At 46.0% G+C, this 70860-nt stretch overlaps 3 protein-coding genes across 3 annotated transcripts; 2 read left to right on the top strand and 1 right to left on the bottom strand.

Moving 5' to 3' along the window:
- Positions 1-38073: 38073 nt before the first annotated feature.
- Positions 38074-40735, top strand: OTOS (otospiralin). Its single transcript, XM_058031520.1, has 3 exons — positions 38074-38125; positions 38466-38492; positions 40551-40735. Exons 1-3 carry the CDS (start codon positions 38074-38076, stop codon positions 40733-40735), a joined length of 264 nt encoding a protein of 87 aa, XP_057887503.1.
- Positions 40736-42049: 1314 nt separating this feature from the next.
- COPS9 (COP9 signalosome subunit 9) lies at positions 42050-43902 on the top strand. The gene is made up of 3 exons (XM_058031303.1): positions 42050-42149; positions 42220-42292; positions 43603-43902. Exons 1-3 carry the CDS (start codon positions 42087-42089, stop codon positions 43638-43640), a joined length of 174 nt encoding a protein of 57 aa, XP_057887286.1. The 5' UTR covers positions 42050-42086; the 3' UTR covers positions 43641-43902.
- A 10249-nt stretch (positions 43903-54151) lies between these two features.
- Positions 54152-58919, bottom strand: ADIPOQ (adiponectin, C1Q and collagen domain containing). The gene is made up of 3 exons (XM_058031318.1): positions 58847-58919; positions 55076-55298; positions 54152-54678 (listed from the first exon to the last, which is right to left on the bottom strand). Exons 2-3 carry the CDS (start codon positions 55287-55289, stop codon positions 54152-54154), a joined length of 741 nt encoding a protein of 246 aa, XP_057887301.1. The 5' UTR covers positions 55290-55298; positions 58847-58919.
- Between the last annotated feature and the right edge of the window lie 11941 nt (positions 58920-70860).

Here is a 70860-nt window from a genome sequence, read left to right as displayed (position 1 = left end):
ACAGACATCTTTTATGAAAAATCCTTTCCTTAGGATTTTTCCTCCTGAGAGGCTGGAAGCCCTCAGGAACAAAATGTAAACAATGGTTATCTGCTGCTGTGGAATGCAACAGGTGCATCTGGGATTGGTCTCATGTGCTTGTTTCTAATTAATGGCCAGTCACAGTCAGCTGGCTCAGGCTCTCTGTCCAAGCCACAAAACCTTTGTTATCATTCCTTCTTTTTCTATTCTTAGCTAGCCTTCTGATGAAATCCTTTTCTTCTATTCTTTTAGTATAGTTTTAATGTAATCTATATCATAAAATAATAAATCAAGCCTTCAGAAACATGGAGTCAGATCCTCGTCTCTTCCCTCATCCTCAGACCCCTGTGAACACCATCACAGTTAATGGAGCATTTCACATGAAAAAAAAAGTGAGAATAGGGAACAGTGACACTTGCAGAGGAAAAAAAAAGATTAATATGGGCATTAAAGTGGCATTATTAGCCCAGCAGAAGGAAGAGCAATAAGCAACCAGGCTGGAAGAAAACACGTGGGAGTTCCATAGGTAGTCTGGATAATCAGACAGCATATGGCCATTTTACAGGGAGGCTTCTGTGGAGTCAGTGAGGAATGAATGCTGCCACAGAGCCTGAAAGCACAGAAAGTTTATTGGAAAGGACAGACGCCAGTGAGTTACACATATTCCTCAAAAGCCAACATGCAGAAGGCACAGTGTGACTGGGACTGGAGCAGGAGCCCCTGCAGCTCAGGTCACTGCTATTCTGATTTGCTGCCTATGTGCTCTGCTGTTCACCTGCCAAGCTCTCCCCTCACCACACCAGGCTCTGCTGGTGCACGAAGGTTGAGGGATAGGTAATGAACTCCTCCTAAACCTGTGCCCTCTGAAGCAGCACCAGAACTGAGCACGTGAGTGATCCTGGATAATCTGGAACCACCAACAGGGAAGACACTCCTGCCGATTGACCTTCCTCCCAACTGCTCAGCATAATCCCATCCTCACCCTGAGGTGGCATAAGGCAATCACTTGGAGTGCTCCAGGTTAAAACCTGCCCAAAAATCAAGACAGTAAGACTCAGTAAGCTTTACTGAGTGTGACGGTGTTCACAGGGGTTTTGGGGTTTTTGGATGAGGGAAGAGATGGAGATCTGACTCCATGTTTCAGAAGGCTTGATTTATTATTTTATTATATGTATTACATTAAAACTATACTAAAAGAACAGAAGAAAGGATTTCATCAGAAGGCTGGCTAAGAATAGAAAAAGAAGGAATGATAACAAAGGTTTGTGGCTCGGATTCTCTGTCCAAGCCAGCTGACTTTGATTGGCCATTAATTAGAAACAACCACATGAGACCAATCCCAGATGCACCTGTTGCATTCCACAGCAGCAGATAACCATTGTTTACATTTTGTTCCTGAGGCCTCCCAGCTTCTCAGGAGGAAGAATCCTAAGGAAAGGATTTTTCATAAAAGCTGTCTGCGACAACTGAGCAGAGCAGAGCCAGCTACAGCTGTGCCCCAGCCCTTCAGCAGCTCAGGGGCTGGGCAGCAAAATCCAGGAGAGCCCTCACAGTTCTGAGAGAGGCTGCATCATCCTCCAGGACAGCCCAGGGTGCCACCAGGGCTGACTGTCCCCTTGCAGCAGCAGGAGCATTGTCACCCCTACCCTTAGTGGATAGAAAGGGCTCTTGCCTGATATCTGCAGTAAGAACAGCCAGGTTAATTAATGAGTGTTAATTCGTCACTCTGAGCAGGGAGTGCAGAGCCTTTGCTGAACACAGACATCTTTTCCAGTGTTGGATCTATCAAGACTAAATGCCACAGCTCTTCCCTCACACTCAGAGACCCCCAGAGCCTGCAGCCCCCCACATCTGCACCTCCTGCACTGCTTCAGCCCTGCAGATGAGAACTGGGACCAGAGGCAGGATTAGCATCTGGTGCCTTGAGGACCCTGTGGCCAATAAAAGTCAGGAAAATATTATGAAAGAAACCAGGAGCTGTTTCAGAAAATTGAGACAGGTGACAGGGAACAAAAATCCTTCTCAGAGTCTTTGGCAAAAGCTGAGCTTTGGGTTTGACAGGACCATCTCAGCTCTCATGGAGACTTTCAGAACTTGGGCCAAGGTCAGGCACAATACAAAAGAAAACAAGTAAATATTCATGCCTGCCTTTATGCCTCCTTATAAAAATTCAGTCCAGCCTCAGTCCTAATTTTCTTATCATTTCTTAGCATTGTTGTCACCCTGTATGAACTGTGTGCTATTGATGTATGTGCCCAGTGTAAAGATTAATTGAAGAACCACAATTCAGGAGGGGTAACTTAATTCCCTCCTGCAGGTGCTCTGCAGTATTTCACACAACTTGTGGCCAGGAATACTTTATCAGCTCCATGCAAGAAAAATCAAGGCAAGGGCTGCTCTCAGCCTTTGCTGGCTGAAGCTGCTGCACAAAATCCAGGAGGGACAGGACAGGGAAGCTGTGGGTGAACACCTGTTAGTTTAAGGACAGAAAACAGAGACCCTTCCATCCTGATATATTAAAGCTGTGACTGCACAACCCTGTTTTAGACTGAAAAGGATGCCCACAGCAAAGGCTGGGCAATGGTACCATTGCTTTTGGCTGGCAAAAATAGAGTTTGTGGGCTGAAGTTTTCCTTTCAGCTGCTTGGTGCTTTCAAGAATAACAATTAAGCCTGATACACATTCTTAATTTTGGGAATAATTATCCAACAGCTTGAAACTTCTTCACCTATTTTGGATAAAAGCAAAGCAAAGACCATCAAAATAATCCTGCTGGTACAAAAATCTTTACAGAAACATGTTAATAAATGTTGTGCCACTACTTGAAGCAGCAAAAACACCCAACAAAAGACTCTGAGGACAGGAGAGTGGAGTTCTGCAGGCACAGAAAACTCCAGCTCAGCCAAGGGTTTCTGCCAGCTCCCATTTCCAGACCTGCTCCAGAACAGAGAGAGCAAGAGAATGCCACCCAAGGCAGCTGTGACCGTGTTCACAGGGGTTTTTGTTTGAGGGAAGAGATGAGGATCTGACTCCACGTTTCAGAAGGCTTGATTTATTATTTTGTGATATATATTACTAAAACTATACTAAAAGAATAGAAGAAAGGATCTCATCAGAAGGCTAGCTAAGAATAGAATAGGAGAGAATGATAACAAAAGTTTGTGGCTTGGGCTCTCTGTCCAAACCATCTGGGCCTTGATTGGCCATTAATTAGAAACATCCAACATGGGCCAATCCCAGATGCACCTGTTGCATTCCACAGCAGCAGATAACCATTGTTTACATTTTGTTCCTGAGGCCTCCCAGCTTCTCAGGAGGAAGAATCCTAAGGAAAGGATTTTTCATAAAAGATGTCTACAACAGCCAGCCTTCACCAGCCTCCACTGGGCTGCTCCCCAGACTTGGTTTAACAGGGTGGGAGTTTGATTCAGGCAGTGATGACCTTGTCCATCCCCAAGTGAATGAGTAACCCGTTTCTGGAAGCTTCTGGAATACTCAGACCCCTCAGTGACACCTGAAAGGGGCCTATTCCAGGAAGCAAAGCAGGCAGCTTAGACACAGGTCCCACCCAAAGTCATGAGGAAGGTAATATATTGGATAAAAGAGAATTTTGAACTAAGTATTTAGAAAAAGAAAACCATGTCCAATAGGAAATTTTGGTAGCTGGCAATCAGTGTCAGAATTTGAAAGCTCTGAGTAAGAGTGTCTATAGAAGTGTCTTTGTATCAGGTCCTGAAGTCAGATCTCAGCCCTGCAGCAGAATCAGAGCTCTGCTCAGGGTGCAGGAACTTTTACAGGTCTCACCAAGACAGCCTTTTTTTGTAATTTAATAGAAATACCAATTTCAGGATGCAAATTAGCTGTGAGGCCAACTCTTTGAAGAGCTGGCTCTCCTCAATTCCCAGTGAAGTCAAGAGAGTCAAAGAATCCATGAAGGCACAGGATCAGAGTAAATTAAGAAAGGGATGATAACCATGTTATGAAATCCTGATACATTCAGTTAGTTAAAGCTTCTGAAGAGTGAAAGTGTAGCCAATAATAGAAGCTAATAGTTCATTCTAAAGAATTAGAGGAAACTAGGGGCAGTCAAATTCTGTATTTCAGCCTAAATATTATTAATGTGTTTCTATGTAGGTGTGGAAAAAAGTCAGCTGTAAGTATTCTCTAGGTACAATAATTAAGGTTCCACTGTGACATGTCTCTGTAGACATTTATTTTCCATTAACAGAGGATCAGAATTACAGTTTAATTATTCATAGGGTTCTAAAGAGATACTCTATTTTATTCAAAAAGCCATTGACTGGATTACAGGAAAAGTCCACCAAGCTCCCATCCACTTAATTAAGGCAAAGCAGCAAAGAGCAGCCTCAGGAGAGAGCAGGTAGGGGAAGATGGGAGAGCACAGGCAGGGATGGCACCTAGGCCAGGCCCTGGGGGCACATCCTGGGTCACCCTTCCCTGGTTCTGGGCACTCCTGCACTCCCTGGGCAGGAGATTTCACCTGCCAGCATCTCCCGTGCTCAGCTGTGCCCCAGCCTGGCACTGAGTGGGGCTGAACAGGACACAGGGACGCAGGGCCCATGGCTGCAAGAGCTCAGCTCCAGATTGCCTCAGCTTCTTGTGAAAGCTCAGACTTGGATCATTCCTTCATGGACAAACCCCCATGCCCCAAATCCTTCCTCACTAACAAACCCCATTCCCAAAACCCCCACATGAACAAACCCCGTTCCCAAAACCCCATACAGAGCAACCCCCATGCCCAAAACCCCATTCCCAAAAGTTCCCCACATAAATCCCCATTCCCAAAACCCCACACAAAGAAACCCCATGCCCAAAACCCCATACAGAGCTACCCCCATGCCCAAAACCCCACACAAACCCCCATTCCCAAAATCCCACACAAAACCTCCACAGACAAACTCCATGCCCAAAAGCCCACACATAAACAAACCCCCATGTCCAAAACTCCATTTCCAAAAGTTCCCCACATAAACTCCCCATGCCCAAAACCCCACAAACCCCACACAGACAACCCCACATGCCCCAAAACCCACACAGACAAAACCCCATGCCCAAAACTCCATTTCAAACAGTTCCCCACATAAACCCTCATGTCCAAAACCCCACAAAGACAAACCCTCGCACCCCAAACCCCACACAAACAAATCCCCACACAAACCCCCAGGCCCAAAATCCCACACACAAACCCCCATTCCCAAACCCCCACACCCAAAAGCTCCACACAAAAAAAACCCCATTCCCAAAAGCCCCCACAAACAAACCCCATGCCCAAAAGTCCCCACAAACAAACCCCATGACCAAATCCCCACACAGACAAATCCCCACACAGACAAATCCCCACACCCAAATCCCCACAGAAACAAACCCCACACAAACGAACCCCATTCTCAAAAGCCCTCACAGACAAACCCCACACAGACAAACCCCTATGCCCAAAATCCCACATTAACAAACCCCCGTGCCCAAAAGCCCACACAGACAAACACCTGTGACCAAAAGCCCACACAGACAAACACCCGTGACCAAAAGCCACACACACAAACCCCGTGCCCAAAACTCCATTTCCAAAAGTTCCCCACATAAACCCCTATGCCCTAAACCCTACAAAGACAAACCCCACACAGACAAATCCCATGCCCAAAATCCCACACTAACAAAATCCCATGCCCAAAACCCCACACACAGAAACAAATCCCAAACCGCCATGCCCAAAACCCATATAAACAAATCCCATTCCCAAAAGCCCACACAGACATACCCCATTCCCAAAAGCCCACACAGATGAACCCCCATGCCCAAACCCCCCCACACAAACAAACCCCCATGCCCAAAATCCATATAAACAATCCCCATTCCCAAAACCCCCACAGACAAACCCCCATTCCCAAAAGTTCCCCACATAAACTCCCATGCCCAAAATCCCACATAAAGAAACCCCATTCCCAAAACCCCACACAAACGAACCTCCATGCCCAAAGGCCCAGGTGTGGCAGCTCTAACAGAACGCACAAGCACTGGGCACAGGCAGGGTCACCCTGCACCAAGAGCTGCCACCCCAGGAGGGTCAGCCCTGCCCGCCCTGTCATCCTGGGGAAGGGGCATTGTTGAGGAAGAGGAAACAGGACAGCCTTATATATATGATTGCCTGGCAAAAGATTTTGAGAATATGGAAACTATAAGCAAGACTGAAATGAAAGCAAGCTTTGAGATCCCTTAGTTACTGAACAACGGGAAAACAATGGTGTGGCTGGCTGAAGGTAATCCCCTCTTGATGGAACAACACCCTCTGCTTGCAGACAGCTCCAAGGGTCAGAGCAGACCCTACAGCTTGGCAGAAGGGGCCCAAAGAGGAGTTTTTAGGGTTTAAAATGTAACACAGTATGGTAATGTGGTAATTCTTATAGTTTGTATGGAAATGGTATAGGATTTGTATATTGTACTTAGTGAGAATCAGAATATTCAACACAGAAGATGATTTATGGTATTGTAACGGGAACTTCGCTGTCTTAGCTCTTACCTCTTGCCTTTTACACTCTTCCCCTCTTATCCTCTCTACCCCTCTCTGGGGTCTACTCTGAGCTGTGGCTGCAGCTCCCAGCAGGGCCCTGCACCCAGGCCCTGTGCAATAAACCCCAAATCCCAGCAGGGCCCTGCACCCAGGCCCTCTGCAATGAACCCCAAATCCCAGCAGGGCCCTGCACCCAGGCCCTTTGCAATAAACCCCAAATCCCAGCAGGGCCCTGCACCCAGGCCCTTTGCAATAAACCCCAAATCCCAGCAGGGCCCTGCACCCAGGCCCTTTGCAATAAACCCCAAGTTCCCTGTCGGTTTCTCGGCTGTTTAGGTGGCCTGGAAAGGCCCGGGGTGGCCTTGGACAGTCTGGCGCTTCAAAGGACGAGAAGAGACTTCTGATCTTTTCTCGGTCTCGGTGTTTATTAATTGTTTATCTAAAAGATTTTCTCTCGGCCCAACAGAGGTCTGCACAGCATGTCAGCCATGGGCACACTGAGAGCCCCCGGGGCGGTCACCTATCTTTATACTCGAAGTTACGTATACAATATTTATAATTTTTCCCCAATACCTTCTACCCTTATTAACCGGTGCATTCTAGTAATAACCAATCCCAAAGTGCCAACATCACCACAGAAGATGGAGGCCAAGAAGAAGAAGAAGAAGAAGAAGAAGAAGAAGAAGAAGAAGAGGACACGCCCCAGTTCCTCCATCTTACTTCTTTAGACCCCCCTGTACAGAAATCCTAAACCCTGTGTTTCACACTATAATTAACTTATCCCTTCACCATTCACCCAGTGAAATCCTCCCAGTCCTCATACAGGTGTCGTCTCCCGTGCAGGATCAAAGTCCAGCCACCAGACACTTCTGGCAACATTCCAGGACCTCCGAGCCCCCCAAGGGTGGTCTCGGTCACTCTGCACATCAGTCCTGAGGTGCTGAGATCCCACAGTTCCCAGCCCTGGCTCCAGAGATCTCTCGTCTCCGTCCGTCCCGACCGTGCAACCCCCGTCACCCCTACAGGGCACCCCTGCCCTGCCACCCGGGGAAGGGGCACCCCGGCCCCGCCATGCCCTGCCGCGGTGCCCAGCAGGGGTGGCGGCACACGGCGGGACACGGGCGCTGTCACCGCTGTCTGGTGCCCTCTCCTGGCCCCTGGTAAATCCTGCCCACATCCCGACAGTGGGGATAGCTCAGGGCACTGTCAGCGCTGTGTGGAAATGAGGTAAATAAATGGTACACGTGAATGTGGAATTTTGTAGCAGATGAGCACCAGGTACTGACAGAGTAACTATGGATTTCCTTAGATAAACACGCTTGGGGAAACAAGCTTCCTGCTTCCCACAGGAACAGACAGTTTCATTTGGATTACAAATTTCCTAACCCTATAAAAAGGAAATTGAAACACTTTTGTGAAGCACTTCTGATTAGTAAAAAGCCCTTCAATTATTTTAGAATTTCTCCTCAACAAATACCACAAATATCTATATTTTTTTTCCTCTGAATTTATCTTAAAGAGACCCGGGTAATTTTTCCTGGAATTGGGAGTTAACTCCCTGAACTAGCTAACCATTTCTAGGACATGTAGGTGCAAGTGATAGATTTAAAACCAGAGATGATGTACATGTTCCCCCAGACAGAATCATTCTCTGGTGGAAAAAAAAATAACCTCTGTAACCATGGGAAATTGTGGACCAAAACGCTGCTTTGATTTAAATAGTAATAAGTGTAATATTAAAATATAGAATACATTTTAATATATAATATTAATATATTAATAATATTTTATATATAATATCTTTAGTAATCTCCCTGGATCTAGGACAGGGCTTATTCCTGTCCATGTATTTATGCAGAACTTACACTTATTTCTCTGGTTTAATAACAATTTACTGGTTACAGTGAAGAGCATTGCAGTGTCACTGAATATTTGTGCAGGATTGGTAAAATCCTGGTCAAGACAGCCCAGGAGCAGCTCACAGACACAGAAATTTGGTATTTAAACCAAAAGTGCATTGCCTCCTGTCTATAAATACAAATCAATTTAACACACAAACATTGCATCTCCACACAAACGTGTATCTCCAACTCTTTTAAACTAGCAGAATTTTAGAACTGGCCTACTTACTAGTCCCTTCAGTATTAATTATATGAACATTAATTACACATTAGCTCCCAAACTGCATATTTTTTGTCTTACATTCACAACTAACACAAGCAATCACAAACAAAACTTCAAGTGAGAATTTTCAAGAGAGCTCTCATGTAGTAGTTGAAGAAAAGGACTCTTATTCCAGATCACTAGCACAAAATAGTCTTCAAATGTGCTCATGAATAAAAAGTCATGAGGACACATACAGAATTCAAGGTTATCAGGAACCCATAATTAAATAATTGAGCTTGCTGTCACAATCAAAGGTACTCACAATAATAGGATAATAATGATAATAATTATTGGTGACAATAATGGTCACAGAAAGCCACTGCAGCCCCAGGTTACACAGAGCTATTTTGAAGCTGCAAAGCAAGTTTTGAAAGAGAAATTCTTGTTCCATAACTTAATCAGCTTCCAGTGCAGCTTAGGGAAAAACACTCCAACACGTGTTTATGGCCAGGGTTCATCTGTAGCTCCTCCAAAGCCTGAGTGAGCACACAGGACCCTCTGTGCTCAAGGCTGCTGTCCTGCTTTCCCTGCTGGACTGGTGTTGCTGTCATATTTCTGGAAAAATCCCTTTGCCAGGATTTCTTCTCCTGGGAAGCTGAGAAGCTTCAGAGAAAAACGGAAACAGTGTTATCTCATTTGCTTCTCCTGTGTTTTGCTGCTTTGGAATGTGGTTTGGAGATTGTTTGTCCAACAGGTGAATGCTTGATTAGCTTCATGTGAATTGCTTTTACTTAATGAACAATCACAGCCAGGCTGTGTTGGGACTCTGGAAGGAGACACAGGTTGTCATTATAATTCTTTGTAGCCTTCTGTCTGTATCCTTTCTATATTCTTTAGTATAGTTTAGTATAGCATTCTTTACTATAACATAGTAATATCATAAAATAATAAATTAGCCTTCTAAGAACATGGAGTCAGATTCATCAATTCCTCCTTCATCCTGGGCACCCAGCAAATACCCCAGACTGGGGTTCCAGGCATCACCACCACCTCCAGGGCTCAGCCTGGAGCATTCCCTTCCCCAGGGAAGTGCTGTGCAAACAGGAGGTGGCAGGCAGTAAACCCAGGAGCTTAAAACATTCCAGCCACCTCCTCATGAGCTCACTCAACAGCTTTAGCAGCATTTCTCTTCCCAAACCCACCTCACTGTCAGGCCCGGCCATGGCAGCCCTGGCCTCCAGGAGCACCTTGCCCTGCCAGTGTGCTCCAGGGAGAGCAGCCCCGCTCCCCAAGAGCCAGAGACAAGAGAGGGAATGATGCACTGGAGAGCTGTACACAGGACAAGCTTGGGGGAGTTTTCCATTTCTAACTTGTGTTTTATATTCCAGGCTCAGTCCTTGGTGCTTTTTGCATTAACTAGCCCCTTGCCAGATCCTTTTTTTCTGTGACCGTGTTCACAGGGGTCTGAGGATGAGGGAAGAGATGAGGATCTGACTCCATGTTTCAGAAGGCTGATTTATTATTTTATGATATATATTACATTAAAGCTATACTAAAAGAATAGAAGAAAGGATTTCATCAGAAGGCTGGCTAAGAATAGAAAAAGAAGGAATGATAATAAAGGTTTGTGTCTCTGACAGAGAGTCTGAGCCAGCTGACTGTGATTGGCCATTAATTAGAAACAACCACATGAGACCAATCACAGATGCACCTGTTGCATTTCACAGCAGCAGATAACCATTGTTTACATTTTGTTCCTGAGGCCTGTCAGCTTCTCAAGAGGAAAAATCCTAAGGAAAGGATTTTTCCTAAAAGATGTCTGTGACATTTTTCTTTCCTGAGGCCAATGTGCTTTATCAGCTCTCCAGCTGAACAGGCTTGAATGGAACAATGCAAACACAGTCAGTCCTCAGCCCTTGGTGCCCCAGTCATGCTCATCACTCCTGCACTTTCCTCATATCCCAGTTTCCCTGGGAAATGCCAGTTTGGGAACACCATGAGCTACAGAGCAGCAGCAAAGGGCTCTGTGGGAGCAGGAGCCTCACTCCCCTTGTGAAAGCTTGGTTTGCACACACTTGGAATACAGAGTCCGAAAAAGCATCCTCAAAGTCCACCCCTCTGGATCAGAATATAGGTAACAACACCAAAAAATCAACAAGGGCCCAGTACTGGGCTCATACATATTGAAAATGTATTCAATACATATTAGGAAGAAGTTCTTTACTGCGAGGGTGGTGAGGATCTGGCACAGGTTTCCTGAAGGTGTGGCTGCCCCTGGATCCCTGGAAGTGTGCAAGACCAGGCTGGATGTGGCTCTGATCAACCTGGTCTAGAGGAAGGTGTCCCTGCCCATAATGGGGAGTTGGAACATGATGGTCATGAAGATCCCTTCCAACCCAAACCATTCCATGATTCACCAGGCTCCCTGCCCTGAGATGGGCATTTCTAGGGCTGCCTGTACCTCTCTCCCACCCCGGGGAGTTCTCTCCAGACCTGAGGTCTGGGAAGGTCCAAGGGACTGAGGGGAACGTGGCAGCCCTCATGTTCCTGCCAGCACAGCCTGGTGCTCCTCAAGGAGGAGTTATTGTCAAGGGAGAACGAGAAATCTTCAACATTTGAACTGTCTTCAGGTGACATCCAGCTGAATTCAGCTGGCCTTCCCTCCCCTCAGCACACCATGCCACTCTGGAAGAGAAATCAAAGGAAAATTTAAAAAATAGGAAATCCACACCTTGTGATGAAAGGGGAAATGGACCCCTTTGCTGAGGGGTGGGAGCAGGGCAGGGGCTGACATCTCAGAGACCCAGCAGAGGAGATTTGCTCCTTCTGAGACCCTCACTGTGCACTTCAGGAGCACCCACCTGGGTCAGCACAGCCAGAGGTATTTATTAGAAAATATCCATTAACCAGGGCAAAGCTGCGGGGGCCACACCTCAGTGAAGGGTTAAAATATTGCAAGGAGAGTGCCTGCCAAATTCTAGGAACACAGAATGCCAGACCTCCCATATTTTTATTGCAGGCTTCTGCAATAGGAGCCACTCCATTAGTCCCCACCAAAAAAATGTTTGTTTCCATAGTTATGACCCTGAGCTTAACAACTTCTAAGGGAGCCCTTTCACACCCTGGAAACCAAGCCAGGCTGGAATGCAGGTAGGTGGTACATGAGGTTTGCATTAACTCTCATATGTCCAAACAAAAAGGTGTCAAGCGTTGGAAGTCATCAACTGCACAAAGTCTCACAATTTAATGGCAAACATACCCCTTGTGTTTCATTACAGATTATTAAATCAATAGTGCCTTTGCCCAGACCCAGATGGGTCCTTTAGAGAGTTGCTGATCCTCCCAAAAGCAGCTCTGAGTGCTCTCATGGTGTAGCTCTTGGGTGGTTTCACACCCAATGTCTCCCTTTGTATTCCAGTGTCCACTGGGCCTGCAGGGCTGAGCTCTGCAAGGAGCAGAAACATGCACTACAGAGACCTACAAAATACACTGAAATTCCTTTAGGACACAGTTCCCAGTGAACACAACTTCTCCACAGAAGTGTTTTTTCTCCAGAAATGTCCAGTGCCCAGTTAAAGTCTCTGCATTCTCATCTTCCCTTCTCCAGCTGAAAATTTTCCTTTGTATTTTTATTTTGCCTCTAATTGAAGGCAAATAACCTTAAAATGACTAGAGTGCCCATCTCGTAGAAGAAATAAATCTCCACAATCAAAAGCTTAACTTCATTAATTTAACCACAGAATTTTAAATTGAAAATGTCAGTCAGTTCACTCTGGGGAACAGCCTGCCATGACCACCTGGGTAAAACCAACCCCCTGCTTCCCCAGGAGTGCAGGCTCACATCTTCACCTGTGCTCAGTGCCCACTGCAGCCTCTCCTTTTAACCCCCCTGCCTCCAGCTCCTCTCAGGCAGCTTTTTCCAGCAAGAACTGAAGCCAGCTGCCCTGGAAGTATTGAAAGAACCACCTCTTTAGATTAATCATACAGTGATTAATTGTCCCACTAGTTTCTCAGTATATCCCTCCTGCAAAGTGGAGGCTGAAGTTACCACAAATAGCAGTGATATTCATTTATCTTCCCTTTTTTTGTTTGTTAGGTTTTTAAAACAAAAGAGTCAACAGAAAATTTTGAAACACCCAGAAACATTCCTTCCTTAAAGCACTCCCACATAACAAATGGATTCCTCCTTTCATTCTGCTCTTTCCACTAAAATCAGCATGTGGAAAATACCTGTTTGTATCCCAGATAGACACAGATCAAAGCCCCAGGACAGGAGTTGAAGCTTCTGGCCCTGGAGGGATCAAGGGCTTTCCCTTTGAGGGAACCCCTCCTCAGCAGAACCCAGCACAGTGAAAGCTCCTCACAGGAGCAGAGAGCAGCAGCAGAGAGGATCCTTGTGCTCCTGCCCCTGGTCTGAGGGCTTGGGGAGGCATCAGTGGCGATAGAGACACCTGAGCAGCTGCACCTGCAGCCACACTGCTCCTAGTCAGTGTCTTGATGAGGATTGAACTGGAAAAAACAAAGTTATAACAGCCCCAAAGCAAGGATTAGAGAGGTGGGGTCTATAATTTGAGCAGCCTCGTGGCTCAGCCTAATTCAGGGGTGCCAGCCTCAGTCTCAGCCTGCTCTGGGGGAAGCAGGCAAGGCAGGATCACCAAAATAAACACAATTGTCACTTGCACGGCGCTGTGGAGGGGCAGGGGGTGTCAGTGGCACCCTGTGCAGTGGGGCTGGACAGATCTCACAGCTCTGTGCTCCCAGCCCTGTGTGCTCCAGGACCCCTCCAGGGACACAGGCACACTGCAGGGATGGGCAGGGGTGTTTGCTCAGGGCACCAAAGAGCTGATAAAGTTCTGGAATGTTCTACCCAGGGAGGTGGTGGAGTCCCCATCCCTGGGTGTGTTTAACACAGCTTGGATGTGGCACTGGGTGCCAGGGGTGAGTTGAGATGTTGGGGCTGCACTCAATGATCTTGAAGGTCTCTCCCAACCCGGTCATTCTGTGATTCTGTGAATATTCTGAGCTGCCCTTGGGGCTTCTCCAGCCCCAGCTGGGGGAGGCTGGGGGCCAGGGAGCAGGAGGCTTCCCAGAGAGCAGCTCTGTGGTCATGAGGAGAACTGGTACACAACCAGGCTGATTTCCTCCTCCTGTTCAAAATCAGCATCCCTCAGTGGGGCTGTTCTGGTGACAGAGGGATCTTTATTTTCATCCTCACCATCTCATGGGTGCTTGTCCTCCTTGCCCTTTGGTCTGAGGCACAATTATCCCTGCCCTGTTCTGACAATGCAGCTTGTGAAATCCATGACTGAGATATTTCCAGGTCAGCCAAATCCAAATTCTCATACATCAGCTTTATCCTGTGGGGGATTTGCTTTATTATTCAGATACCAGTAGGATGTGATTAACATAGCAGGGAACAGAAATGCTGAGCCACATTCTTGCAAAAACATGTATTCCTGAGATACTTGTACAGAAAAATGTGCCACTTTGAGATTATGCAAAATTAACAGCTTTCAAACAAACTGTTGGGCATTTCAATTTTCTTGCTGTGTCAGAGGAGCCAAAATCACAGCTTAATTATTTAATTGCATTTATCCTGCCTCTGAATTTGATTGGGGAGAAATATTACAAGCAAGGCCTGGACTCTGTTGTGTCAATTAGAGCCAGAAAGACTTTCAGACACAGCTCCTGCTTCAAAGGCAGTTTTCTCTCCATCCCAGAAACAGAGTGCTTGCTACTTCCCATTTCCCAGGTGGTGAACTGGGTCTCAGCAGCCTTTTGCCTGAAAGTAGAAGGGGAAAATATTTCACGAGCACCTTGAGTTCAGCAGGAGCAAATGCTGGGCATGGTGAGGATGTTGTGGTATGTTCCAGAACATCCAGTGAGGATGCTCTGGACACCCACCCCATTCTGGAAAGGCAGGTGAAGAGAAGGTTCTGGCAGTGATCTTTCCAAAGTGCCCTCAGAGCAGGGGGTACCTGGCAGCCACAGGGTGAGATCTTGCAGAGGGTAAAAATGCAGAATTTTCCTGGGGCTGATGGTCACAGACAGCAGCTCACAAGGGGCTTTGTTGTGCAGGACTCCTTCTGTACCATCATGGAGCAGCAAGTTTAATCCCATTTGTGTGACAGTGTTCACAGGGGTCTGAGGATGAGGGAAGAGATGAGGATCTGACTCCATGTTTCAGAAGGCTTGGTTTATTATTTTATTATATATATTACATTAAAACTATACTAAAAGAATAGAAGAAAGGATTTCATCAGAAGGCTAGCTAAGAATAGAAAAAGAAAGAATGATAACAAAGGTTTGTGACTGAACAGAGAGTCTGAGCCAGCTGACTGTGATTGGCCATTAATTAGAAACAACCACATGAGACCAATCCCAGATGCACCTGTTGCATTCCACAGCAGCAGATAACCATTGTTTGCATTTTGTTCCTGAGCGCTCCCAGCTTCTCAGGAGGAAAAATCCTAAGGAAAGGATTTTTCATAAAATGTCATGGCTACAGATTTGTCCCATGTCTGCCTCCCTGAATGGAATGGACCCCTCCAAGTGTCTGGTTTGGTTCTCTGCTCTGCACCTGCCTTGCCCACCATGTTCCACCTTGGGAAACAGCAATTTTCAGAGGCTGCCTGACATCCACCCAGGAGAAAGGGGACTGTGTGCATCTGGTGAACGTAATTGTTCTTTGATCTCATTACTGCTGCTCTAAACCAGTGTGAATTTGCACTGAAAATGATGATCAATGCTAGCATGGAGCCCATGTAGGTGAGAGGAACCTCAAACTTTGTGCCTCCAGCTTGTATTCAAACCATGCTGCCTTCCTGGACTGCTGTGTATGACACACATAACTCATTGCACAGTGATGGAGCCAGAGGAAACAGCATCTGCCCTGCCTGCCCTCCTCTGTGCTGTTGGACACTCCTTTGTTCCCACTGGTACAGACTGAAACCAGATAGACTGAAAAACAAAAGCCTGTGCATGGCTGTGTGTAGCCATGATATTTTCTGAAAAATCCTTTCCTTAGGATTTTTCCTCCTGAGAAGCTGGGAGGCCTCAGGAACAAAATGTAAACAAGGATTATCTGCTGCTGTGGAATGCAACAGGTGCATCTGGGATTGGTCTCATGTGGTTGTTTCTAATTAATGGCCAATCACAGTCTGCTGGCTTGGACTCTCTGTACCAGACAAAAGCCTTTATTATCATTCTTTCTTTTTCTATTCTTAGCCAGCTTTCTGATGAAATCCTTTCTTCTATTCTTTTAGCATAGTTTCAATATAATATATATCATAAAATAATAAATCAGCCTTCTGAAACATGGAGTCAGATCCTCGTCTCTTCCCTCATCCTCAGACCCCTGTGAACACGGTCACAGCTGTGCTCCTCTATGGCTCAGTTTACTCCTGAATATTGTCGTCTACAAAACATTCCTGTGCAGGGAACAGGAGACAGGTGACATTTTCTCAGTGTGGTCTGGTCCCAGCTGTTCAGCATTTTGCTCCTTTTCTCCCCAGCCCATCCCATACAAGCACAGTAGATCCAGACGCTGGAGAGGAAAATAGCTAAAATTACACAGTAGCTGGCATCCCCCAGTACTCCCAATTCTGCAAAGACTTAATAATCATGAATGGTTCTGTGCATCAGTTTTTGATGTAATTTCTCTTTTTTTTGTCCTTCCTTCCTTCCTTCCTTCCTTCCTTCCTTCCTTCCTTCCTTCCTTCCTTCCTTCCTTCCTTCCTTCCTTCCTTCCTTCCTTCCTTCCTTCCTTCCTTCCTTCCTTCCTTCCTTCCTTCCTTCCTTCCTTCCTTCCTTCCTTCCTTCCTTCCTTCCTTCCTTCCTTCCTTCCTTCCTTCCTTCCTTCCTTCCTTCCTTCCTTCCTTCCTTCCTTCCTTCCTTCCTTCCTTCCTTCCTTCCTTCCTTCCTTCCTTCCGAAATTCTTTCCCCCAGGCAGGACCATCAGTGAAAGCACACAAAGTTTGGCAGCTTTCAAAATGTCCTTCAGTGCTGGATCAGTGGCTGTGGCACGTGTTACCTGCTCTGGTGACAGACCAGGATAACAAAGTGCCTTTCCCAAGAAGGTGACACGCAGAGGGTGTCACTGCTCCTCTCCAGAAGGGCCTCACCACAGAGACCTGTGCTCCAGATTGGTGAGGTCTGGAGCAGATTGCCAGGTGCTGATGAAATGTAGAACTCTCTGTTGTTCTCAATTTTTTTTTAAGCAGAACCAAAGCTATAAAATATTTTATTTTTATTCAGCTATATACACGTTTTACACCCCAAAGCAGCTCAATAATGAAGTGAAGCATAAAGTTTTAAAAAAAGAGGAGCAGAACACAGCAATTTAGGTGAAACCAGAGAAATAAGTGTAAGTTCTGCATAAACACATGGACAGGAATGAGTCGTACCCTAGATCCAGGGAGATGTCTAAAGATAGAAATGCCTATTCTATATTTTAATATTACACTTACTACTATTTAAATCAAAGCAGCATTTTGGTCCACAATTCCCCATGGTTGCAGAGGTTCTTTTTTGTCCTGAACTGTGCTTTGAGAAGAGGCTTCTCTCTCTCCTAATCAGTGACAGGACAATGATGTATATTAAAAAATATACTTCTGAAGCCAAGTTGTCAAGGTTTCAAATTTCTCTCTATGTAATCAATTCTCACAAGATGCCAGATCTTGGAAATGGGGGTCAGAGACTTTGAGCTTTTCCCACCCTTGATATTTACATTCACAAATGGTTTGCAGCAGAAGATTCTGAGAAGTGGTCAGAGTGATTTCATGTTTGTTTATCCACAGTGACACTGTGGCCAGCTAGCTCATGAAATAATAATGAGTGTAATACACAAAGAACTGCACTTTCCATGGACTTCCAAGTCAGATGGGGCTATCTGTCATTTTTGGAGCTGAACTGAAACAAGTTGCTGCAACCTTCAACCTGTATTATCTTTCTCTCCCTGAACTGCATTATGGAGTAAATTTAAATTACTCCAGCAAACAAGTGTGGCACTGGTGGTGCTCCTGTTGGTAAAAGTGTGCCTTGGGGCACTGGCCAGGTCACACACACATGGAATTAAGCACTGGAGCCATACAGTGGGCAAAATCCTGGCCTTGGCAAAGTGAATGGTAAATATTTTGGCTACAGAATAAACAGGCTTCTGTCTGTCCTTCCTTGCAGGGAATGAGAGAGGAGGGAGTAGCAAAAATAAGAAGGCGATAAATCCTCAGTGCACATCCCCAAATGTAACTGGTTACACAGCGGCAGCAAACTAGAGACCTCTCTCTACACAGCCACTGGTTTGGCATTAGAGATTGCCCTTTTTCTGCAGGTCTGAAAAGGAGTTTGGCATTGGATATTACCCTTTTTCTGCAGGTCTGAAAAGGAGTTTGGCATTAGTGATTACCCTTTTTCTGCAGGTCTGAAAAGGATTTCTAAGAGAATATCAGAGCAATGTGTTGAATCTTGAGAATCAATCATATAAATTATTTCTGATAGTACCCTGCCCTTTACCAATTTCACTCACCCATGTGATGATTTCTCTTTTGCTCTATAGCTTTCACCCATAAGTCACAGATTTCAGAAAAAGCCCTGAGGTTCACCTCACTAACACAGTGAGCTGTGGGTGCTCTGTGCTCCACAGATGTGGCACAGCAAACCAGCTGCACCATTCCTCAAGGGGATGAAGATTGAAGGGATGGCAGCACAGACTCTGCCCTGCACCCTTCCCTGCCTTGAATTCCTGCTTGTGCTTTGAATTTTCAGTGTGCACCTTTCCAGGATGAAAAGCTACAGCTCCCAAGCCTGCCCAGAAGCTGTGACTGTTCTCTCTGCGTTTGGCATGGACACAGTTCAGACTGGGTTTGCACATTTCCCCAATTTGGTCACATCACCATCGGGAGGACACCAGCAGTCACTGGGCTGTTCAGCCTTCCTCAATGGCTGAGCCAGACAATGAAAGACATCTGTGTTCCTGTTGGGAAGGGTTTCCCAGCCTTCCCTAAGTAATTGATGTCAGCAGCAATACAGCCCTTTTTGCTGCTATGGCTCAGTAGCATTTATGGTAGGTTTCTTTTTTAACTATGCTTTCATTTTTTCCCTATTTCCTGCTCTTAGAATCTTGTCCAGTAAACTCCTTGTTTGGGTTTTATGGACTTTTTGATCATATTTCTTAGAAGATAATTCTTTTGGGATGTCACAAGCAAAGAGGAGCTTGAAAGAATTACCATTGTTGACAAGATGTTTGGTCATGGACAAGTGTTCCTCATTAAGAACAGGTTCTGTTTTCTACTTATAAAAACAAACTTCCTGCACGCTCCAGTTACAAGGAAATGGCCTTATTTTTATAAGGATGTGTTTATGTTTGAAGCCAGCAAGGGGCTTAGTCCTTGTCTGGCCTTTTATCACGTTCATGGTTGCTTTCCCTTGCCCTTGCAGAACTTGAGAGAAACTCCTCTCAGTACACCATCAACCCTTGACCCAAAGCAAAACAAAAGTACCTTAAAAATAATCTTGTGTGCTTGCTGCAGGCTAGCACAGAGCTCCATCCACATCAGAATGAGGTCTAGAGTAATCCCACACATTCTGAGTTCCTGCTGGCTCTGTATTTGCAGGGACCCCCATGACAGGAATGATGAATCTGACTCCATGTTCTCAGAAGGCTAATTTATTATTTTATTATACTATATGATATTGAAGAATGCTATACTAAACTATACTAAAGAATACAGAAAGGATACTTACAGAATGCTAAAAAGATAATAATGAAAACTCCTGACTCTTTCCAGAGCCCTGACACAGCCTGGCCCTGATTGGCCAAAGAGTGAAAACAACTCCCAGCAGAATCCAATGGAACAATCACCTGTGGGTGAACAATCTCCAAACACATTCCACATGAGCACAACACAGGAGAAGCAAATGAGATCAAAATTGTTTTCCTTTTCTCTGAGGCTTCTCAGCTTCCCAGGAGAAAATCCTGGGCAAAGGGATTTTTCAGAGAATGTGAATGCCACAGCTCTGCCCTTGCCTTGCGTTATTAATAACAATTTATGACTCTTCGGCCATATTCCTCATCTTGCAGCACATACACTGATGCAAATTGAGTGCTAGGAGCAATAGCATGAACTGCCTGTGGTTACCCAGGAAAGCTGGGATAGAACTCAAAAGAGAGCCTGGCTCTCTTGGGTCTCATTTGCATTTTGTTTTTTTTCCTTCCTAGTGCCATCTTTACCAGCCTCCCTAGCACCTTGGCACAGCTGCCTGCAAGGGGTTGGCGGGCAGGAGCAACCCAGCTGAAAGGAATGGAGTTGTTGCAAGGCTTAAAACCAATCATCTGGATAAGTTACCTGATGTCACACAGGGTGAAGACATTGGAGATCTGAATTTTTGGCTTAAATCCTGGCAGACGCCATGATTCAGTAGACATTACAGCATGTACTTAATTAAAACCTCCCAGTGCCCAATCCCTGGGCAATCAGGCATGTGAATGTGTTTAGGGCTTGCCAGGATTAGCTGTTACCTGCCTTGCTACCCAGAGCTTAGTACTCCACACCTTTTTTGCCTGGCTTTTCACCACTGTGGGGCTGTTTGCAGAAATAATGGTGATTTATGGCCACACTGCAATGGGGAGACCCCTGGGTCCCCCCTGTGCTGGTTCTGGCAGCTGTGCCGTCCTCACTGCTGTGTCTGTGAGGGCATTTCCCCCTTGCTGTCATCACACACTCCTGTACCCTCAGAAATGTCTCCCCTGTGTCACCATGATATTTTATGAAAAATCCCTCCACCAGGATTTATCTCCTGAGAAGCTGAGAAGTCTCAGAAAAGAAATGCAAACAATATTATCTGATTGCTTGGGATGTGGTCTGGAGATTGTTTACCAACAGGTGCATCTTTGATTGGTTCTATGTGAATTGTTTCTAATTAATGACCAATCCCAGTCCAGCTGTGTCAGGACTCTGGTCAGTCACAGGTTTTTATTATTCATTCTTGTCCAGCCTTCTGATGTCTCCTTTCTCTTTCACTCGTAATATAATATAATATAATATAATATAATATAATATAATATAATATAATATAATATAATATAATATAATATAATATAATATAATATAATATAATATAATATAATATAATATAATATAATATAATATAATATAATATAATATAATATAATATAATATAATATAATATAATATAATCCTTCTGAGAATTTGGAGTTGAATTCTCATCTCTCACCTCATCCTGGGGACCCATCAACACCACACCCCTGCTCTCAGCAAGGCTGCCTTTTAGTCCTCTTTATCCTCCATAAATCATCTTCTGAGTTCCTTGTGATGTAAACACAGGGCCTGAAAGGGATGATATGTTGACAAAATCTTGGCTTACTTTTACAGCTTCAGAACAGATAAGGATAGTCAAGGGTTTTACATTAAACCTGTTATTTCCATTGTAACAGCTCCTGTTATTTCTTTTTAATCTTTTGTTAAGGATGACAAGAAGGCTGCAGGTAATGGGAAGGAGGGAGAGCACATTTAAATAATTTCTATTTTAAAGCTTTTAAAAGGCTGTTATCTTATTTAAAAACCACACTCACGTATTAGCATTACCCTTTGCCAAAAAAATTTCAAACAACAGAATCTCCCAGAGAAGGGAATTTCCCTGTTTCAGGCAGCTCTCAGAGCAATGAGCCTGAGTTAATTCTGGCTCCATGCTCACACACTCTGGGCTCTGGCCCCAGTCCAGCAGAGCACTCTGAGCTGTGTTCTTGCCCACCAGTCTCAGCCAGTCCCCCTGCCTTTGTTCAGAGATAAGCACGTGCTGAGGGCTGTGCTGGAGCACAGTCAGAGGCAGCCCAGGGACACTGAGTCCCCTGTATCTCTACAACATCTCTGGGGCTTCAGAGGAAAGGCACTGCTGTGTCAATGAAACCAAAGTTTATACATGGAGCTGTTGTATTTGTGTGGTGCCCCATGGCAGAGAGGATTGACTCCATGCTCTCAGAAGGCTCATTTATTGCTTTATTATACTATATTATAATTAAGAATACTAAACTAAACTATACTAAAGAATACAGGAAGGATACTTACAGAATGCTAAAAAGATAATAATGAAAACTCCTGACTGTCTCCAGAGCCCTGACACAGCTTGGCCCTGATTGGCCAACGAGTCAAAACAACTCACAGAAAAATCCAATGGAACAATCACCTGTGGGTAAATGTCAGGACATTCCTCTGACTGCCCTGGATGGCTTGAGACCCTGGCAGGGGCTCAGAGACCTTGGCACTAGAGGCACAAACACCTGTGCCTTCTATCTTAGCCCATGGAAACAATTACCAAGCTCGTGTGAAGGTTTACAAGCCACAAGGCTTTGAGTAGAATTATAGTGAATTTGTCACAGGGTGAAAAAGTAGAAATTTGGGGTTTTTAGAATGGGGGTTCAAGAGGCAAGATGGAGGAATCTGGGCATGTCCTGTCCTTCTTCTCCTTCTTCTTGTCCTCCATCTTCTGCTGTGATGGTGGATTGGTTTAGGATAGAGACAGACTGTCTAACATAGGTTATAGGTATTGGAAAATTACTGTCAATAAAGTACATGTAGTTTTTAGTATAAAAAGCCAACACCACCCCAAGGGCAGTGGTTGTGCCTCAACCCGACCTGCTGGACAGATCTCAGCAGGTCAGAGAAGGAATGGAACAGATAAGAGAGAACAAACAACCTTGAAAGCCAGAGCTGAAAAATCTCGACTTCTTCTTTGGTCACAGGGCTGGGAAAAATACCTTGGGAGCCATTTCAGCAACAACAAACTCAAGAGGCAAACAATCCCCAAACACATTCCACATGAGGAAAACACAGGAGAAGCAAATGAGATAATTATTGTTTTCCTTTTTTTCCTCTGAGGTTTCTCAGCTTCCCAGGAGAGAAATCCTGGGTGAAGGAATTTTTCCAGAAAATATGAATGTGACATGGAGCTGTGTGTAAACTTTAACATGTAACCCTCCAGAATGTGATGTACTCACATTTGCCTTTTTTTCTTTTTTAAGAAGCAATATGTAAAATATTATCTGCCTCAGAGTTGATGCAAAAATAACAGCTGTGCCTCTTCCAGATGAGAAAAAAAAAAACCCCATGCAAACAAGTTCACACACAGAGTGAAAAATATTTAATGCTGAAGGATTTATAGCCTGTATTGCTGGTCCTCCTGTGTCATGAGGATGAAAATGGGCACCTAATCATCAGCATGATGCTAAAAGCATTAAAAAGCATGTGAGAACAAGAAAAAGGAGGGGAGGTGAGCCTGACTCAAAGCAAAAGCCCCGATGTGAGAGTGGGCTGACATTTCTGAGCTGCTGGCAAAGGGACAGGGGTGGGAGCAGCCTGTGGAGCAGTTTTGGCTGTGTGACTGAGGGAGGGGTATGTGGTGGGGATAGTTAATCGTGGTTAATCATATCTGCAGGGTTTGGGCAAGGTCAGCAGTGGATTGTGTATGTCAGGGTCTGGCTTCCCTTGCAGTTTGAGAGGGATTAGGAATTGTGCTGGCTCAGGCAGGGAGAAGGTGATGAGGCTTTGCTATCTCCCATACAGGAATTTTTGATAATGAGGGGAGGAAGGGCACTGGGGACTGCAGAAGAAAATGAAAAGTCTCTGCCCTTAGGCTAAGCAAAAGGAAAGCTGCATAATGAGCAGGGACATTTTTTACAAAGGGTGAGGGGTATTCTGGCACCTTGTTCAGCAGGAGTCAGAAAGTGACATAGCAGGCTGGTTATGCTAAAATAGAGAAGTTTGTGGTGTAAGGTAATTGTTTCCTCACCTAATAGACAGCATGGAAGTGGTGAAAGGAGCAGGGATACCAGCAGGGATGTACAAACACTGGGAAGCACAGAGTTTACAGAGAAGCCCAGGCGCTGGACTAGCAATCAGGAAACAAACCTAACCCATGCATATGTGACAGATGTCTCCATTTATTAAGTATAGTTGGAAATGGGTTCCCAATATCCCTTTTTTGTTTTCCCTAAAGACCCTCATTCTGCTTGAACTTGAGCATGGACAGTCTCCAAAAGCAGTAATCACCACTTGTTAGCAGTCCCTGTTTTGGGGTGCTGCTGAGTGTGGCAGTATCAGCTGTGGGTTTCTCTGGGTCTGCATTGCAGGCACTCCAGACAGCAGTTTCATGTTGGGACTCAGGTGTTTATTATCTCTTATCAGTAAAACAGTCTCACTGCTGTGAGTTCAGCAGCTTTGCATTAGAAGGCACAAAATGCCCAACAATCTCTTGGTACAAGGTCTCCTAAGACTAAACTATCCAGTTAAGAACTGACACCTGGATTATTTTCCCTTTTAACCCAATAACTGCTCCCACAGAGCCCACAGTGCAGACTGTTCTGCCCAATTACAAAATGCCACCCAAACCCATGGAGAAGGAGGAAGAAGAAGCTGAAGAAGAAACCCGGGACAGCACCCTGTGCCCTCCATCTTGCTGCCATCCACAACACACTAAAAACCCCAAACCCTCAATTTCTCACCCAGTGATGCACCTGCACTGCTCTCTGTAATCTATTGCACACTTTTGTGGGTTCCAGTCTATCTTGAAGTGTGGGAAACTTTCTCCATGGAGGAGGGTCACAGTCAGTGCTGCCCTGGGGGTCTCTGGCTTTGCACACACTCCTGCCCTAAGCTGTGAAATGTCCCAGCTGTCAGAGTAGTGGAGTGCTGCAGCATCCCACCCCTGTCACTGTCATATTTTCTGGAAAAATCCCTTTGCCAGGATTTCGTCTCCCGGGAAGCTGAGAAGCCTCAGAGAAAAATGAAAACAATAATTATCTGATTGCTTCTCCTGTGTTTTGCTGCTTTGGAATGTGTTTGGAAATTGTTTATCCAATAGGTGGTTGTTTGGTTTGTTTCATGTTAATTGTTTTTAGTTAATGACCAATCATGGTCAGGCTGTGTCAGGACTCTGGAACGGGTCACAAGTTTTCATTAGTATCTTGTTAAGTCTTCTGTAGGTATCTTTTCTCTATTCTTTAGTATAGTTTCACAATTGCATAATATGATATGATATGATATGATATGATATGATATAATATAATATAATATAATATAATATAATATAATATAATATAATATAATATAATATAATATAATATAATATAATATAATATAATATAATATAATATAATATAATATAATATAATATAATATAATATAATATAATATAATATAATATAAATTAGCCTTCTGAGAACCTGGAGACAGATTCATTATTTCCTTCCTGCCATCGGGGACCCCAGAAAATACCACATCCCCCCTCCCTGGGCTGCACAGCCATCTCAGAAATGCTTGTTAGGCCTTGGCCCTGACAAAGAACTTTTGGGCTCAGCTCTTCCTGAGCCTGTCTGAAACACTGTCCACTCCCAGAGACTTGTGCTGTCTAATGAGCTTCTGGCTCCTGGAACAGCCTTGAAAACTTTACTTTTCTTGCTGAATAGCACCCCCAGTGGAATAATATTTTTGTTATCAAGCTCTCAGAGAAACATGCTGGCCTAAATAGCAGCCAGGATGGAAAACTGCTGTGGCTAAAGCCCAGTGTCTGGTGGCCATGTAAACAGAGGTACACAGTGAGAATTTGGGCTCTCCTGGACTGCAGCAAGCTGATCTGGGGATCTTTAGCTTGTCAGAGGGACACCCAAGAAAAGTTCCAAAGTCTCTTTTCCCAGCCTGGCACTTCAAGAAGGAGTCAGAGCTCTTTATTTTTCAGTCTCAAGGTTGTTTATTGCTCCTTATCTATAAAATTCTTTCTCCTGCCCAGCTGAGGTCCATCCAGCAGGACAATTCCAGGCACTCTGCCTGCTCCCAGGGCAGTGTTATCTCTTTATACTAAAAACTACCTGTACAATGTTTACAATTACTTTCCAATACCTATTACCTATGTTAGACAGTGAGCTTCTACTCTAAACCAATCTGTGACTGCCAACATCACAGCAGAAGATGGAGGCCAAGAAGAAGAAGAAGGACTGGACACACCCAGATCCCTCCATTTTGCCCCCTGAACCCCCATACCAAAAACCCCAAAATCTACTTTTCCACCCCGTGATAACTTCACTATTATTCTGCCTAAACTTTTGTGGCTTGCTGATCTTCATATGAGGTTGGTAATTTGCTCCACGGGCCATAATCAAACCCACAGATGTTTTGGGCTCTGTGCCAGGGTCTCTGAGCCCCCTGGCAGGGTCCTGGCCACCCTGGACAGCCACAGGGATGCTCTGGGTTCCCACAGCTGAGTCCAGCACCTCTCTGAGTGAGGCCTCTCAGGGCAAAAGAGCTCTCAACAGTGCTGTTCCTGGAGCACCATCACCAAACCACAGCAACAGAGCCTGGGCTGACAGCCCCACTCCAGTTCAGGCAGCCCCTGCCATACTCAAACCCCACCTGGCTTCAAAATGAGATGAAATTAAAAGAGACACGGCCTTTAATGCAGAATTGGCTGGGCGTGTTGCTGCAAGTTTAGAACACAGAGAAATCCCCACCCGGGCAACACTAATGAGTGACATCATAAATTACAGTCAAGAGAGAGGATGGAGTGATTTATCCAGTAAAACTAAAAATAAAAGTAATCATTTCAGACAAATTGGCTATTCCCAGTAACCAGGACCTGCAGAAAACAGAGGTGCAGGAAAGAACTCTATCATCACACATTATCTTCATTAGACATTCCAAAGGTGCAATTCAGAGCCAGCCTGTTGGTGTTACCCAAGTCAAACCAACATTCCTGAGATGAGATGGATGTATATTGTATGGGAGGCCATATGGGGGCTCTGCCCTGAGGAGGTGCAAAGACATCCCATGTGAGTCCCTGCTGAACTCCAGGTATTTATTTACCTTTATTTATTTAAATAAAGGTTATAAAGGTTGCCTTTATTTCACAGTTATTTATTTACCATGCTTCTGTAGGTGTGTGTGAGGGCCAGTGTGCCAGAGCCAGTGCACAATGGAAGTTGCTTTGCTGGATTCCTGAGTGCTTCAGAGTCATAAATAAGTTAGGCCTCTAAGTGGGTTATTGTTCTGCTATTGTAAATTCTTTAAGACTATTTTGTTAAATTGTTTAAATTAAAATCTCAATTAAGTGCTGCTAAGTCTAAGTGCTTTTAAAACCTTTAGGCCTCAATGGTTGGTGAAGTCCAGGGCTGAGTTTGGCAAGGGGGATCACTCTGAACATTGTGACTCAACAAGAAGAATCTCCCTTATTCTCTCTCATCCTCACCCATTTTCCATCCTTACCCTTTCCCCATTCCCCAGATAGATAATTTTTTTTGTTGATTTTAACTTCAGATTGATTGATTTTAGGTTTTAGTCCAGTTTTTCTCTGTGTGCTTTAACCATCTCATAAGCAGTAGAGTGAATCTTGCCAACAAGTTTGTCACATTTTCACCTTAACATTAAACCTGCTTTTGCTGGTACCTTTGCCAGCAATTCTTTGAGCAACCTAAAACACTCATTTGTGACAAATTGTTGCAGTCAGCAGGATGGGAAGTGAAATCACTGACTACTTAGGAAAGCATGGAAGAAGTCCAAGTCCTGAGTTCTCAGATGAATGGGCTCAGAATAATTGGCATGATTGGGAAGTTGTGGAGGAATGTCTAGAAGCAGCTAGGGGCCACATGAAGGCTGGAAAAACAAAGGAATTATTTGTAAAATGTTAGGCACCTGCCTAGAAGCTGCCTGCTAGTATAGGAAAGATCAAATTGAAGAGGAACAAGAGCTAAAAAACTGAGATAGAAGGCAGGAAAACAACTGAACTATTACTGTCCTTGGAAATAGAACAGCTGCAGAGACAGTTACAAGAAGAAAAGAAAGGAAAACCAAAGCTGAAGGAAAAAGTTGAGCTGATGCTTACGCAGGCTCCAAATCCTCTTGACATTGTGCAGATTAGAAAACGAATTACATCCCCGGCAGATTGGGATGGAAATATATGGGGTGATCCCTGCAGTAACAGGGGAAAAAGATCTTTTATCTCCTTCAAAGTCCAGAGGTAACTACTGGACCTCGGGGTGGACAGAGAAATCACAACCAAAGCCCAACTCTGTTTGATCAGACTCAGCAAATTTGCAAGAACACTACAGCCATAAGCCAGGTAAACTGAAACTGAATATTTATGGTGAGTTTGTTTATCTGGAGGAAACAGAGTCTTAGGAAGTGGTGAAGAAGCTAAGACAGGTTTTGGGGTCCTGCTGTCTTTTTAACAGACAATTGTCCCCATTCAATCACAAGCAGGGTGGCGTAGGTGTGAGGGAGAGAGGAGAGCCTCTGCTCCTGCCCTTTAAATCTTGGAGCAAACTCTTCTTTGCTGTTACCAGAGCTGCCTCTGTCCAAGCCATGCCTGAGCCTGGCCCCATTAACATTCCCATTACTGCACCTGTAAACTATGACATGTGAAAGCTGCTAATTAAGGCAGCCCCTGCCATACTCAAACCCTACCTGGCTTCTAAATGAGGTGAAATTAAAAGAGACACGGCCTTTAATGCAGAATTGGCTGGGAGTGTGGCTGCAATTTTAGAACACAGAGAAATCCCCACCCGAGCAACACTAATGAGTGACATCATAAATTACAGTCAAGAGAGAGGATGGAGTGATTTATCCAGTAAAACTAAAAAAAAAAGTAATCATTTCAGACAAACTGGCTATTCCCAGGAATCAGGACCTGCAGGTCATCCATCCAGAAAACAGAGGTGCAGGAAAGAGCTCTATCATCACACCAAGGAATGCTTTAGAGCTTTGCCAGCAACATTGCCCTCACCATTCTTCTCCTAACTCGTCTGTTATCTTCTTTACAAAAATGTCAGCAGTTTTCCCTTTAACTAAACATGTTCCTGGGGTCTGAGGGCACCAATATAACCCTAAAGGCCTCCAGCAGCTTCCCCTGCAGCCTCCTGCCATGCCCTGCCCATGGTCCCAGGAATCATTTAAGCTCAGCCCAGGGTCACAGATCCTCGACTCTCTTTTGTGGGGATGTCAGTCTTTGGCTCTGCTACAGTGATGAGTGGTTCTGTTTTATGGCTCCTGCTTGTATGTTCAAGGCCTTAATCTATAGCAGGATGGTGTGAGTGCTGCTTTCCTGTAAGGGCTGATGGAGCCTGACTGGGGGGAGCAGAGGGTTGGGAATGTGGCAGGGGTTGTTTCCCTCCCCCTTGATGCTGTAAAGGTGAGTGCTGTCTGCATGGAGGAGGTAAGGTGCTCCTGGTTCCTGGTGTTGTAAAGAAGAAACTGATATATCCTTCAAGTCTGCTGGAATGTGCTTTTCACCTTTGTGGCTTTGGTCCTGCTTTTTATCTCTCTCCTGTCACCCTGATTTTTTAAGATTTTTCTAAACCTTGTGATGTTTACATTCTTGTAACGACCTTTCTCACACGGTTTCTGTAAATAACTTATTGGCTTGGATTCTTTTAGGGAAGAAGAGAAATTTGATAGACTGTTGGTTTGTCCAGTGTCACTTTCACCCTCCAATCCACTATCGCTTTTAGAAATCTATAAATGTTAGAAAATAACCTTGCTTTTTTTCACCTTGAGAACAGCAGCGTGTGCACTCATGTTGTTTTGTGTCCTATAGTGACAATCTCCTGCTGCAGCTTGTGACCGTGTTCACAGGGGCCTGAGGATGAGGGAAGAGACGAGGATCTGGCTCCATGTTTCAGAAGGCTTGATTTATTATTTTATGACATATATTATACTAAAACTATACTAAAAGAATAGAAGAAAGGATTTCATCAGAAGGCTGGCTAAACTAAGAATAGAAAAAGAAGGAATGATAACAAAGGCTTCTGGCTCAGACAGAGAGGCTGAGCCAGCTGTCTGATTGGGCGTTAATTAGAAACAACCACATGAGACCCATCCCAGATGCACCTGTTGCATTCCACAGCAGCAGATAACCATTGTTTGCATTTTGTTCCTGAGGCCTCCCAGCTTCTCAGGAGGAAAAATCCTAAGGAAAGGATTTTTCATGAAAATATGTCTGCAACAGCAGCTGAAGTTTGACCTCAAATTGCAAGCGTGCCAAACCCGAGCAGGCTCTGCCGTCCCGCTGTGCGAGCATCTCGGTGTGTGTGAACATCCCCCTCTGGGTGTGTGTGTGCAGCATCTCTCTCGGTGTGTGAGCATCCCGGTGTGCGAGCCGATGCCCGGGACAGCAGAGGGAGCCGCAGCCCCGCGCTGAGCCCCGGGCCGGGCTCGCTCTCCCCGGGCTGATCCCGCAGCACCTGGGTCTGTCCCCGCTTTGTGCGGGCTCTGTGCCCCACTGAATGTTTTTCCCTTTTCCCCTGTGTTTAACTGTATGCATCGAGGAATTTGAGAGTCAATAGTGCTGTTTTAACGTTTAATTTATTTGGTCCTGATATAACAGGTTCAGTCTTGTTCAACTGCACTGGAGTTTAGCACATCAGTCCAAACTAGAAGATCAAACATAATCTCTGCAACGTTGCTTGGTAAGGCCACTAATTTATAAGGGTAATCTCTGCCTTCAGTGTATAAGGCAATAATCTGAATAACCATAATTTACAAGCTCCTAGAGCTGTGCAGGGTTTGCTCTCCAGCTGCAGTGTCAGTACTGACCACTGTTACCCAGAAAACCTAGGGCAGAAGGTAGGTGCTTGTCACCATGATATTTTATGAAAAATCCCTTTGCCAGGGTTTTTCTCCTGAGAAACCTCAGGAAAAAAATGTAAACAATAATAATCTGATTGCTTGGAAGGTGGTTTGCAGGTTGTTTACTAACAGGTGCATCTTTGATTGGTTTCATGTCAATTGTTTTTAATTAATGACCAATCACAGCCACTGTGTTGGACTCTGCTCTGTCACAGGTTTTTATTATTCATTCTTGTCTAACCTGATGTATCCTTTCTCTTTCTTTAGTATAGTTTTAGTATATCATTCTCTTTTAATATAATATATATCATAATATAATAAACCAGCCTTTTGAGAACTTGGAGTCAATTCTCATCTCTCACCTCGTCCTGGGGACCCTCACAACACCACAACAGGTGCTGTTTTATTTTGGGATGGTGACTGATTATCTTCACCCTGTCAGTCTTTAAAACAGCAAAACTTTATAAGATGGATAAACAGAACAATTCTTTCCAGAACCACATGTGATGTTCCTTGGGTTTCCAACCTGCTCTGCTTGTAGCAAAGCCTGTGTGGTTTTTGGTCTGCAATGCTACAGCCACTAACAGGTCTCATTGATTGCTGGTATCAAATATACTGGCAGCTTGCTCACGTTTGAGATGGATTTTTTGTAATCAAGCTCATCTCTTCATCAATCTGGTTAATCAATTTTATGGTCCCTAGGGCAGAGCTGCTTGTGGACAGGTATAACTGGTGATATTGAAGCAGCCTTGGCATATGAATCAAAGGGAAGAAAAGACCCTGAGTGTAAAGAAGCTTCTATTTATCCTACTGAAATCTTAACTTTGGTAATGAAATATTTAATGCACTTTTCTTTAAAGAAACATCTCTATGAAATGAAAACAATAAACATCTGCTGTTGGCTTAATAGCTTAAGTGTAGCTGGAGCATTCAATCAATCTGAAAAAATTGTGAGTATATTTCAAAATGGTGGAGGTTATTGCTATGATACATCTAACCTTAATGGCAATGGGAAAAATATATCCTCTCTTGAGAGTTCTTGAATAAACGTGTCAGTTTGTGACCAGTTTATCACATTCTCTCCTGAGTTCAGTCATCTGCGGCTGTGCTGAATAGCTGAGCAAGGCTAAAGCACAAAACTGACCAATTTACCCAAAAAGGTGCCTTGGATGAGCTTAGGCCTAAGGTGGGTGCAGGAAGGGTGTCCTGGTTCCCTTGCTGCTGGAATACAGCTGCTGCTGCTCCCTCTCACTCTCCCTGCAGCAGGATTGCTTGGCAGCCAGTGCTCCTCACTGCATGAACCTTCTGTGGTGCTGATGGGCACTGCCAGCTGTGTCTCCTGAGCAAACAGCATGCAGGAAACCGAGTGGCCTTGTTGGCTCTGATACTCCATTTTGCCTATAGCAAAAACAGCTTGAAATGTTACCAAATGCTAACCCAGTCTGGTGGCAGGTGGGGTGTGAGGTTCCTGTCATTCACATGTGTTGCAGACACCTTTTCATTAAAAATCTTTCCTTAGGATTTTTCCTCCTGAGAAGCTGAGAAGCCTCAGGAACAAAATGCAAACAATGGTTATCTGCTGCTGTGGAATGCAACAGGTGCATCTGGGATTGGTCTCATGTGGTTTCTAATTAATGGCCAGTCACAGTCAGCTGGCTCAGACAGAGAGTCTGAGGCAACTGCCTTTGTTATCATTCTTTTCCTTTCTATTCTTAGCTTAGCTGGCCTTCTGAGATGAAACCTTTCCTTCTATTCTTTTAGTATAGTTTTAATGTAATATATATCATAAAATAATAAATCAAGCCTTCTGAAACATGGAATCAGATCCTCATCTCTTCCCTCATCCTAAGACCCCTGTGAACACTGTCACACACATGAAAATTTGTAGATGGATGGTAGAAAAAGATTGTTGGTGTCAGTGATGATAGGAGGGGAGCAGTCAGCCTGCAGCTGTTCTTTGCTGGCTCAGGAACATCTGCTTGACTGGTGAGCAGGAGCACCAGACTGCTGGATTGTGCCAGAAAGGCTGCATGGACCCTGGAGAAAGCCAAAGCTGGTGCTTGGAGCTGCCCTGGGAGGGCCAAGGAGCAATGGGGGAGAACTGAGGATCCTCCTGGGGAGTGGCACTGATCAGGATGAGCTCCTTGGGAGCCAAGCTGCACTAGCCCTGATGCCTGCAGGATTACTCCCCTCCTTTGTTTCAGTACCTGCTGCTGCATGCAGCACTGCCTGCTGCCTGTGAACCCCTGGCAGCTCATTTGTGTGTACAAATATAACTTTCCTTCAGATAGAGCTTAAAATGATAAGTTGAAATAAATGTCTAATGCATTTACTTGTTGGCTCTTAAGTGTGATTGTTTTAAGTGTAGAGCTACTCCTTAACTTGGGTTTGTAACTCTGACCTTCCCAATTAGCTCTAGTACTTCTGCAAGTGGTTCATTCTCACTGGGCTATCTAATCACACTGCATTATTCTGTTAATGGCTTTGTAACTATCTAAATCCATCTGCTATGTCTCCCCTCAATTGTTTCCAGGGGCTATGAGTATCAGGATGATCAAACCCCTTTCTGGCAGGAAAGCTGTCTGTTCACAAGAACTGGAAATATGTCATGTTTCAGTAAAACTGACTGTAAGATCAAGCCCAGGCTCAGCCTGGGAGCTCACCTGGCCCAGCAGCAGAGGGTGTCAGAGCAGTGAGACACAGAGCAAAAGTGCAGAGCAGCTCTGCTGCCAGGCCAGGCTCAGACTCTGCAGCCAGGACACTGTGTAATTGATAATACACCGTGACAAGACATTCCACAGCTGTATCAAACACCACTACCTTTTGTTTTGAATAAGCTGTTGTCAGACTAATTTGGTATCTCTTGGTAGAAATCAAGGTCTTGTCATCCTTTTGCTGGCCTGAAGAGTCTCAGTCTGCTTTAGTTGGTCCATTTCTGTTAATTTCCCCTCACACTCTTTGTATCCTATCTTGTTCAGTCATGACCTTCTGTTATGTGAGACCAAAAATGCAGGCAATATTCAAAATGGGACTAACTGGCACAATGGCAAAGTGATGCCTTATGGGTTTTGTTTCCTGTCTTCTTATTTGTCTTTTTGTCTATGACTGAGCATTAAAGAACACTATACCACACCTCTCTTTGGTAGCTCCAAATCTAGTTTGAGTGGAAATGGTCAGAAACCCCATCCCTTGAAAGTGGGAGAAAATTACAGTTACCTCATTTTACATTTACTGGTCACTTTGTTACTTGGCTTCTTAGTACTTCCTTACACCTGTCTGAGCAAAGCATATTCTAGTCACAGGAATCTCCTCTTGACCTGTATTATTTGGACAAATTGCTGGAGGAAATAATCAAACATTTGTTGTTCGTTGTTTTCAGGGGTGGTCAATATATCACTGTCATTAGTAGTTTCTGATGTACAGAAATGTTGTAGCCCTATGGAGAACATTTTGTCTGCTCAGCTCAAGGGCAGAGCACTTCAGATGCATCTATTAGTCCTATTTAGTTTTTAGATAAGTTCCTATGGAGCTCTGCATGCACTTGCTTTTGTCTATTGATTAAATAAGAAAGATTTAAACAGAGTTTTTTTTTCAGTGCCTGGAGCATTATAGATTTGTGTGTGTGTGTGACAGCAGCCTAACATAGCTATTGAGAAAAGAAAGGCATCCATAAACTTGCTTTTATGTATTCCTTTCTCTTTGTTTCAAGTGAATCGACAAGGGGAGCTGGATTGCTCCACAGGGGCTGGCTCTGGTGAAACAGCCCTGGTAGCAGCAGCCCTTCTGAAGGCAGGCTGGCACTCCAGCACTGCTCCCCACCGAGCCACACAAACACCTGTGCTGCCCAAACTGCATTCCCCTATCCCCAGGGGAATGTCCTCTGTGCTCCCATTGATTTCTGTCTCTGGCACGGCTCTGTGTGGGATTTTCTGGCTTTGAGAGCCATCTACAGAAAGTACATATTGATTGGGGTAGGGAAAAACAACAGCCCTTTCTATCGTGCAGCAAAGCTTTTCTGAGTGAGTGGCCTTAGCTAAAAACTGTATGCAAACTTTAGAGTACAGAACCTGAAGAACTTCTTGTCAGCAGGAACAGCAGCTTTTTGAGCTAATAGGCTGTTCTGAAAAAGGAGAACAGGAAATTTCTTTCCAAAATAAGTAGAAATTAAGACACTGAACTCATTAAGCAGCTGCCCTGTTAAGTGCTGTGGTGTCTGCTGAAATGTGGCTGCTGCTGAGCAGGATTTGCATTTGTGGGCACCATGGCATCTCCAATTACTGCTCAGCAGTGAAGAAGCCTGCAGGGCAGCAGCTATTAGCAGAGGGCTCTGCTAACTGATCCATCCACTTGTGCTGGACACTCAGTGCTGTTACTTTAATTGCCCTCTGGGTTGAGTTTGAAAAAAGGAAAAGTGCTCCTAGAGAAAGAAAAGGGGGGAAATATGATTAAATGAATGTGCTTGCAGGCTAGAAAACCTGCAAGTCAGAGCACCATGTGTTCTGGGACCAGCCAGGAGCACACTGCACTGTTTGGCACACACTGAACCCAGCAGACACAGTCCTTCAATCAGCTGATGAGAACTCATCAGTTTTTCTCTAGTCCAACACTGTGTTTAAAACAGACTCAGCTGGGACAAGCAGTCATGTACAGCAACAGAAGTGTTGATAGAAGAGGTTGTAACCTGTGATGCAAGCTGCTTTCAGTGCTAAGTCATATCCTCTTTTTATCATTTCCTAGGTCTGCTTTAGCATGGAAACCCTGAGAATTTATTCATATGTGCACTAGCAAGGGGAAAATTTTGATTTGAATTAAGCTGCAAGTGTGTAATTGTTAGAAGACTGACATACAATGTCAGATCAGAAATCCTCCTGGCTCTGGAAGTAACTCCAAGCTTCAAAAGACAGAATAAGAAGGTGTAAAGGAGTTAGGTGTAAAGGTGTGTGTCAGCCCAATAGCTATGGAAATCTTCCCAAGATCATCCAGTGTTGTGGCAGATCATTTTGTGATCAGATAGACCCTGAATCTGATAATCTCTGTGACTTTGTCATCCTCCTACAATGCTGTTAATATCTCAAGAGGAGAGCAGCAGGATGTGACTACATCAGGAGCATCATTATTCTCCTTTGTCATCATCCAAAACACGTTATCTCACCTCCCACTTGGAACTACACCTGGTTTGTCACCAGCGAAAACAAAGAGCTACTGATGGATGTGCACAGTAGCAGCTTTATGGCAATTATTCAATTACAGCTGATGACTGCTTTGTGTGTGTATCAGCACACCTCAGTGCTTCTGGTTTTTATTGGAGCAGGATATGCAGTCTAGGCAGTGAAAGGGAAAGCCTGGCTCTGCAGGGAGCACTGCTGGGTGCACACAGGTACATGCATGCACAGAACTCCAAGGAAGTGCCTTTTCCCACCACAGCTGCTGCAGCCCAGGTGAGGGGGTGAGGTGCTGCAAGAACAGCCCTCCTACAGGCCTAGGAAATACATACTAAGCAGGAGGATTAAAGCCTTTCAAAGATTGAATTGCTTCTGCTTTCATAATATTTTTCTTTTCACACTCCACAAGACTTGGCACAGCCTAGTGTGCTACAAAGCACCCATTTTCCCCCTTACTCAGAACATCTTGAATTAATTCTTGGCAAAACTATCTAACTCTGTGTGTAGATAGGAACAAACTCCAGCCAAGCTGGGTCCTCCTGCAAGGCCACTCACCTGGCTCTCTGTGCTCCAGGGCTTTGTGAGTGCACACATTTCCCCTGTGCTCCTGTGGCAGATGGGTGATGTGGTACAGCCAAGGCACCGATGTCAGGAGCCGTGCACAGAGTTGGGAAATGCAGGTACCTGGAAGTGACACAGAGAAATGCTTTTGTAGACCATAAAGACACTGAAAATGCCCAGCAAGAGAGTGCAGCTCAGATCAGCATGTGTACAGTCAGATCTCACAGCATGAAGGTACACAGTGAGCTCTGCACTGGCTTCTCAGGAGCACCTCTCAAGAGAAGCAATATCTGGAAATTGATGGTATCAGTGATATTTTGTTCAATGTCCGGGACGAATGAGGAGGAGGACTCTGTCTTATCAGAAGGCTAATTAATTACTTTATTATACTATATTATTTTATATTATATTACATCTTAATTGAATCTGCTCAGCACTTAACTGCTCAGAATCTTGTGACTGTCTGCTGACCCACAGTCTGCACACACCTGGCCCTGATAGGCCAAGGAAACAAAACACCATCACTTTGGGTAAACAAAAAATATATATATAGTGTATATATATATATATATATATAAATATATATATATAGTGTGTATATATATACATATAGTGTGTGTATATATATATATATATATATACACACATATATATATCTATAATATTTCAAAATTTCTATATTGCATTCTACTTTGGCACAAACACAGGCACAGCAAATGAGCTAAGAACTGTTTTGATCATTCTTTTTTCTGCTTCTTTCACTGCTTCTCTCAGGTTCAGAGAATGTGAATCCCACAAGCTGGAGGTTTGGCCAGATGACCTGAACTGCCACATTGTTGAGAAGCATGGAGATGCCCAATCTGCCTGTGAGTCACAGAACACTTTCTGCTGCACCTTAGTCCCTGACCACACCTGCTGCCATCAGGGCTTGTGTGCTAGATGAAAATGAATCAGGTGTACATGACAACTGAATATTCTCCAAATCTTGTCTCCCTTTCAGGCTTCTCAAAGTGCTGGATCCATACAGCAACCTGCACAGGCTGGAGCCCAAAGCACCTGCTGGGTGTGGGAGAGGAATCCTTCCAGGAAATGGGTATGATGTGAAAATGAATTTCAGTGCACACTATTGACCCTCTGAAGGCACCAGCACCATCAGCATGGTCCTCAGGGACCTCCTTCTTTACTCTCTGTAACCCAATTGATTTCAGTGGCCACTCACTGCCTGGTACATTTTAAGGTCTAGATTTTAAGGATCCTAAATAAGAATATAAAGCACTGTCAAGAATTTCTGGGATTTATGACTGAGTTGGAGAGGGAACTCAATATCCTTTTAGCAATTTGCTCAGCTAACATTTTAAAAAATCTATTTGGCTGAAGGGGCAGAAAGAAATCAGGAGGGCAGAAACTGTAATACTCACTGAATTTGCTTCTGTATTTTTTCCCTCTATCTTCCAAAACCAAATGTTATTGCTCAAGTTAATTCTGATTTCCTCTCAGAAACTGACCACTGTCTCTTCCATGGGCAGTGCTGAAATAAAATGCAAATGTGAGCAGATAAAATACCTGAAGAAAACAAAATCAGATTGGTGTAGTAACTCAGTGACGTTTCCCTCCACCCTTCCTTACAAAGCACTGCTATTTTACTGCAATAAAAACTCTTTTGGAGTTTTTGTGGCTGACTCAGAGCTGCAAAAAGAAGAAGAAGAAAAGAAAAGAAACAGAAAGGTAATTTCCAAAGTGAAATTAAATTAACCACAAAATCAAACATTTCCAAAGACAGTTGATTTCATGTCGATTCAGAGGCACCTTTTGGATTTATGCCATCTAAAACCAAAATATCAATACACATTTCAGGACTGATGGTTTTTCAATGCTCTGTGTTGCACTTCAGAAGCTATAAAAAATATGATTGGATTTTTTCATGCCTAAATTAGTAACTAGAATCTATTTTGGAATGTATTCTTCTATTAAAACAAGAAATAATTGAGTTTGCATAATTATTAACCTCTTGTAATAATCCTCAATTGTACAAATTACTTTTCAGAAACACAAGCAGTTTCTTGCAGACAAGATGACATTTACTGGCTTCTTTATCATCTGTATGCTGATGAACATGCTAACAGGTAAGATTACTACCGAATTTATTCTTGTTTATTTTTTTCAAGCCCTCAGAAATATTTTATTACAAATACAGTATCTTCTATTTAGTGTTGCTGACATTTTAATCCCAACTGTTCAGGCTGTGAGTTCTGACAGCCAGACTGAGGTGGTTTGTAGCACTCATTGCAAACAGGGAATTCCTTGCTCTGTTGTTCAAGAAACAAAAATCTTCTGGCTACACAGAGGGGCCAATGTGGGCACTAAAAGACTTGTGATCTTCTAGTTATACATGGAAAATGTTTGGTTAACAGAAAGTCTTTCTGTGCAGGAGCTGGTACTGATGTGTTTGCTCTTTACTTACAGATGCCCGATCCATCCAGGATGGAGATGGTAATTCCTAATGTTTTTTTATTTCCTTTGTGTCACTAATATTTAGGAGAGTAATTTGTAACTCCCAGACTTGATGCCCAGCAATGACTTTGGCAGGAATGCTTATTAACCTCGGTGGACTGAGGAAAAGCTTTCAATTAGTTCTGGTGAATAAAAGAATAGTGAATTTTAAAAAATCCTGTAAAATTTATTAAAAGGTGGTAACATATTAATGTATAATAACAGAGCTAATATCCAGTCTTAAAATGAAAAGGGATTACAGTCAAGTCACTAATTATGTTGTACAAAATCCTAACTGGAATGCACCAGACTTAGATATGTATAGGGCATCTGAGAATTTTGTCTGTCCTGAACCACAATGCTGTATGTGTATCTGCTTTTTGGCAAGAGATACCAGCTTTCATGACAAAAAGCTTAAAATTTACAAATTGCCACAAATCCAATTAGAGAAATGTTGGAATAAATCCCTTAGCACAGCTACCCTGTGGTTCATGTCACTTTGTGTGATTAGTCCATTGGATTAGTGTTTGCCTTTGATTAAAAAAACCCTCAACACCCTAATGATGTTTGCACTCGCTTACTGATGATTCTATAATTTAACCTTTTTTTGGCTTTTCAGACAGAATTCTGTCTGAAAACAGAGTTGCAGAGAAGTATCTGCAATAACCAAACACTGCCAGCAGCATCTCCATTTCACAAATATACAGAAATCATCATAACAGATATGAACAGAACAAATACATAAGAAAGTCTAATATGATTACTTATCATTCAAACCTTTTTTATCCCTATGCTCCATTCTATTTCTTTAGGAATAAATCTTTTTAATATATAATCTCTAAAATATTTTAATATATCATCTGTGTTTGTGTACAGCAAATATTTTTGTGGCAAGCTTTGCAACGTTCAGGAGAGGCTGCATCAATCTAGAATTAGAACCCTGTTCAGGCAGTGTCCTGTTGCTCTCATTACCAGCAATTATTGTTTTCTTTCACACTGGGCCAAGCAGCAGCCTGCAAAGTGAATCTGAGGTCAGCTGGTATAAACAGTGGGTTCTTCTCTGCAGACAGCATTTGGCTGGTTCATTTGGTTTGTTATGTGCCATCTGTGCCTGCACGCTGCAAACTTTACTCAGTAAAATTAAAGTCTGACAACAGGATTGTTGAAAGCTCTTAATTCCTACTGAAGACCCTGGCCCCAAGCTGAGTGCAAAGACTTTCATTCATCTAAATGGGCTTCAAATCAAAATAAAATACTGTGTTTAGCTTCACTGCACTGAAAGACATTTGTGACTGTGCTCTCAGCTGCTGTTTACATTTTATATATGCTTCTCTGTTTGCCGATATTTGGGCCTGGGGTGGTTGGTTCTTGTGTTTTCAGAACTGATTTTGTTGTGCTGCTGAATTGTTAATCTTGTTTCAATGCCTGTATCACATTCTGGTACTGCTAGAGCAGCCCCAAATGCAGCAGCTGTCCCCCAAGTGGCCTTTCCTCTCCATCCCTGTGGCTCATTTCCTACAGTGCCCTGAGGAGAGGCACAGCTCTGCAGTTCCAGGCAGTGTCAGGGCAGTATGGCCCCAATCCCTGGGAGTTCTGTGGGCAGTGTGCCCAGCTGCAGGGGCACAACATAGAGGGTGGTGCCTTATTCCTTATATTTTTCTATGGGGCAAAGCAAATTATGTGGAATGAGGAAAAATGGCTTTCGATTGCAATCGCTCCTTGCTTTGAAATAACCAGCAGCGTTCTAGAAATGAAACCAGCCTAATGAATTCTTGAATTGGTGTAAGTGTGGATGTGTCCCTTCTTTCCTGCTCCCCATCTCGTCCCAGTCTGTCACTCTGGGTGCATCTGGAGCAGGGAGTACTGGCTCCATTTTCTGCACAGTGGGTCACAGAGAGGGGTCAATGTCTCTCCTTGCCTCTCTCCTGCCAGAAGAGCACACCAGCCCCCAAAGGGAACTCACAACCCCAAACCATGGTGGCTCCAAGCCCAACCTCTCAACAAAAGCGCTTCGTATTATAGTAATATGCAATATTTTATTTTGGTTGGGTTTTTTAGATCCCTACCAGGATGCTGCAGCCTTGCCCTACTGGCCCTTCTCATCCAATGATTTCTGGTCCTATGTGGAATATTTCCGGACCTTGGGAGCCTACAACAGGATCGATGACATGGCCAGAGCCTTCTTTGCCCAGTTCCCTTTTGGGAGCCACCTTGGATACCACGTGCGTGACCACGAGCACTGAGAGCCTCGCTCAGCTTTGCCAGAGCTGCTGCCCAGGTGTTTGGGTGAGCACCTGCCTGCCACTGAACACACCTGGGCTGCCCTCACCTGCTTTGTGACACCACAGTCATGTGCAGCATTTTATGGCTTCAGTGAGTCTCTTTTTTACCATTTCTTGTAAAGGTGTTTGCATGAACACCTGACTGCCAGCAAACACATCTGCACTGTGCCTCAGCCACTAAGTGACAGCCGTGTGCAGCATTTCAGGCTTTAAATTAATCCCTTTTTTACAATTTATGCTTCTGTGTGACACAATAAACTTGTTCATTCTGCTGCATGGCTTTGGGAGGTTTTCTTTAACAGGTGATGCTCTCAGCTTCATCTCAGGAGACTGCTCTCTGTGCAGAGGAGTACATGAGTACAGGAGTTATTCAACCAGTGCACCCAGTTTGGGGGCTGGAGGGGCTGCCAATATCAGTTACACCCACCTCATTTGCAAGCTGATGCCTCACTGAGGCCTGTAGGGGCACAGGGCCTGCCATCGCCACAGCAACAAGGCATGGGAGAGCAAGATGGCGGCCTCCATTGCTGGTCACCATGGCCACAGGGCATGAGGGAGCAAGATGGAGGCCTCGATCACTGGTCGCCATGGTGACGGAGGCATGGGGGAGCAAGATGGTGGCCTCAGTAACTGGTCGCCATGGCCACAGGGTGTGAAGGGGCACAATGGTGGCCTCCATTGCTGATCACCATGGCGACAGGGTGTGAGGGAGCAAGATGACAGCCTCCCTTGCTGGTCCCCATGGTGACGGGGTGTGAGGGAGCAAGATGGCGGCCTCCATTGCTGGCCGCCATGGCCACAGGGCGTGGGGTGAGCAATGGCCACAGGGTGCGGCGAGCAACATGGTGGCCTCCATTGCTGTTCACCATGGTGATAGGGTGTGAAGGAGCAAGATGGCGGCCTCCCTTTCTGGTCCCCATGGCGACAGGGGGTGTGAGGGAGCAATACGGTGGCCTCCATTGCTGGTCGCCATGGCCACAGGGCGTGGGGGGAGCAAGATGGTGGCCTCCCTTGCTGGTCGCTGTGGCGATGGAGGCATGGGGGAGCAATATAATGACTTCCATTGCTGGTCGCCATGGTGACAGGGTGGGGGTGAGCAAGATGGCGGCCTCCTTTGCTGGTCGCCATGGCGACAGGGTGGGGTGAGCAAAATGGCGGCCATCGCTGCTGGTCGCCATGGCCACAGGGCGTGGGGGAGCAAGATGGCGGCCTCCATTGCTGGTCGCCATGGAGACGGCGCGGCCCCGCTCGGCGGCGGCCATCGCTGCACGGCGCCGTGCCGCGGCGGAAGTGACGGCGCGGAGGGGCCGCCATGAAGCCGGCGGTGGACGAGATGTTCCCTGAGGGCGCCGGCCCGTACGTGGATCTGGATGAGGTGAGGCGGGCGCTCCGGTGCCGCGGCCGTGGTGCCGCGGGCCGGGGGCGCTCAGCGGCCGCTTTCGCAGGCAGGGGGAAGCACGGGGCTGCTGATGGACCTGGCCGCCAACGAGAAAGCCGTGCACGCCGACTTCTTCAACGGTAAGGAGCGCCCTGACCCCGGGCTGCCTCGGCGAGCCTCGCCCGGCTTCTCTGCCCTGCCTCTGCTGCCCGTGCTCGCTACAGCTGGGCCTGCCCGCATCTCTGGGAGCGGGGTGTTCCTCTCCGGGGAGTTTAGTGTGTTAGGCTACAAGGAAAAATGCCTTGGTCCGTTCGTGTAACAAGTAGCTTATGTTAAACAGTGTAAATCCGAGTAAAAATGTGGGGTTCTCTGGACAATTCGTGCCTCACCGCCCCTCACAGGGAAGATTTTTTTTATCAAATCCCTGAACCTCCATGCTGTCAGTTTAAAGCCATTCCCTACTCCAGCCCGTGTCAATAGTCTGTCATTCCTTGGAGGCTCCTCAGGTGCTAAAAGGCCACCCCGAAGCTTCTCTTTGCCAGGCTGAACAATCCCAGCTCTCTCGGCCTCTGTGTAAGTATTTACACCTGCTTTGAGGGAGAGCAGCTGCAAATATTCCACGTAGGGGTGGAACACACAGCACTGTGCTGCACCTGGTGGCTAAAGGGGTTTTTATGCTTCTGAAGAAGTGCATTCAGACATTGCAACAGTGAGTTTTATATGTTATTAAATGCTTTATATGTTATTTAATTTTGCAGTGGCAGTGTTAGTATTACAACCTGGTGTTGATTCCAAAATAAAGTACATTTTTCATTTTGCTCAAGGCTTAGGGTACAGGAGTGGAAGGCAGTTCTGCTCTGTTGGATCCAGCATATTCAGGAGTAGCTGTTTCCATCTGTTTCTGCCATCACACTGTGGAATTGTGTTCCTTCCACTGGTATTTAGGGTTCTTCTAAATGAGGATTCATCCTCAGTTCATTGTAGGTTCTTGTAAATTGGCTTCTGTAAGAATAAAGACTGTGTTCACTCGGGTGGTTAGTTTATGTTCAGCACACAAAGAGGATGCAAGGCCGAGTAGTTAGGAGTAATTCCAAATGTGAATGGAGCCATTTCACTACTGGGACATTTTTGTTCTGAGACAAAAATGTTATTGGCACCTTTAAAGCAATTAAATGGTTTTGAGGAAGGGCTTTTTAACTCAAAACAATTAAGTGTTTTTGAGCAATTAAATGTTTCTGAGGAGGGGCTTTTTAACACAACCCCCAGTTCATTAGTCTGCAAAATCATCACCCTGATGCTACATTTCTAATAACCGATGGTGCAGTAACTCTCATTCTCTGAATTCACCTTTATTTCTGTCCTGAATCCAAGGAACAAAGTACTGTACTTGCATGTGCATTTGTAACACTGAAAGTTCTGAGGTTCATTTTTGTCTTGTTTTCCTGACTAGATTTTGAAGATCTCTTTGATGACGATGACATCCAGTGAACTTGGGTGTGCAGCCGAGCTGAGATGTGGAGTTTTCTCTAAGATCACCCTTGCAGTCCATTATTTATTAAATAAACCAAAATGGGAAACTCACAGAGGGGAAGAAAGCCTGGATAATCTGCTTGGGGGAATATGAAAACCAGATGGGTAAAGATAACTGAGGAGGGAAGTGTGCACTGTTATTTCTAGGGAGCTGTGTGTAGATTTTCCTGGAAATTTCATTTGCTGATGTGCTTATTGAATAAAATACTGAAGAAACACACATCTCTCTGACTTATAAAAGTAGAAATTGCTGTCTTCTGAGCTCCCTTAGAGTGATTATTTTGGAATTAAATAATTCATTGTTGCTTTTGGATATTACATGAAAGGTATGCAGTAGGGCACATGCTGCCCAGGAAAGTTTTGTTCATCCCACACTAAAGGATTGTTTTGGGATCAGATGATTGCTTGTTCTGAATAGTCCAGTTCATACGGAGAAGGGCATGGGTTGTCTTTTTATTCAAGACAGAGAGCTGCCATCAGTACTTCACTTTAAATTTAAGGAACACAGAAAAAAAGAAAAAGTAACTTCACCTTGACATGTTAAGCAAAGTAATGTTCTGACCCCAGATTAGGAGAATGCTTGGATTTAAAAATATAATTTCATTCTTGAAATTGTACTTGATGGAAAAAGAAACAGTAAAATTTTCTTTTCCTGCAGAAGCTAATGCACTTATTTGTGCTTAGAGGTACACTGTGTATGAACCAGGCTGTTGAAATACTGTTCAGATTTTGACACAAGCTTTTCAGAACATAAAAATGTTTCATTCTTACCCTTCAGTGACCAAACTGAATCCCAGAATGAAAGGAACAGGTGAGTTTTTAGTGTTTTTTTTCAGAGTCAAAAGTGTAATCCTGTCCAATCTCGAATGCAATCTGTATTCTGTAAATTGATCACAGACTAAATACTGTGACTGATCTTTCTTTAAACACTTCACACTACTTAAATGTTGCCTGCAGTGAAACCCTTTCATCCCTCTGTCACATTTTTATTTCTTTAGTTTGCCTTCAAAAAGGAAATCTTCAATCCAACAGTAACTCTTGCAGCCAGTGAGTTTAAAAAAGGAAGCACAATAAACCCAGTGGGATTTAGGTGTCTTTTGGTTGTGCTGCTGTGGATTTCTGCAGAGCCTGTGTTTCATCATGCAGTGTGCTGTAAATCAGCACTCTAACATCCTCTCTGCTTGGTGCCTGACTTGTGCTGTGTCCCTGGAGGAACAGCCTTGCTCAGGCACTGCCCTTTCTCTTTTAGTGCTTGCTGACAGCCTGGGCTTTCCAGTTTTCCTCATTGAGACTGGGGTAAAACAATTTCAGTGGTGGCAAATGGGCTTGGGCTGTCTGGGGCTCTCTGCTGTATGGCATTTGCAGGCAGCCCCCACAAGGGGAGAGAATGATGCATCTGACTCCACTGATATCAGAGGGCTAATTAATTACTTTATTATGCTATATTATTCTAGACTTTATTACATTATATTACATTACATCTAAACTGAATCTGCCAAGCACTCAGCTGCACAGAACTGCCCAGAATCTGTGACTGTCACCAACAGTCCTGACACACACACACACACACCTGGCCCTGACAGGCCAAGGGAACAAAACCCCATCACTGTGGGTAAACAATCTCCACATTATTCATCATAGGTAGACAGGGAAGCAGACATGGGATTTTTTACTGGGTTTTTTTTCTTCTTTTTTAAACACCTTGATGGATCTTGGGAAATTCTGCTTTGTCTGAGGCACTGTGCCTGCAGGAGTACAGCAATGCTCTGAGGGCCCTGACAGAGGAGGAATGATGCATCTGACTCCATTGATATCAGAAGGCTAATTAATTAGTTTATTATACTATATCATTCTATACAACTAAAACTGAGCCTGCCAAGCACTCAACCCTGGACACACAGAATCTCGTGACCATGAGCTGACAGTCCACACACACACACACACACACACACACACACACACACACACACACACACACACACCTGGCCCTGACAGGCCAAGGGAACAAAGCCCCATCACTGTGGGTAAACAATCTCCACATTGCATTCTGCTTTGGCACAAACACAGGCACAGCAAATGACAAGAATTGTTTTTCCTTTCTCTGAGGTTCAGAGAATGTGAAACCCAGAAATATTATTTGGAAGAATTGTGCTTGCTTTTCTGTGTGAAGAGAAGTGTGATGACAGTGCTGTGCTTTCTCCAAACTATGTTTTGAGAAATGAGTTGCTACCAGGAAATGGAGCATTTTGGGCAGGTGCAAAAGATGAAATAAAACTCAAGAAGCATCTCTCCTCCTCTGCTCTTTTATCTACTTTTGCTGATTCCTCAGTGTGGTTGGTTTTGGAATACATCCTTGTCAATATTTTGTAGATACTTCTTTGTTTTTCATTTGCTTCCTTAAGTTGTAAGAAACTTGAGCTTTAATTTGATCACAGCAGCAGGAGTATATTCTGTGATAGAAACCCACCTTGAACAGCTGCTCTTCAGTAGGGATGGTGTTCTCTCCTTGAAAGATGTCTGAAACCTCAGTGAACATTGGTTTGAAGGTGCCAGTGGTGAGTGATTCTGGTTTTGTAACATCTCACCTGATCAAAACATGGAATTCTTTCTGTGGAACTGGATCCAGCAGTTTTCATCCTGCTAGGATGTAACTATCTACTCAAGGTAGGTTGAGCTAACACCCCTTTCTGTGAAGATTTCCAGAAACTCAGGGCTTCACACAGAAAAGCAGCATTAATAGTACTGCTGGCAGCTGGGAGTTGAGGTGTGTGTGTGTCTGTGGGGAGGGAACTTCATCTGTGCAGTGTTTAAAAGTGTTTGAGTTCATCAAAGTCCTCAAGCTGTGGAAAACTGTGGAATCCCATGAACTGCCTGGGTGTGCAGGTGGTGCTGCTCTGGCTGTAGCTCCTGGGGGTTCTGGGCATTCCCAGTCCTTCAGTCTGGTACCAGTGTGGGTCTCCTGGGCTGGGATGAAATGAAAGGAACAGACCTGGGATATTACCAAAAATGCATCCTGGAGCTGTCTGCAGGGTGCAGATCCCTCCTGCATAGTGAGACTGAGGGTGTGCATCACATCATCTCTCCAAAGAGGGCTGTCAGTGTGTTAAACTTCCAGCAGGAGCTGTGGTTTGTTTGGGTCCCTGCTGGAACAGTGGGAGATGAAGAACAAATTGCCCTTCAGCTTCACATTGCTGCTGTGTTCACATTTGTCAAGGATTTTGGTCCAATTAGTCTGGGGCAATCAGCCTTTTGTCGGGAAATAATCATAAGATGTCAAAATCTTGTGTTTATTTCTAATAATCTATAATAAAAATTGATGTAAACAGCATTTGACTGCCTTGGCCAATTCATTTCTTGAGCTTTGATTCCTGTCCCTGTTGTGGAGATTGACACCTCTCATAGGAAGTGTTTCTTGGGGAAAAGGCTATTTGAACAGCAATATGCACACATTCAGGCTGGTGTGTATTCATTTACAAGCTGCTGGGTACTGCTGAGTGTTTCAATGTCCAAGTAAAGGCTCTAGTCTGAACAGTTTTGTGAATTGTCCCAGTGATTGCAGTGGGACAGCTGGCAATCCATAAATCCATAAAGCTGAGGCTTGGCAAGATGAGGCCCTAAGTGCTGAAATGCCTTACAAGGGTGTAGCCACATGAAAAGCAATCCCTTCAAAACACTTAAATGTCAGCCTGTTCCCTTCCCTACTCTCAACAGACCCCAGCTCTGTCTTCAGGGAGCTGCAAACTGTCCCAGTACATTCTTTGGAAATAAAATGTACAATCTATTTTGAGCTGAAAAGAATCTACTCATTGTGAGGGAAAGTTGCCATGCTAAAGGAAGCTGGCTGTCATCTGTGCATAATATTTCTGCTGCAGTGCTGCTTCTGAGCTGGTTTCCAGTTCAGTATCCAGGGTTCCACTGCCCTTCATATGAGCAGGAACAGGCAAGCTCAGACCTAGTGTGGCAATAGTGGATTTCCTTGGTGGCTTTTTGCTGAGTTAACTTCCAGGGAATAAAAAGTTTTCCTTTTAATATTTTATTTCAGTAATTGAAGTGGAAGGTATTTTTCTTGATAAAGAAGGAATTCATTTAGATGAATAAGTGGAGTTCTTCCTGCTTTCCTGGGGTGTTGAGAAGCTGGCAGGCACCTTCCTGCTCTCAATGTGCAGTTGTTGAGCACATGAGAACGTGCTGGGCAGATGACAGACAATGCAGCCCTGTTCCCTGAAGTCTCTGTTGGTGAGGGACTGGAATGCCAGTGTCACATCAGGGATATTTTGGAAAAACACAATGCAAGTCAGTCCTTGGCAGCAGCGATGGCTTTGAGCACAAATATTTGCTTCTATGGTTTTGCTTTCAAGTTTATTTATTTTTTGAGTTTGCCTTTTATATTTGTTTCAGTTGGCCTTTGCCAAGCAGCAGGGTAAGAATCCTGACTCATGTTACAAACCTTTTATTCAAGCTTCTATAAGGAGTTCAGAGCAGAGGGAGACGGGAACAGTGTCTTTTAAACCTTTTAAAATTCACAAATATGACTATTTTTATGAAAAAAGGTTTAGGTAATCCTTGTATGAATTCATTTAAACCTAAAGTCTCCTGGAAAAAAGGACTCTGGAATATTGTGAATAAACAGATGCACAGCTGAGAATGCTGTGTATGAGGTGGGTGACAGGGCAAGGGACCCAAAGCATCCCTGGTGCTGACAGGAGCTGCCCCACCAAGGGAGTCCCAGTTGGGGATGCTTTGGTGAGGACACTTCAGAGGGGACTCCTGCCACAGGACAGTGGCTGTCGCAGACATCTTTTTATGAAAAATCCTTTCCTTAGGGTTTTTCCTCCTGAGAAGCTGAGAGACCTCAGGAACAAAATGTAAACATTGATTATCTGCTGCTGTGGAATGCAACAGGTGCATCTGGGATTGGTCTCGTGTGGATGTTTGGATTTAGTGACCAGTCACAGCAGATCTGGCTCACTCTCTCTGTGCAAGCCAGCTGCTTTTGTTATCATTCATTTCTTTCTATTCTTAGCTTAGCCAGCCTTCTGAGATGAAACTTCTCCTTCTATTCTTTTACTATAGTTATAATGTAACATAAATATCATAAAATGATAAATCAAGCCTTCTGAAATATGGAGTCAGATCTACGTCTCTTCCCTCATCCTGAAAACCCCTATGACCACTGTCACAAGTGGCTCTGTTCTGTCACAGAGCAGAGCTTCCTATGCAGGGCATTCTCAGCTCCCAGTGCAGCTCCCTGAGCTGTGCCCTCCTGGTCTCCTGCTGCTCTGGAGCTGCCTCTGCATGGCTGGGGTGCAGGTGCTGTGGGAATCACCTTCCCTGTGCTCTGCCTCATCCAGGATGGCAGATCCACCTTGGCCTTCAACACTTGCCAAAACACAGTGCAGAACTAGAATGGCTTCTCTGGAAATCCCTGTCAAGGAGCAGAGAGGCTGTGCTGCCCTGACTCTATAGGCAGAGCTCCACTTTCACAGATGCCCAGGCTTTCAGAGGGAGCTGGGTGGGTTGGTTCATACCCCCTGTCCTTCCCTGCCTGACTCCAGAAGGGAATTAGAAATTGTCTTCAAGTGTCATCTCTCTGCCACCCTCCCTGATGCCTCTCCATAAATCTGTCCTGCTTTTATGGGAGGGATTCCACAGATTGCCTCCAGGGTGGGAATATCTGCAGGAAGAAATAGATACTTGTTGTCATCATATTTTTGTTATTATATTTCTAGCATCCCATAGGGTTGTAATCATATTTGTAATGTCCCATACCTTCTCAGTGATACTTCTTGGAGGCAGTACTTCACAGCACAGACTTCTTCTTCTGCTTGTTGCTGCCTCTTAGTCAGGGCTCCTTCCAGGCTCTCCCTGACTGGCCAAGCCCACCCCCTTCTATCACAGTTATCTTCATTAGCTACAGCTGCAGCCCATCAAAAACAACCAGGGCTTATCAGGGCAAGGCCTATATACACAGATATTCAAATAAAATACAGATATTTTACTAGGACTCCTACTATAGATACTGACATAGAATGCCTCCATTTCATTGGGAATAAACCTTTCCTTTCCCCTGGATTGTCTGGAGGGTAATGAAGTGCACCTTCATGGAAGGAAATTTCCCAGTGTTCTCAAAGAGCTGGGCTGATCATCCCAGGATGACCTAAGGGTGGGTTTGCTGATTTGCAGTCCCATGGAGACTGAGTCTTTCCATCAGGTACCTACACCCAGCACAAACACAGTCAGAGAAACATGTGGCAGCCTGGGCACACTCTGGTTTCCTGCACAGTATTTCAGAGACTCTAAATCTGATGGCAGTGGCTGATTAGCCAAATGTCAGACTTGATCCTAATCCCTCTGCCTGCTTCCATGATAAAAACCCTCTAGTGAGTTTATACTTCAGCAATGCAAGTCTTGCAAGCAATTTATCTTTTTCTTGTAGCTCTTCATGGTTTAGTGCATCTGCTATTTGTATTCCAATTAATTACTGGCACAAGTGATTACATGGGGTTGAAGTACAATTAGGACCAGCCTATAATTGTGTTTGAAAGGGCTGTGGATGGTTTCACAGATGGTTTCCCTGCTGCATGAGACTGGTCAGTCTCTCCAGCTGTCTCCAGCTGTCTTCAGCTTTTCATGTTATTTCTCCCTAATTGTTAGTGCAGTGACTTCAATTTTTCATTGGGGAATGTTCTTGCTTTCTGCCTCTTAGAGTACATTAGCTTCTAAAGGGAAAAGCATCCTTTTAAACCTGCCAGAGAGGCAGTAAATAGTGAGACATAACTTTGTACAAGGCATCTGCTGTCAGGATTGATTAAAAACCACAAACTAAACCATTTAAATTTGTTGGAGAGCAGGTGATTCAGTGCCCTCTCAGCATGCCAGTGTCGTGTTTGCTCTTTTATTACAAGATAATTGTGTGTTCAATGCAGGGTGATCCTCAGGAGCCAGCCCAGGCCTTGGAGGTGTGCCTGTGTAGGCCAGGTTTTCCCCTCCCATGGGTTTATGAAGCATAGAGGGATAGTAAAACCACAACTCCATAATGGAAAAAGGCTGGATTCCTTAGGAACTCCCCTGAGCTCATCCCCCAGGACCTCATTCTCAGGAGGTTGCAGTTTATTGCAGCCCTGAGACACATGAACAGCCTCTGCTCCAGCCCGCACGTTCGGAGAATGACTCACAGCTCTTCAGTTCTCGCTCTCAGAGTTGTTTATTGTATCTTATCTAGAGAAATTTTCCTCCTGTCCAGCCAAGGTCCGCTCAGCAGGACAGACAGAGGCACTCTGCCTGCCCCTGGGGCGGTGTTATCTCTTTATACTACAAACTACATGTAACATGTTTACAATTACTTTCCAATACCTATCGCCTGTGTCAGACAGTGAGCTTCTACTCTAAACCAATCCAAAAGTGCCAACATGACTGCAGAAAATGGAGGTAGAGAAGAAGAAAGTCTGGACAAGTCCCTCCATCTTGTTCCCAGAACCCCTATTCTAAAAACCCCAAAATCTACCCCTTCACCCAGTGATAATTTTATTATTACACTACTTAAACTTCTGTGGCTTTCGGGTCCTCATACAAAGCTGGTAATTTGCTCCACGGGTCACAATCAAACCCACAGGTGTTCTGGGCTGTGTGCCAGGGTCTCTGAGCCCTCTGGCAGGGTCCTGGTAACTCTGGACACCCAGAGGGATGTGCTGAGTTCCAAAACCTCATTATCCCCCAAACCCCATCTGCAGCTCTTCCTTTAAGGCAGCCCAAGGCCAGAATGGTGCCCTGCAGCTCCCTGCCCATGCTCAGCCTGGCCACGTGCCCCTGAGGTGGCAGAGCTGTCGAGGTACAGGTCTGATCTCCACCCCACATGCAGGAACTTGGAGCTGCTGGTCCATCAGGATCCCCAGGGTGATGGGTGGCCATGCTCAGCTGCTGCTCCCAAAGCTTCTCAGCATGTTTGGGCTGGCTGAGACCCCCATGCAGACCCCTCAGGAGGCAGGGACAGAGGGCAAAGGGAGCTGTGGGGCTGCAGGGGGGCAGGGGTGCTTCTCTGCCTGCCCTGTGCCTGTGCTTGCTTCCTTGGTGGACTGAGACTATTGGGAGCAGTTGCCTTCTAGGAGAGATGGGAGGTGGCTTAAACTGGAATCTGGTGCCTGCTGGGAAAGTGCTGGTCTGAGCTGAGCAAGAATCTTACAGAGATTGGAGGTGAAAGGCTTCTTAAAAGAGTCCCAATCCCTGAAGGGAGGGCTTTGAGCCCTGTTTCCATGGTGGGTGTTTGCCTTGGGCTGCTGTTTGCTGGGCTTTGAGGTGCCAGGCTGGGACACACAGGGGCAGTACAGGCACTCTCCTGGCATTGGTGAAGCTGCAGTTCAGTGTTTGTGTCTGTGAGAAGAGTCACTACATGGAACTGCAGTGCCCTAATGACTTGCTTTAACATTTTTCCCAAGGTCTGAGCCTGAGTTCTGGTGTTCTGGATAAAGCTGTAAGCATGTTTGCTCCTGCTGCATGGCAGCAAAGAAAGCAATAATTTGTTTTGGCTCCCTCTTGGGAACTGGTCTTTAAACTTGTATAGCCTCCTAATGTTTATCCCAAATGCCTCTTAGTACTCTGGCTGATTCAATTTTCCCTGCCTTCTGAAGATCCATCTGAAAACATTTGAGAAAAAACAGTGCAAGAGCTCTGACTTGCTCTTTTCAATTTAAGCCTCTTACACCATTTGATCCAGCAAATGCTGCATTTTTTAATCTCTTTTTTAATGGATTTCTGGCTTTTTAAACCTTTGCCCTGTTCCCTCCCAGTAAATTCCCACAATAAGAGCAGGGTTTTTCCCAGCTCACTGAATTTAGCATGACCAGATTGAGCACCAGTTTCACCCTTGCTAAATCGAGTGCTTGGAGCCTTCAGGGCCAGCAGAGGCCCTGGCTCTGGATGGCCATTTAGGCTGGATTCAGGGAATTTGGTTGGGAAAAAGGGTGAAAACCAGACTCATCTTACCCCAGAAGAATGCAATACAGTGTAAGGTGGTGAGATGCTGAAGCCTTGATGAAATTCAGAGTGTGGAGTTTCTTGAGAAAGCAAAAGGGGGATAACCCTGTGTTTGCCAGCCTATGTTGCCCTCACTTTGCTGGAAAAAAAAATTAAAAAGGATTTCCTGGGCTGTCTGGTGAGGCTAGGAGTATATCCCTTTCTTCAAGTCCTTCCCAACAACAGACACACACAAAAAAGTGGAGACATTCTCATTGAGAGAGCTTTTTATTGTTTTTTATTTGCAGTGTGGTAATTCACTGGAGTGTGGAAAATGATGTCGCAAGTAATTTCAGCTGAAGCTCTTGAAGCTGTTTTGTGCTTGTGATACTGCATTAGCTCTGCTCTGTGTTAGCTGGCTCTGAAGCTCAGTACCAGGAGTCTTCTTAGAATGTATCTGAGAAACCATCAAATCCTCTTTTAGCTAAAAGTCAAGCAAGCTCCTTGGGGAGCAGTTTGATGGGATTGACACTAATTCCAGCCTTTACACCCTTCTGCATGCAGGTAACTTTGCCCAAAGCTGGGGCAGGGATGGGGGTGCTCATCCTGGGAGCCCACTCCACATGGGAGGCTTCAACACCACCCAAAGCTGTGCCCAGCTGGTGGGCAAACCAGGGCTTGTGGCACACTTAGAGCCTGGAAAAGGACAAACACAGCTGATAGATCTCAACTTCTGCCTGCTCCTGGGAGCTGTGCAGAGGGGAAATGGGACAGGATCTTTGTGGTCATCTCAGAACCCCCAAAACCACACAGTCAATGGGCTGCTTTCGTTGTGTGGCCTCACCGGTGCTCACAAGGCTTCTCAGATAAACCCCAAGAGAAGATCCCTGCCCTAAACCAGCCTGCTGTCTGCATTAGAGATAACAACAGGGGATAAACATAAAAAGAAAATCAAAGGATTAAAATCAGTGGATGTTAATAACCTGAATATATTCAAAGATCTGGGCTGAATAAAGGGAGACAACAAACCAGGAGTGGAAGTCAAAGGCCCTAATAAGTGGGAGTTACAAAAAACTGAGCCATCTGTTTCAGCTGAATACAAGAGCACTCTTCTTCTACTCAAACTTTAAAATGCTGAGTAAAATTCCTACAATTGGTTTAAATGGATTTAGGTGGCTAAAAAAGGGAAATTTAGAATGTCACATTTAAATGCAACCAATTTTTCTCTTCTCACTTCTAAATTTAAAGGAAGGTTAAGCCATGTTGAGAGTTTTTCATGACATGGCAGGAGTGGTATCTGACTTTGGGCTGAGGTTTCCACAGGAAAGCAAGAGCAGAGGTAGGAGTGAACTCTTGCTTCCATGCAAGTACTGGTATGACCTCAGTGATTTCACAGGAGATAGGGTCCCCTCTTGGCAAAAGGCAATTTTTTGGTAAATACATTACAGCTATAGCGCCAGTGCCCCAGGACACACCCAGGGTTAAGCCACCTCCTCCTTTTCCACACAGCACCCCCTACTTTAGTAGGTATCTGGGTCGGGGTACAGGAGGAAGCCCATGAAGGTGGAATCATTGAGGTTGTCAGCATAGACCCCATTCTTGTCCCCGTTCCCATACACCTGGAGCCACACCTCGTCCCCAGAGCTGAGGTGCAGCAGCACGGAGCCGCTGGCTTGGTCCACGTTGTTGTTCTGGAACTGGTCGTAGGTGAAGATGACGGCCTTGTCCTTCCTGTAGAGGCTGACCTTGACGTCTGACAGGTACACGGTGAGGTGGTAGGAGAAGAAGTAGGTGCCAGGCACGTTGCAGAGGAACTTGCCCGTGCTGGGGTCGTAGTGGCCCTGCTCGTTGTAGAAGATCTTGCTGAAGCGGATGGGGACGTTGGGGGCCGGGCTGTGCTCCGTCAGCCCCACGCTGAAGGCAGAGCGCTGCACAAAAGCATCTTTGCCCTTCTGCCCTGGGATTCCAGGAATTCCAGGAGATCCAGGGGGTCCGGGAAAGCCTCGGCTCCCTACTGGGCCTGGTTCACCTTTGGGACCTGCAGGACCTGCGGGACAGAGTGGAAATTGGGAGCTGTGCTTGCACTGTGTTGGAAGCTGCTGCTGAAGTGCAGAGGGGGCTGTGGTGTGAGCCCTGCTCAGCACAGAGCTGAGGAAGGGCTCAGGGCTCCCAAGAGCCCCCAGGGGCTGAGGCAGCGAGTGGAAACCCTGCTCACCCACCACCCTGGCTGTGTGCTGAGCTGCTGAGAGCAGCACATCAGAAAAAACATCATTAACTGGAGAAAAACCCACACCAAACTCTTTGACTTGGGTTATGGAATCTCCACCCCAGGCACTAATGAAAACCCATGTGGATAAAGATCAGGCGTGGACCCACCAGACATGGAACCTGTTGGGACAGGGACTGGGACTCGAGCAATGACATACCACCTGCTCCTCACCAACCTTCATCTCCTTTATCTCCCTTGAGTCCATCTCTTCCATCCTTCCCATCCCGGCCGGGGGCACCGTTGTGGCCAGGGTAGCCGGGTGCTCCTCCCATCCAGTTGGCACATGGCATTTTGGGGTCAGGCTGGGGGGTCTCCTGGGCAGCCACCCTTATGGAGTTGGGGGCTAGCAGCAGCCACGAGCACAGCAGGAACCCTGCCAGGCCCCTCATTGCTGGTTCCTGCTGTGGACAATTGCTTTGTTAACTTTAAAGGTTAATAGAGAAAAAAAAGTGAACACTCTTCCCACCCTCCCCCAAATAACAGAGAGGCACAGAAGACTAAATTTCAGTCAGTCCATCTGAAGGAAAGCAGTTTGTGCTGCTGGTGTGAGCTCCATGAGCCAAGCTGGGCCCCTGGGGCACACCCAGAGCAGAGAGGAGCAACGAGCAGCTACCCCCCCAGCCCTCTTGGGTTCTGTGCAAGGCACAGATGTTTCAGCACCCAGCACAGCAGATGCCAGGGTATCTGTGGCAGATCTCCTTGCAAAGCTCTGCTCAATTAGCCACAAAAAGCCCTGCCTCGTGCCTGGGTGAGTGAGCAGCTGATGGGAGGCACGGGGCTGGCAGAGTTGTCTCAAACCATCCACAGCCTCCCAGGCAGGGGTGGGTTCTCACTGCACGTACACCCTGCTCACCTGGATCTATCTAACACGAACAGAAACCACAGCCAGGCTTCCCAGCTCCCCTGAGCCACAATTTGAAATTATGATACTGGAGGTTTTTTTCCATCTGAATTGTTTTTTCATTATGGGAAGACAAATTGTGCAGTGTTTAGGCACTGTAGGATTGCATTTCTCTTTAATCTGGCTGCTTTGCTGGTCAGAGCAATTAATGCAGCTGCCCAAAACCAGGTTGGTGGTGACACCTTGCAGCCAGCCTGGCTTTGTCCTATGGTCCCAGACCCTGGTGGGCTTTGAGTCACGCTTTTAGAACACAAAATAATTTTAAAATGACCATTGTTGTGTGATACTGCTCCCTGGGCAGGGTTTATACTCTGGAACAGTAAAGGTATCCTGTTAGGAGCATTGTAAGTGGCATAATAGGCAATAAAAAGTAAGCAACAGCATGGCAATTAGAGTCCCTTAGCTCTGTAATTTTCAAGAAAAATAGTATTTTGGAGCAATTTCTTTGCAGGGTTGCTTTTCCTAGGCAAGCTATTCAAATGTCGTATTTTAAATAATGTCTTATTAGCTCTGGCGTAATTGCTTCAAAGGAGGCTGAAGAAATGTGCTGGTTTTAGCTGGGGCAGAGTTAATTTTCTTTGTCCATGTGTTGTGTTTTGGATTTGTGCTGAACACAGGGCTGATGCCACAGGGGTGGTTTTGTTGTTGCTGAGCAGTGCTTGCACAGCATCAAGGCTTTTTCTGCTCCTCATGCCACCAGTGAGGAGCCTGGGGTGCACCAGGAGTTGGGAGGGGACACAGCCAGGACAACTGAGCCCAGCTGACCCGAGGGATATTCCAAACCATGGCATGATGCTCAGATCCAAACCAGGGGTAAGGCTGGCCCCAGGCTGCTCCTCGGGGGCTGGCCAGTTATCAGTGAGTTGGTGCTGAGCATCTGTCTTCATTTGCATCACTTGTCTTTCTCTCTTTGTTATTCTCCTTTCCATTACAATTTCTTATTGTTATTGTGACTATTTTATTTCAGTTTGTTCTCATCTCTCCCCATGAGTGTTCTCACTTTTATCAGTGCAATTCTCTCTCTCCCATTCTGCTGCAGCAGGGGTGAGTGAGTGGCTCTGTGGGGCTCAGTTGCAAGCTGGGGTTAAACCACAACAGCAACAGAGGTTGCCATTATTTCAGTTATTCTTGCAAAAAAAAAGTATTTATATTGAGGGTATTGAAGGGTTTTGAAAAACTAAAATTAAAAGCTCTCTTTGATAGCTTTGGTGGGCAGTCCCTAACACCTAAAATCAGGAAACTCCCAAATCTCTGCCCAGCCAGCCAGGCTCCAGCAGCCACCCAGCACTCTGAGATGGCAGTGCCCTGCCTTGGGGGCAGTTTTGGGGCTGAGGGTGCTGTGAGGTCCAATGGGCACAGCCTGAGTATTAGGCAGTGCTCCTGTGGCCCTGCACTTGGGAAGAGAAACATCCCCTTGCAGCAAGGGATGTAGTGATTGTCCAGGGACCAGCATGGAGCAGTGAAAGTGATGTCTTTAAATCTTGAAAGCGGCTTGGTTTGCTAAGAAAGGTGTGCACAGTGATCACACCCTGCCATGCCCCAGTGGGACCCTTGTCCCCCCTGCCTGGGTCCCCTCCAGCTCATGCACTACCCCTCCAAACCCAGCACAGGCTGTCTGGGGACACCTAACTGTGTTAAAACATGGTGGTGACCCATAGAAATGTGGCTCAAAATCGTGTTTCTTGAGCTGTGTTTTGGTGATTCTGCTGGGGTTAGTTCTGCTTTCTGGTGCCCTGCCTAGAACTCAATTTTAGTGGTGTGCCCCACATCCAGGTCTTCTCCTGGTGCAAAATAACCCCTCCTGTAATGCCACCAGCAGTGCAGGTGTGAGGAGCCAAAGCAGGGCTGCAGAAGCTTTTCTGGGGGCTGCCTGGCCAGCCTGCTCAGAGCCATGCCCTCCCCAGCACACAAAACACACTCGGTGCTCTCCTTGCTCAGGAGAAAAGGCTGTGATTGCAAGGAATGAACATCTTCTATCCCCACAGTTTAACTCGAGCCCAGGTGATTTCTGTGCTTGAGAAGCCAAGCATTTCTGTGCTTGAGAAGCCAAGCATTTCTCTGGCATAAGTGTGTCTGACAAAGGGGAAGTTTTAAGCTGTGTCTACCAGATCTGAGCTTAAGCTCTGGTTTAGAGGTGACATCTCTTTACTTGGTCTGTCCCATTTTCTTTTGGTTTTCCATCTGATGCTTAGCATCAGTTTAACATGAAATAATCTGCTATATTTGAATGTCAGTCGTACCTTTTGGACAAGAAATAGATGAACAAGAAATAGATGAGCTCTGTGCTGCTGGTGGCTTTCAGGGATTGCCTTGGCAGCTGCTGTATCAAAGGCACATATCTGTTATATGAAGCTTATTCATTTATCAGCAGAAACCACTGTAGCATCTGTGAGAACAATGCCGTTCCTAAGGGCTACATAATAATTCAGAATTTAAATTTCAGATTGCACTATATCAAAAATTATATACTCTAAGTCCCCACATCTTTCTGCACAAAACAGACTTAAAAGTCCATCTGTTTCCCCACTGGAGAATTTCCCTTGAGGGAAAGGGTATTTACCAAAGGGTATTAACCAGGGCTTTGGCTTATGTCAAAAGTTTTTCTTTTTGTAATTTTCATAGTGCAGTTTTTGCTGATGTTCCAGAGGGCTCACACCTTAAATGTGTGTGGTGCAGGTTTCTGGTGAGGAACTGGTGCCACTCAGGGAGATTTGGACAAACCCAATCTTCCCTGGAGTCTTTGAGGAAAGAGGTGAATCGAAAGGTGCCAGTGCAATATTTACTGTTACAGCCATGCAGTTTCTCACTGTTCTTCCTGACTACTTTTTGATTTAGGAGTTCTGTTCTCTAAATAGTGTTTCCAAAAAGGGGAGTATGAATCTAATGGAGATCAGCTATTCTTGGTTTAAAATACTGTTTGCCTATTACGAGAATAACTCTGAGAAAGAAAACCTTTTGCAAACAGAAAAGTCTGTCCAATTCAGCACAAAAGAAGAGAAACTCCTGAACTTAGTAAGGAGGGAGGAAAAAAAAAATCATGCTTACCAGCTGCTTTGAGTCCTGGTTGGCTTGCTGCAGTCTGTTTAGAGAGTGAAGTCAGGCTATTGCATTGCTAAACTGAGGGCACAGGGAGCTGTCAGCTCAGACACTGCAGCTCCCTTTGCTATTGCGCATGCTGACCTAAAACTTGGGTTCTCCCATTAATTTTTCCTGGACATAACTGAAGTTTTGGAACAGATATATAATCCACTGGGATAGCTTGGGAAGATGGCCTTACAGGGAAAAGATGGCTTTGGGAATTGGACAGGAACTGGAGGAGCAGTGGTTTGCTGGAGAGCCTGTGGGAGAGCCTGCTCAGCCAGGGCTGTGCCTGCTGCTCTCTGCAAATTGGGAAATGCTTTAGTGGCTGCTGGAGAAAGTGTGTCCAGCTCACAGCAATGCACACACGTGGGGCTTTCAGTGTGCTAGGAAATGAATTATTGTGGAATAAGTTTGGGCTTCTCCTTTTAAACTGCAAGAGCCATTCCTGGAGGCTGGAGGCTGCTGCCACGCCAAAGAAGGGCAAAGCTGCCCCAGGGGGAGGGCAGCACGGGGGGAAAGTTCCTTTTTAAGGCACCTAAGCTTGTGCCAGCACTATTGTAAATGGCTGGAGTCATTCCAGCCCTAGGATGGCTTTGCACCTATCAAGCTTCTTGGCTTTAGGTCAAAACCAAATCTCTTTCTCCCTGTATCTTTCTCCTTCCCAAAGCAGAGGTGGAACCTTAGCTAGCAGAGGCGTTCCTCTGCAGCTGCTCTGGGACAGTTCAAAGTTAGCTAGGTGGCACCTTGGCAAAACTGAGTTCCCAAAATCATACCAGGAAAAGATTGTGTGGTGTTGGAAGTGGGCATGGACAGCTGGTGTGATTGTGAGAGGGGAAACTCATCCGAGTGAATGCCAGTTCTGGCATGGCAGCATTCTGAATTGCTGAGTTGTTTTCAAGACGTGGCTATTGGGAGGGACTAAAAAGATGTATAAATGAGCACATAAATAACTTTTTATATGGAGAGCTGGAAGTCAGCATGAGTGAATGTTAAAGCCTGAGGAGAAGGTGCAGAAGGGAGGAGCCACAGGACAACTGCCTGCCTTGTCCTCATCAAGCTCTTAGTCCAGCATTTGAAGAATATTTGTAGTTTTTGTTGGAATATGGGTATTGCATGCAATGTTGAGACTTAAAACAACCTCTCATGCAACTCCAGAAAAATACCACAGTAGTCTAGTTGGATGTGTTTTGTTATGAATGTGATTATCTAGGGCCATGTGCATTTGTGTGCATGCAATGCCAATGTTTCTGTCAAAGTCTCCTGAGCACTGAATGGAGGAGCAGGACCTTGGAACTGAAATTGAACCTGCTTTGGCTGTGAAGTGAGAGGTTTTCAGCTGCCTCTGCCCCAGGTGGGAGCAAGACAAGGCCGCTTCTCCTGTCAACTTTTGGCTTGAACCCCAAAATGTATCACTGGGATATTTGTTAGGCTGCCAGGAGCTGAGGATTGGACCTGAGGTGTTTTACAGGTAGTGCTGCAATTACCTCGTGGTCTTTCAATTCAGTTGTCAGGGAAGTACCACAGTGATAAATTTTTCATTGGTTTATCAAACATCTTCCCAAACATTATCCCTGCCTCCCAGAAGAGAGTGGAAGTTTATCTCTGGGGGTACAACCAGCTGATACAACCCCTGGCACACCTGCTTGCAGTTTTGTTGTGTTGCACACTTGGTTTGCAGGTTGGTGCTGGCTCCTGTTCCTGCTGCAGAGGGAGATCTTGTACAATGCAGAAAGCTGCTTCTGGCTTTGTGATAGGAGAACAAATCAAATGCCTTTGGCTCTGCCTGGGGACAAGCAAAGCCTGGCACCAAATGTGGGCTGTCCTGGCCGTGCCCACAGCTGCAGTGCTCAGGGACAGCACTCTGGATGGACTGAGGGGTGTTTTGGCACAGAGGAAGCTGCTGCTCACAAGTCCTGCAATGCATTCTCTGCTTTGCTCTGTGGTCACCAGCCCTCCTGTGTGGGACCCACTGCCAGTACCTACCTTGGCTACAGGCCTTGTGCTGAGCCTGTGTAAGAGCCTAAATGAGGGATGTGGGACTCCAGGTAACTTTCCAAAATGCAGTTTATTGCATACAAAATGCAGTTTATTGTATCCAAGAGTTACAGCAGCCCAGGTGGTGGGTGACAGAGCTGTGCCCACAGCTGTCAGCTCCAGCTGCAGGCAGCCCTGGAGACCCTTTGGTTTTGGTTACAATGCATTATAGACTTTTCTTTTGGTTACAATACATTATATACTTTTCTTTGCTGAGCATCTTAACACAGCAGAACCAATCTATACCTTAACTGTTATCTATAGCCTGTCATAACTACTGTAATCACCATATTCATGTTACTGTTCTCCAGTCACTAAAAGTTAGTACATTACAGTTTAAGTTAGAAGCTGTTCTTCAGTTTTCTTGCAATGGAAAATTCTGAGACCTTTTTTCTACTTGCAACATTTGGTGACTTGTTTGCCTGTGCTATCTTTCTGCTTGGTAAAAACATCTTCTTGTTTTGGGTGGGTTTATCTTTTGCTCTAAGTCATAAAAACCCTTCTAACTCACACACCCTTTGCCTCCTTGGTTAGCCAGGAAAACTGGCTCAGCAATTCTTTTCTTCTCTATCAAATCTTGCTTCCATCTCTATTCCTTCATCAGACTCTATATTTAAAAATCTTTCTGCCAAGTATACATATCTGTGAGACTTTCTTGTCAAACTTTCATCCTTCCCAACATGCCTGGATGTTTCCTCTCTTGGACCTGATGCAAGCCAACCAATATGAAAAACCCACAACTGACTTGATGGATTGTGGCTCGCAGCTTTCAGTAAGAATTAAATATAACCACAAGGTTATATTTAGCCATCTATAAACAGGAATAAAATAGAGCAGAGGCTCATTATCAGCTGTGCTCTGTCAGACCCCTGTAGCTGCCTTGGTCTCAGGGAGGCTGGGACAGCTGCCTCAGAGGGAGGCTGGTGACAGTGCAGGCCCTGTTGGCAGGGTCTGTGCCATGAGGCTGGGCCAGGAGCCCTCAGCTGCCCACACCGTCCTGTCCCAGCAGGATCAATCCAGCACCACGGTGGAGCCCAGTTCCATGGGAGCCCTCATCCCTCTGGCTGTCCCTTCCTGAGGCTGCTCTTCCTGTCCAGAGCTGCGCTCCTCCGCTGGGATCTGTGTGAGCCCTGTGCTCCCACTCACTGTCCCCAGGGGTGCCAGGTCATCCCCTCATCTTCCCTCTGGCCCTGGATACCGCATGTCCCAGAAACAACACATTCCCCACTTTGCTAAAAATGGCCCAAACTGTTGATGCTGTCTGGCAGACAGCCTGGCAGGCTGCTCCTGCTATTCTGGTGCTGTCTGGAGAGACCATGGCCTCTGTGCCAGGGTGCACATCTCCATGCCAGGGGCAATGCTGGCTCCAGCCCAGGGCACCACGAGCAGCCTGGACCAGGCCCACTGCTGTGGCCAGCCAGACCCTGCTGTGGCCAACCCTTCCTGCTGTGCAAAACACCAATCACTTGGTTTTTAAAAGTTTTAAAGTTTAATACTAATAAAATGGTTATAAAAATAGTAATATAATTAGAGTAATAATAATTTGGACAATTTGGATTAGGACAATATGAGACAACAGAAACAAAGAGTTATGGACGTCCGGGTACCTTCTTCTGGGCAACATAAGCCTGAGAGGGGACCCACATTAACAGAGGATTAACCCTTAAAAACAACAGCCTATTGCATATTCATAACCTCAATATATGATGCAAAAATTCCATTCAAACATAGTATTCTCTCTGGTCAGTGTCAGCTTCTTCCTCTGAATCCTGACAGTGTCTTCAGGGCAGCGCAAGGCGGGAAGAAGTTCATTTCTTCTCATAAGAGGGCAATAAATTCTCTTTCTCTGAAAGATTCAGGTGTCCTGTGGCTGCTATCTCACTGCGAGTCCTTTCTTCAAAGAAAGTATCCTACATAGCATAGTTTCTATTTTAACATTTTGTTATACCCTTAAACTATATTTAACACACTACTGAAGAAAATTAATACAGCATAGCTTTCTAACGTAACACATATAATATTCACTTGAATATTTGCGAAAAGCCAATCATAAAATACGCATTTTTCACACTGCTACCGCCTCATGGGCACCGGAGCAGGACAGCAGTGAGGGCTGAGGGGGCAGCTCCGCACAGAAAGCAGTGAAATGGCCGGAGCTGCCATCCCCAGACCGCGACTGCCCGCGGTCCCAGGCACTTCCCCGGCCCTGAACAGCCTTGCACTTCCCTCTAGTGGCTAATTGTTAATGGAGCTCTCCCCGTGCCCGGCCCGAGGCTGGCAGCCCGCTCCTGTGCGCCCTCAGGGCCTGCTCAGCCCTTCCCCCTCAGTGCCAGCAGGGAGGCAGAAGGGCCGCGGCCATGCCGTGTGGCACAGCCTTTCCTGTCACACCTCACGGGTTTGTTTGTAATTCCCATTAATTACAAACTCATGGCCCTGATGCTCCCCCTGGGTTTTTCTCCATGAGCGTGAGGAGGTGGCACAGGTCTGTGACAGTGTTCACAGGGGTTCTTGGATGAGGGAAGAGACGAGAATGTTGACTCTGCGTTTCAGAAGGCTTATTATTTTATGATATATATTACATTAAAACTATACTAAAAGAATAGAAGTAAAGGTTTCATCAGAAGGTTAGCTAAGAATAGAAAGGAATGAATGACAACAAAACTTCAATCTCGGACAGAGAGTCCAAGCCAGCTGACTGTGATTGGCCATTAATTAGAAACAACCACACCAGACCAATCCCAGATGCACCTGTTGCATTCCACAGCAGCAGATAACCATTGTTTACATTTTGTTCCTGAGGCCTCCCAGCTTCTCAGGAGGAAAATCCTAAGGAAAGGATTTTTCACATAAGATGTCTGTGACACAGGCCCAAGGTGGCTGCTCACCCGAGCCCATGGCAGTAATGAGGGGTGGGGGACCGGAGGCCTCTGGAAGTCAGGAGCCCACAGGAGCCATGACTTCTTCCCATCACATTTTGCTGTGCATTGTGCAAGGCCAGCAGAACAGTTTTATTTGGCCACAAGGGATTTTCCATTCACTGAGGGATGGATCCCCAACCCCAGCCCAACCTCTGCTGGCCATTAGCTGACTCCCTGCCTGTTGCAGGTGAGGGATGTGCCATGTGCCACGGTGTGGCTCTGGCACTGGTCTGTGGGGCCTGGGGCTCTTCTCCCAGTGCTGGATTCTCCTGTAGCGTCATCCAGGGATGCTGAGCCTGCCCTTGGTTCTTGGGACAAGGGGACACACCACACTGGGTGGGCTGGGGGGCCCTGGCCCTGGCTGAGGACATGGCACCCACTGCCACGCTCTGCCTTTGCTCGGGGCCAGCCTGCCCAGCGCTGGGGCTCCTGCTTTCCCGGCTCATTTCACACAGACAAACGGGCTCCTTTCCTCCCTCTGATGGGCAGCTCCGACAGAGCAGCTCCCTGCCAGGCTTGAGCAACAGTGCATTTCTCTTCTTGGCCATTGCAAACAGACTTCCCTAGCCTCAGGGGAGCCCTGCTTGCCTCCTAACGAGGAGAGGGATCTTGGCACAGCAAGAGTTCTCATGCCAAGGGACATTGAGACGTTTTGTCCAGGAAGCAGAGCCCTGTAAATACTGCCCAGAGCTCCTGGTATTGAGTCACAGCTGTTCCCAGGGCTCTTTTGTGCTCTCTGAGCTCAGGGTGCTGCTTTGGCCTCCCCGGGCTGGCCAGGGCAACCAGAGGGTTCTGCATGATGGCATCCAGCTCCCCTCTGCTCCACTGGGCCAGGCACTGGCTGCTTTCACAGAACCACAGAACCACAGAAACACAGAACGACAGAACCACAGAATCACAGAACCACAGAATCCCAGTACCACAGAATAATGAGGTTGGAAGAGACCTCTAAGATCATCCAGTCCAACCTATGCTCTAACACCTCAACTAGACTAGAGCACCCAGTGCCATGTCCAGCTTTTGTTAAACACACCCAGAGATGGTGATTCTGCCACCTCCCTGGGAAGAGCATTCCAGTGCTTTATTACTTCCAGCACAGCCCGGGCTCGTCCGGGTCTCCCTCTGGGCTGGAAGGAGCTGTGCAGGGAGCAGAATGAGCTCAGTCCTCTGTGTGTGGGTCACCCCTGTGAGTGCCTCCCCTCCAAACCCCCCAGTTTTCACCCCTGCAGGGATGGCATCTTCCGCCAGGCACCTGAGAGCGCACCTCAGCCTGGCTGAGCTGTTAATGAGCGACTTAATGAGGCTGCCACTTGCCCGTTCAAATGAGCAGCTTGTCAGAGCTCAGTGCATCCCTCTGGGTGTCCAGAGTTGCCGAGGACCCCGCTGGGGGGCTTGGAGACCCTGGCATGCTGTCCAGAACACCTGGGGATTTGATTATGATCTTGGAGCAAGTTGCCAGCTTGGTATTAGGGCATGAAAGTCACACAGGTTTGAATGGTGTAATAACAAAATGATCACAGGGTGAAAATGTAGAGCTTAGGATTTTTGGTATGGGGGCTATGGGGACAAAATGGAGGAACTTGGGCGTGTCCAGCCTTTCTTCTTCTTCTTCTTCTTCTTCTTCTTCTTCTTCTTCTTCTTCTTCTTCTTCTTCTTCTTCTTCTTCTTCTTCTTCTTCTTCTTCTCCTCCTCCTCCTCCTCCTTCTCCACCTTCATCTTCGCCTTCTTCGCTTTCTCCGCCTTTGCCTTTGCCTTCACCTTCGCCTTTGCTTTCTCCTCCTCCTTCTCCTTCTCCTTCTCCTTCTCCTTCTCCTTCTCCTTCTCCTTCTCCTTCTCCTTCTTCTCCTCCTCCTCCTCTATTTTCTGCAGTGATGTTGGCACTTTGGGATTGGTTTAGAGTAGAAGCTCACTGTCTAACACAGGTGATAGGTATTAGGAATTAAGTGTAAATATGTTATATGTAGTTTGTAGTATAAAAGGACAACACAGAGTGCCTGTGGCTGCCCTGCTGAGCAGATCTCGGCTGGGCAGAAAGAAAATTTTATAGATAAGAATTAATAAACAACCTCAAGACCAAAAAGTGAAGAGTCCAGACTCGTTCTTCGGTTGTGTGGGCCAAAGCAGAGACATCCTGCACATCTCGGGGCAGCAAATATCAACAGCAACCTGAGAGCAGCTCAGCGCAGGCAGGGCCAGCAGCTCCCCCCGCAGCCTCAGCGGCACCGCATTCTTACAGAGCCCAGGAATTGTTCATTATGAGAGCGTGTCTGAGTCACTGAGGCAAGGAGAAGCGCATTTCCTTCGCCCGGAGGAGCGATCCGAGGCAGCCCCTGCGCTGCTCGGACAATAGATGGAGCTCCCTGCCCGATCCCCGCACGCCCGGCCGGGGATGCCCGAGCGGGGATGCCCCAAGGAGCCCCCGGGCTCGGGGACAGCCCCGGGACCCTCGGGGACAGCCAGACCCTTTTCTCTGCAGGTGGGTGGGCAGTAGGGGGTGAGGGAGACGTGACCCCAGCCAGCTGGAAACAAAATGGAAGAGGAGAATTGGAGTTTTCTGGAGCTTTGCAACATTTGTGCATTTTGGTGGAGGCAATCCCAGCACAATTTCCATGGTCTTCCCAGCCTGCATCACACTTCTGTCCTTTCTAAAGAGGTGGGGGCTCTTAAAGAGAGGGGCTCCCAGTCCCCTATTTTTCTTCACGTTTGGCTGCTGAGGGACAGAAATTGCATCATCTCCCCTTGTCACCACTTCCCATCACTGAACATGTCTCTTCTTTCAGGCTCCACACCTGCTGCTCTCAGCCTGGGGTGTCTCAGTGTTTTTGGGGTGTCCAGAGGACTGCACAAACCAGAAGAGTGTATTTGCTCTGGGTCTGATGGCAGAGGAGCATGTGGATCCCCAAAACCCCACGTGCCTGGTGTCTCCATGCTGGGGCCCAGTGCAGGCAGCAAGGAGCCCTGGCATGCTGGAACTCCTGGTATGGGGGTGTCAGGGTGTCCCCAGCCCTACACACAGCAGCCAGCTGGGATCAGGACTCCTCACAAGGGGATTTTCCTTTCCTCTCTCTGTTCCTTTCCCCCAGACATGGCACAGGGCTCAGCCAGGGAGCAGGCAGGGCTCCTCATGGCTCCACAAACCACAGCCCTCACCTGCAGTGTTTGGAGGCCCTGCCTGGTGCCAGCCCTGTGCCCTCCATGCCCGTGGTCACCCCAGCACAGGGGTGGAAGTCAGGAGCCCACAGGGGTCATCACTCCTTCCTGTCACACTTTGCTGTGCATTGTGCAAGGAGTTTTTGGCCACAAGGGATTTTCCATTCTCTCAGTTATGGATCCCCAGCCCCAGCTGTGGATCTGCTGGGCTTTAGGAGCCAACCCTGTTGTCTCTCTCACTTTTCTTTGAGATGATTATTTTAACCATTTCCTCAGGTTGTATCTGCATTAGCTGACCCTCTGCCTTTTGCAGATGAGGGATGTGCCATGTGCCATGTGCCATGTGCCATGTGCCACGGGGTGGCTTTGGCACTGGCCTGTGGGGCCTGGGGTCCTTTTCCCAGTGCTGGACTCTCCTGGATTCTCATCCAGCTGCCAGTGAGACTGAGGCACTGTGGTCTCACATCAGTCCCTGCCTGCCTTCCTGAGAGTCTGTGCTCAAATTCAATAACCTTTGAAAACACCACTGAGGTGCTAAGGGATAACAGTTGGCTTGTTTCTCTCATCTACAAAATCTATTCACTTAGAAATGAGGATGTGATTAATTAAAGGCATTAGGAATATTGCGTTGTCTATAAAGTGGAATATCATTGCTTAATTTCAGTGATGCATATTTCTATAGAAAGAAACTATACATCTATTAAAAAATTATTTCCCTGTGTTTTTAGTTTGGGCATAAATAATCCCAAAGTGGTCTTTGGGAAGTCACAGAGAATGACACATCTGTGGCACTTTTGATAGGGCATTTCTTTGTGCTTTCCAGGAGGTGTTTGTGTTTACTGTAGGACTAATAAAGTGTCTTCAATTATTCATTTTTATGAGCACTTGTTCTCCTGACTTGAGCAGTCAAAGCCACACTGTCACTGGTTTTAGCAGTAAATTGTGGGGCTTTTTCTGCAGTCAAATGACTTTGCCTCTCTTCCACATGAAAAACAATGGTGGTTCACTCAGCCATCCCATTTTATATGATCCTGGCTTTGGAAAGCACCTTTGGAAGGCACCTTTGGAAGGCAGTCTGGCAGCTCAGGTGGCAGCTGGCTGACCCAGCAGCCTTGCCCTGTGGCTGCCAGGAGTGAGCTGGACAAGCAGATCTGGGGGCTGGGAGCAGACTGGGGGCCTCAACACCCTGTCCCAGCAGATGTGAGGAGCTGCAGGAGCTCTGGAGGATTGACAGGACACACTCAGGCTATGGTCAGCAGCCTGGTGAGAGCTTCATGCTTGCAGCCTGGCCTGGGCAGAGCTATGACCTGATGTTTGAAAATCCTGTACAAACACACACACAAAACTCGTGCTGGTTTGTGCCAGTGCCCCTGAGCAGGAGCTCAGTCATGGCTGGGTGCCAGGGACCTGGCAGAACATGGGTTCTGGGCACACAGCACCCTTTGTGCTGTTCCCCTGGGCTGGAGGCAGCTTCCATGCTCACACGGCAGTCCTGGGGGATCTGTGTGGGAGCCCAGCACATCCCTGTGGCTGTCCAGGATGGCCAGGACCCTGCCAGGGGGCTCAGAGACCCTGGCACAGAGCCCAAAACACCTGTGGGTTTGATTGTGACCCGTGGAGCAAATTACCAACCTTATATGAAGATCTGCAAGTCACAACAGTTTAGGTAGAATAATAGTGAAGTTATCACGGGGTGGAAAAGTAGATTTTGGGGTTTTGGTATGGGGGTTCAGGAGGCAAGATGGAGGGATCTGGGTGTGTCCAGCCTTTCTCCTTCTTCTTCTTCTTGGCCTCCATCTTCTGCTGTGATGGTGGCACTGACAGATTGGTTTAGAGTAGAAGCTCACTGTCTAACACAGGTGATAGGTATTGGAAAGTAATTCCAAAAAACATTCTATTTGTAGATTTTAGTATAAAGGCATAACACTGCCCTGGGGGCAGGCAGAGTGCCTGGAACTGTCCTGCTGGATGGACCTGGGCAGGGCAGGAGGAAATTTTTTATAGATAAGATACAATAAACAACCTTGAGACCAAGAAATGAAGAGCCCTGACTCCTTCTCCAAGTGCTCGGGCAGGGAAAAGAGACTTTTAACATTCTCGGGGTCACAGTGACCTGAAAGACCCTGAGAGACCTGGACACCAAAGCCACGGGCAAACCAGATGTCCTGAGCCCTGCTGCCACTGTACCCAGCCTCCTGCTCCTGCCGTGCCCTGGCTGTCCCCCTGGCAGGATGGGTGCCCTGGTGTGCTGGGCTCTGATCCTGCCACCTTGGCATCACTGGAGTCTCTCCTGCAAAAGCTGTAGGGCTGGACAGGCGGGTGGGAGTGAAAGTGCTCCTATATAAAACACATTTCCTGGTACTCCTTTAGGGGTTTTTAATGTGATTCGTATGTCCCTGCCTGGCCCATCGCCCACAGCCAGGCTCTCCCCTCCCTCCTGCTCCTGACTGCAGTGTTTTCTGTGGATTGGGTTCAACTGGATAATTTCATCTCCTTTGTATTTATAATCCCTGTGAGGGTGGTGTCTTTAACAAAGGCTATTCCTTCTCATTGCTTTGGCAAAGCAAGCAGCAGCTCCCTGCTGTGTCTCTGCTCAGATGACACAGAGGTTCTCTGAACAGCAAAGAGAGAAAACAAAAAAGAAACAGCTTAAATGCTTTCTTTTTCCAGGCAGCTGCACATATCCACCTCATGATACCCATATCCACCTCATGGAAAATTCCCCCCAGTGCTTTAGATTTTTCCTTTTCATGTGCCTGCATCCACAAGGCTCTGCCCGTGAAGCACACTGCTGGCTCGTGGTGGAGGTGGGGACATCAGAGAAAGTGTCTGGCAGGAGGAGAGGAGTGAGAAAGGGCCTTTTTTTCCCCACAGCCAAAGAGGAAAGAGTAAGGAAATGCAGAGAATCCAAATGAGGTATGATATAGGTATTCTTCATGAGAAACACCCCAGGGCCAAGCGGCTCAGCTCAAAAGTAATTTAATTCCTATAATGGCACAAGCCATTCCTGTGCTTGATCAAAGCTGCAAACTGGAGGCAGAAATGGCACTGCCTCATTTTCCCCCAGCAGGGCAGGGCACCAGTGCCCACTGACCCCAGGCCCTTTGCATCCCACTGGCTCTCTCAGCAGGGAAACCCTTGGCAAACTTCCACCAGTGTCCTTGGAGGGCACTGCTGGTGGGCACTGAGACCTCACCTGCCCTGTGTGGCTGTGCAGCTCTGCTCTGCCTCCCCAAAATGCAGGTGTCACTTGTGCCCAGATGTGCCAGTGCCATCCCTGTCCATGCTGGGCTTCTGGGGGCATGTGCAGCAGCACAGGGCAAAATCCAGCCCCTGAACCCCACTGCTTGTTTGTTTGTTTGTTTGTTGTGTCTTGGCTTTCTCTCAGCAAATATTTGTATGCAGCTGAACCAGAAATAATTGCTCCCAGCTCTGCCATGGGGGTTTGTGATGAGCATGTGTGCCACAGATAATCTGGGTGCTTTTGTGCTCAGTGGCTCTCGCATCTCCCACTGCATCGCTTTTGTTTCTGGGTTCTTTTGTCTCCCACTCTCCCCTCAGTGCATGGTGCCTTTCCTGATACCTCAGAAAATATCTGACTTCATGCCTTGGTCATTTTCTGTATTTGTGTCTGGAAAGCAGAAAAGCAGCATCTCTGCATGTGTCCCCTGGTGACTGCTGCTCACACAGCATGTCTTTATGGTTCAATTAAAAATGTCATTACATTTCCCAGCACACCCTGCCACCATCCTGGCAAAGCATTTGCTACCTTGATAGCATTTTCCAGTTTGGGAGTGCAAGGTATTATACCAGCCCTTCCCTCTGGGACAGGGAATGACTGCAAAATGTTGTGGCTGCACTGCATTGACTCCAAAA

Source organism: Melospiza georgiana, chromosome 10 (assembly GCF_028018845.1).
Source record: "Melospiza georgiana isolate bMelGeo1 chromosome 10, bMelGeo1.pri, whole genome shotgun sequence".
NCBI lineage: Eukaryota > Metazoa > Chordata > Aves > Passeriformes > Passerellidae > Melospiza > Melospiza georgiana.
This window is presented reverse-complemented; position numbering and strand designations above follow the sequence as displayed.

Coding starts and splice junctions, on each gene's coding strand:
- OTOS (XM_058031520.1), top strand. CDS start 38,074: ATGACATTTACTGGCTTCTTTATCATCTGTATGCTGATGAACATGCTA. Junction 38,126..38,465: donor GCTGATGAACATGCTAACAG/GTAAGATTACTA, acceptor CTTTACTTACAG/ATGCCCGATCCATCCAGGAT. Junction 38,493..40,550: donor ATCCATCCAGGATGGAGATG/GTAATTCCTAAT, acceptor TGGGTTTTTTAG/ATCCCTACCAGGATGCTGCA.
- COPS9 (XM_058031303.1), top strand. CDS start 42,087: ATGAAGCCGGCGGTGGACGAGATGTTCCCTGAGGGCGCCGGCCCGTAC. Junction 42,150..42,219: donor CGTACGTGGATCTGGATGAG/GTGAGGCGGGCG, acceptor CCGCTTTCGCAG/GCAGGGGGAAGCACGGGGCT. Junction 42,293..43,602: donor GCACGCCGACTTCTTCAACG/GTAAGGAGCGCC, acceptor TTTCCTGACTAG/ATTTTGAAGATCTCTTTGAT.
- ADIPOQ (XM_058031318.1), bottom strand. CDS start 55,289: ATGAGGGGCCTGGCAGGGTTCCTGCTGTGCTCGTGGCTGCTGCTAGCC. Junction 54,679..55,075: donor GGGAGATAAAGGAGATGAAG/GTTGGTGAGGAG, acceptor TCTGTCCCGCAG/GTCCTGCAGGTCCCAAAGGT.